This window comes from Gymnogyps californianus, chromosome Z (genome assembly GCF_018139145.2).
Source record: "Gymnogyps californianus isolate 813 chromosome Z, ASM1813914v2, whole genome shotgun sequence".
NCBI classification, from domain to species: domain Eukaryota; kingdom Metazoa; phylum Chordata; class Aves; order Accipitriformes; family Cathartidae; genus Gymnogyps; species Gymnogyps californianus.
This window is the reverse complement of record NC_059500.1, coordinates 16,369,176-16,441,264: the sequence shown is the minus strand read 5'-3', so window position 1 is coordinate 16,441,264 and position 72,089 is coordinate 16,369,176. Positions and strand designations below refer to the sequence as shown.

The window sequence follows — 72,089 nt, the reverse complement described above, 5'->3', positions numbered from 1 at the left end:
CCCAGTTCAGATCCTCTCTCTGCCAAAGACCCCTCATATGATTTTCCTTATTTCCCTGGATCTTTGGTGTCTTATATGTACACCAGGATAATGAAACTGCTTTTTTGCGGCTCCAGCTTGCAGCGGGTTGTGTAAGCCTGATCTGCAGAGGCTGGCATGGTGCCCTCTGCAGTGTACCGGGGCTGTGCCTGGGATTGCTACTGAGGTGTCAAGGTGCTGCAGCACTGCAGCTAATTCCTCTTACATTGCTGCTTAATCGAGGGATAAAACCAATGCTGAGTGTTTGGTGTAGCACGTTGCTGCTGCAAACTACAGAGTTTGCGTATCGGGGGATACAGTGAACTCTAGTAAACCATTTGCATGGGGCAATATAATCCTGAAGAAATTTTTAGTTTCAGTTTTTCTGTTATAAAATTGTTATATTCTTATGAATTAATCTTTAATAGAATAGATATTAAACTTGAATTGTTTCCTATTGATTTTATTATTAATTCTGTCTAGGACTAGACATAAACTCCTTTTTTTTCTTTTAAACCAAAATGTTCAGGAAGAGGCGAAAACATGCAACCGCTGTGAATGGTGAACAGAAAATCCAAATGCCTTTATAATAAACAATATGGCAGGAAATCTTTTGTGAATATAATTTAGACCAGAACCAGCCTATTTTCAAGGCGGGACAGGAGACACTTCACCCTTCTGCTCATTAAAATTTCTCTATAAAATACTAGATGAATTAAGCTAATAATTTCAACAGGAAGCAGTTTTCTCTGGTAACTTGGGTTTAAGAAATTGCTTCTTTGTCACTGTAACTTCTTTGTCTACCCTTAAAGCTGGCCCTATTAAATGTTGCATGAGAGTGACTCAAAGGCATTTAGAAGAACACAACTGTAATTGCCCATACAGGACCAAACTTGACAGAAAATTTGGGATATTGTTCTGGCAGTAGCTGACAGTGATGACACTGACAATAAACTCACCTTATGAACAAACCCATTCAGTGTGTTGTTGTTATGAACAGAGAATCATCTGATTTGCTTGTGTTTAGGGACAGATTTTTGGGGTTTGGGTTTGGGTAGGAAAATCATTTTTAAATTAAAGAAGCAATATTCAGGAAGTTTTTTCTAATGTTCATAGTTTTTTTCCAAGCTTGCACTTCTTGAAACAAACTTGGAATACTGTTGGCATTTTGTTTTGTAAATGAAGAGGCTCCTTGTCCTCTCGTTGGAGCATATTCTAGGGATAATGCTGTAAATTCTAGTAAATCCTAGTTATTCTAGTAACACTAATGACACAATGGTGTAAATTCTAGTAATTCTAAGAAATGTCTATTGCAGTAAGAGAACAATATGGGAGCTAAATTTTAAATCTTTCCAAGAAAGAAAAAGCAAAACCTATTTATTTCTCTGAACAACTTAATCAGTAAGAACTCCTTCCTTTACCCTTACTTGGTACATTGCATTACTATGGAAGTAACTGAACTGAAAGCAGTTTGATAAACTATTACTCAGCATGAATAAAGGAAAAACTATCGGTATGATAATGAATCAAGGGCCTTTTTTTTATTGCTTTTCAAGATGCATAGTTATTGTGAATGCCTCGGCTTTATGACTCTAATCTTTAGATTGCATAGTGCTATGCAATAGATCCTGAATTTTCTGTGTGGCAACATTTCTCACTTAATTCCTGGGACATAAATTGCCTAATGTTGATCTTTAAAGAACTTTTAAGGTGTCTAAACACTTAGTGGAAAAAATAAAGCAATATGACTGTGATCAGAATTCCACTGAGATAAAGGTGCTTAGATTGCCACAGCTACTCTGCTAATGAAAGGCAAAACCCATCTTTATCTCATTATGATTGTCACCACAGTAAAGGTTCTTACTGTGTAACTATTTTAATTTATTTTTCTGTTTTTCTATAACTTGCAGCTTTAATCGAAATAGATACAATCAGAAAAAAAACACCATGTGGACCAAAACAAAGTAAATATTTCAAACCCTTTTTTGTGAAAATCAGTTGGTCTTAAGGGTTGTTAGTACATCTAAGGGATTAAAAATTAAGGTCCTGTGTATTAACTGTTATTTCATAAAGCCAGGCTAAAGACGAAGACAACAGGAGTGCAGCCATGCAATGGTATGGTTATTATTAAAATAAAAAATCGACAATTCATTAGCACATTAGCAAAAAGATGAATAATTTAGACATCAAGCTGACACATATTGCACTAACTTCCTTCCTCCTTAAAATTCATAAGTCTGTACAGGTCTTATAGTATGATTCAGATCTCATAATTTAATGAAACACACTTAATCAGAGGTGTTCATTAAATAACAATTCCAATACAGAGATAATTTAGAATGACTAATTAAAGACCTACTTTCTTTTACTCTATCATTCTGTGAAAAGTTCTATAAAGGTATAATTTGCTAATTAAATCATGAGATCCGAATCAATGTTTCACGCACTTAATTGCTCAGTCTTGTGCTCTTCTTTAAGAAATCATGGAAATTTCCATGAGAATTGAGGATGTACCTTCTTTTTATTATTTTTTTAAACTGTCTTTTCAGTTAAGATGTGTGAGCCTTGATAACATCTTTTTCTTTACAGTCTTAAAAAGAAATGGACTAAAACCAGGAAAGGCTTTGAATTTGCAATATATTGAAATTAGGTATGCTTGACGTTGTGCATTTGCAGGCATCTCTCAGGAGCAAGCTGATCTTTAGGTAAAGTATGGCAAAGCACTTAAGTGCACCCTTATTTCTGTCCCTGTTCATCAAAGGACAGAAGTACATATTCTACTTGAAGGATGTATTTGTGTAAATTTGCACAACTAATTTTTTCTTTGTTTTCCTCTCCTTCCCTCCTTGTTTCTAGGTGCAAAATTAATGCCTCAAAAATTAGTGAAAATTTAGCATAGACTTTTTCCTTGTTCCTTCCTGATGTAGATAATTTCTGCAACCGTGTCAAGAATGAAATATGATTTCATATTGGGTGCTGGTGTGAATGGAGGTGGCTACTGTCTGTCTTTGAGAAGCTCCATCATCAAAAGGTTAGATGATAACTTGATAGCTTAAAAAATGCTGAATATATTAAACATCTTTTCAGTTACAAATAAAGAATTTGTCTTTGGAAAATGTTAGATTTCAAATCGGCTTCCAGCACTGTCCTGAATTTCCAGGTAGTATACTGATTTCCATGTGGTGAATGACCACCTAATAAGAACGAATACCAAAACTCCTTCTAAAGTATTCAAGGCTGCAAATCAGGCTGAGTGCAGCACATAATTCTTAATAAGGAAAATGATAAACTGGAAACATACATTCTTTTAAAAAAAACATAATCCTATTTTTAGAACAGTTTTTAAGGGGTTTGCCTCAGGCCTTCTAGTTTACTGAAGAACAGAGCTGGATTTCTTGCTTAAACAGTATAAGTTTCCTGGGTTTAATTTGCTGTTTTTCTGATTGACTGTTGCAATTTTTTGCAGGTTTCTAGCATTACTATCATTACAGAAAATAAATAATTCTGACAGATCTTATGTGACATATCTTTTATGACACCACTGGGGTATTAATAAGAAGAGAAAAAAAATCAATGGGGCTCACATTTGAACTAAAGTTGAATTTTTATTACAGAATTTTTTTTACATGTCCGAATGCAAACCAGTTTGCTGTCTGCTGGTTCCTACCATCCTGTTTCCCAGTTAGGAAAAGCTAAGAACAAGTGGCACAAAGACTACACAGTTTCTGTACTTTCCCAGAAACTTTCTCTTTGCTTTAGTGCTTTGTCTTTGTAGTTCCTTTGTCTGATATGTGATTGACTCCTTGTACATTCTGGGCTTTCAGAAATTGCCTAGGTAGCCACAGTTTGAGTTTAACACACCCTTAGAAATGTGACTAGCAATTCAGTTGTATTTTATTTAGCTTACAGATGGTAGCATGCTCCTCGATGAGTCCCTGAACATTGGCTAAGCAGTCTTTATTTTTATAAATATCTGTGAGGAAACATTGGCTTCTTTTTTATGGGGTGTTATGTAATCTGAATTAACAAACAAACGGAGTCTAGAGTAAGTGCTTGAAATGCTTAAGAGCCCACCTTTTCCACGGGGACTTCAGTGAGTCAACCTTTTCCCAGCAGTGGGATTTCAATTCTGTGCAAGGGGATTTCTGCAGGTTCTCCCGTTTTCAGAAAAGTTTTACAGAGGCAATACTGCTATGGGCTGCAGGGGTTCAAGGCTGACAGATCCTCAGCCTTGCAGCTGTTTGGGTGCTGTGTAGATTTTCACACCCTGCCTCACAACACAGAGACATTTAGCACCTACCCATCACAACTGTGTTACGCCAGGGTTATTAACCCTATTTCTCTAGGCTGGAGAGAAGTTAAAGTCAGCATTTTCATACCTGCGTTTCTGCGTTGTATTGGGGCTGCTCTTTATCTGGCTGCTGTAACATGTCTCGGTGGCATCGGTGACCACCTGAAGCTCAGGAGTGATGGGTTAGCCGTGCCTGGATATGCCTCTCCTCCATGCCTGTTCTCCTGGCAGCCTAAACCTGTGGTTGCCAAGCTGAATTAAGCATAGCGTGGAGACATGTGTAACCCACGGAACTCGGGAATCTTCCAATAGCCGTTCTGACAGCTTTACAGCTTTGCATTCTCTTTATGCTTCTTAGCTAGAGGTAAAGGACATGGATAAAAACTGGAACACTGACTTCATGTCTCAGTGTCTCCATTACCTTTACAAGAGAGGTGACGTGAAGACACGCTAGCAAGAAGTCATTAAGATACCGCCATCATGGAAAATCCCAAGAACCTTGAGTCATGACAGAATGATGAGTATACAAGGCTCCGCATAAGACAAACCACTTTAGTACCCATTTGCCAAATTATCTTACCTGAAAATGTTTAAGCACAGTACCATGCCCTGAAAAAAAATCTCTCCCAACTTCCTCTGAAATTGCTAGGGTTAATATGAAGATGGTAGGATTAACTATATCAAACCATCTCCTGTTTTGTATGAACAGTGATAAACTCCTAAGTACTACTGGAGAACCACCTTTATTAGACGTGATCTGACCAGACTTGCTCTTCTATTGTAGCTCAAGATTAAAGCATTTCTTACCACCACATTTTTTTAACTAATCCTCTCTCTGGCTGACTCATAACAGCTGTTAAATAACTAGATATTTAGCTAAAGATGAACCGAACCTATAAATTTAAACATGTGATATAATAACCAACTCCTTTATGCATAGCAAACTGCTTCTGTCATCGTTTGAATGCTTTATGCTGACCTCACTGTCTGCATCTGATTGAACTGATCTAATGTCATAGTTGACAAAAGATGGTAACAATGGTGATTAGATATTTCTGATGCATTTTGGAGGAGGATAGAGACCACATAGGAGTGTGAGGCACTGCGTGGGGGGAGATGGAATTGTTGACATAATGTTTTTGAAACATCTGAAAGGTTGGTTGGAGTTTGTTCCTGAGTGTTTCAACAGCAGCACGGGCAAAAGTTCACATGCCTTGTTTTTACTTATTTCTTTACCCCTTTGCCAGTTCTCTGATAGTCTCTCTTTCCTCCCACATGACTGTGCAATGAAGTCATAGCCTTGTTATGGATGTAACGGTACATTCACCATTTTCCTCTGCCTTCTTAGAGGTTCTGACTTGTCAGAAAATTACTAACAGTAATATTAACTGGTGCTCCTGCAGCAGTTCATCCTCTCTAGACCATAGTGCCTTGCAAGTGTTGACATCTTCTGATGGGAGAGGCTGAGACCTAGAGAAGTAAAATGACTTGCCCAAATTCATGTAGGGCAGATCCAGTCTTTTTATTCACAGCTCCCTCTCACCTTATATCACACGGAGCCCCCATGACTTTTTTTCACAATGATGAGACAACATGTGCACATAAAGGCTTTATTAAAACAAATCTATGTAAAAACACAGCCAGAAGAAAAAAACCCTTTGTTTTCCTCTTTTTGGCAAAAGTAACTTACTTCCTTCTTACGTATTCTCTTGGTTCAATTTGCACTGGTCCTAAAGTCCCCTTTAAATAAAACCTTTGTAGTGATGTTTTAAAAGAAATCATCTATTGTTGGAATTAAGTCTAGGAAATGTGAATTTGTTCCATGTGAACAAGTTTCATGAAAACTAAAGTAGTGACAATTTTAAAGATTACAGGCACATTCCTGAAACCTTTTAAAAACACGCTCAGCTTTAAGCTTGCGAGAAGTGCCTTAGGACTTAAGGTTAATGATGTGAGTAATGTGTCGTCTCGGCACAGACCTGAATTCATAAGATAGTAATTCATATCCAGAAGTGAAAATGTTTGGTTTTGTTCTTCCCGCAGTAAACACAGGAGCACAAGTGGTTGTGAGCACCAGTGGCTAAAACTTCAGGACATCTGAGTTCCTTCTGTTCTGAGTTATATTTGTATTGTCAGGGAGCCTAAAAGATCTTAGTTGTGCTGTACTCTGTGCAAATATGGAACAAAATAACAGCCTTTTTAAGAGCTGATAAAGCAAAGCAAGGCAATTACACAGAAGCAGCTATCATGCTACTAGTGTGAGACAGGTGATAGTACATCTCACTGATGTGGTTTGCTGATCTCCTCTGAGCGTAAAGGGCAATGAGAGAAAGTCTGAAGATGTTCACCTGCAAATTAAATGAAGCAAATTCTGGCACTGCGAACTACTCTGCAGTATCAATCACCTTATTGATACAAAAAGAGAGAGAAAGGTAGACACTGGAACATGGAGAACCTTGACAGTGACAAGAAGTCACCTGTATTCGGTGACAAAGAAGAAGAGGGAAGCAGTGTCATGGTACAATGAGTGAGGTTGTCTAAGCTGCTATCTAAGAAAGTGATCTTTTGCAGCAGCAAAAAGGAATAGTAAGGGTTGATCTAAGCCCCTGCTTGCCACAGTCAGGGATGATAAAGTTGTGATGAAGGTGTGGGATTTGGAGAGTGGAAGAAATGAAATGTGTCATTTGGAATGGCCATATCCTTGAGAAAGAGAAAACATTGCACAGCACAAGTGCCCAAGATTTATAAGAGCAGACACTGAGACTGTCAATTCAGTATTACAGACTGAGAATCTGTGTGGCAGGTAAGCGTAAAGAAAGGAAAGTGGGGAAAGCCTGCCAAGAAGGAGGGATGGCTCAAAACCTTGTTGAACTTGAGCCAACAGCCAGTCATACAGAAAGAGATGTGAGAGAGACAGGACACGACTTCATTTTTGAGAATGAAACTGGCCTGGAGTACTCCATGGTTGCCCTGTCTCTCTTGTGTAGCCTTGTCTTTGTGTAACCTTGAGTGTTAAATAGGAATATCTCTTATAATATGTAAAAAGAAAAATAATTCTACAGACTACTATCAGCTCAAATGGTCCTAATCAGACATGGCAACTTTTTACTCATTTGAGGACATATATGTGAAGTAATCCAATACAGGAACCCAGTGATGACAAGTGGAAGGTGCTCAGTGATGTTTTAACCAGGGAAAGATTAACCTGAATGCTACTGGAAGCAAAACTGCGTGACACGAGACGTGATCACAGTGGTAGTGTGGACAGAGAATTGCACCCTGTCCTTGTTCACAGGAAACCATGCACGCACAGCACTGGAGGGGCTCACAGGGACACTGCAGCTCTGACCTCTTTCCCTCCCCAGCCTCACTTGTTTTAGCTATGCAGGCACTGCTTCTGTATATATAGCCTGGTTTCCCTCAAGAAACAGAGCTGAAGCCACCCTGCTTAATAATAACTGTATTAATTCCTCTCTTTGCCTGTTCCTTAATAACCCATTGACGAAATCTGAGCCAATGCAGCAAGGTTCAGAGACATGTTTCACACAGGCAGCTGAGGGAGGCTGACGGTGACGCTGCAGAGAGGGCATTGCAGATGCCAGCCATCACTTGTCATTGTGCAAGTAATGCACTAGGGGCCTCCTGGCCACGCGCTGTCCTCTGCCCAGGGAGGGAATGGGGGTCCCATCAGAATGAGGAGTCTCCCCTCCTGGAAGAGGATGAGGTGTGAGGGTAGGGGGCAAAGGGGACTTAGCACCCCACACCATGCAAAACTGGCCTTGATTAGCTGTGCTGCTCACAGGGCAACTACTTCAAAGCAGCAGTTTTACAGCAAGGGTAAGGATCCCCAGGGGGCTTGGGCTCTGCTTCCAGCTGATATGAATGGTGCAGTGGCCATGTGTGGGGTCTTCAGTTAGCCATCAGAAGAAATAAATAGCCCATACAGTATGGTGTCCAAAGGCTTCCGGAAGAAGAGGAACAGTTTTCTTACAGTCGTAAGTCTTCCCATCTTTTGCCCTCTCCCTCTCCACCCCTTCATGTACTGCCAAGTATTCCCTCTTTAAACAGATCCACATCCCTGTCCCAGACTTAATTCCTGTCATCAGCTTCACTTATCTGCAATCATGCTATTGAAATCACACTCTCACAGGCATCTAGTAAAATGTACAAAGTTCTGTCCAAAATAAGTTTTACAGCCAGACACTCATCCAGATGGCTTATAAACACAAGCTTGAAAAGAGCAATTTTTCAGCCCATTAGTGCCTCACATTTTTGCTGTACGCAGCAGCGGTGCTGACATCACGGATGCTTGTGGCTTTGGAAGATCCAATGTAGCTAGATTATTGACATCAGAAACACAGGAGTGACCACCTCAGATGGCTGAGCCAAGCTCCACGCTGCCCGCCACTCGCCTGGTTCAGGAGGTGGTGTTTGCCTCTGGCTTCTGCTCTCCCCTCCACCTTCCATTTGGAGAATTCAGTACCCTTCCCCAGACATAAAGCCATGGAAAAACAAATGCCATTTTTTTATTTTACACATCATTATGGATCAAATTCACACAGATTTGAGAGGTCAGGACTACGTCCAGTCTCCCTCCTCAAAGCTACACCCCTTTGCGCACTCACCAAACTGCATTTTGTACCTGTTTTCCAGCAGACACACAGGAGTGTTATACACTATGCATTTACATCTGGTGATGAGAGAGCCAGGTAAGCAAACAGAGGCAGGAGCAACCCGAGCACGTGCGTGAACTTGTTGTGAAGGTGAAGTGCTGTAATTGTTCTTCAGAACAGAAAATCTAATACTCATCTTCCTTCTCCCTCGAGGACTTTCTCCCAAGACAACCAGTAAATACTGGCAGGCAGCAAGGAGGGGAGGGAATATGTCATGGGCTGAAGAAGCCAGAGGACATTGGTAGCTGTGGGGCTTTCAGTAGACAGCAAACCACAGCATGAGCTGCACCCCTGTAGCATGTACAGCTCCCTGAAGTGTTTCTAGCCCCTTCTTTCTCTTAAGCTAATGTCAAGAAGGTCCAGTACTGGAGAACAAGAAAAGGAAAGAAATACATTTCAATTCCTGGCTCATGCCCTAGGCTATGCCAGTGGCTGAGAGACACGGTTACTGGGGAATGGGTGGTTTAGAGGAAGAAAATAGCTGTAGATGTGCCATGTATGATACTGCAAACCAACTGATCACGATATGATTTTTGAACCCATGCATACAAAGATAACCCCCCACTTACAGATGATTGTTTTGGTCTGTATGAATTGACACAGACACACATATATGCTGATGTGTGTACACATGGCCATCAGGTACTCTTAGGAGGACTATGGAGCAAACTTCCTAAACAAGTGAAGGTGTATATTTTTGGCTCTGCTCCTGTCCCCCGCTCTACTTATCTGTAGTCATCACGCTATTGGTATTATTCACTCCAAAGTAGCCCTAACACTTCCTCTGAACTGGAAATACATATATCTCCAGAATAAGCAGGATATTGAATTTAAGTTGATTCCAGTTATTAAATCTAATCCAGCTGATAAATACAACTACTGATGTTTTTAATTTATGATATACAATGGTGGTGAACTGCTGCATAAATAAAGATCAAGAAATTTAGACACACATGGAACAAGACACTTTGCAAATGTGCAGTCATGTATTGGGCTTTATGTGACATATGTTTTGTAAAGTAAGAGAAGACTGTCTAATACTTTCCATATTCAAGAGAGAAATTCGGTATCACCAATTCATAGACCCTCAGCCATTTCAATTTGAAAATAACCTTTTTACAAATTAAAAGGTCCTTACTGCTGCTTTTAAATACTTTGGCCTAGCTTCTTTTTACAGTATGCTCTAGCCATTTTTGCTACTCTGGCAGTGCCAAGCACCCCTGAAGTTGATGGTTTGCTGGGAGGAAGCGGATATGGCCATGGTATTGCTCTGCCCTAGCAGTGCTTCGCTGGGCGACTGGGATGTCCCTTGGAAAGATGGACACAGAGAGGTGAAGCCACCCTCTGTTTGCAGGTGCTGATCATAATGCCAAGCCTTCTTTCCCTTGCTGTAGCAGACACAGCTTGGATATGGGTGAGGAGTCAGGCCTTTTCTTAAGGGTGCTGAGGTTCATGATAAAGACTAAATGAGTTCTGAGCATGCAAACATATTTGCAAGATTAAACAGTAATTATACCTAAAATGTTTGTGGTTTGATTCACTTTTTTAATCTGTCTGGCAGGAATAGACATAATATCCAGCTCCAGATGGCTCAGAATCTTTCTCTCTCTCTCCCCCCCCCCTTTTTTTTTCTTCTGTAGGCAGAGTGCTGTTCTGGTTTATATTTTCTAGATTCCTTTGTATTCGTTTTCAGCTTTGTTTATCTCTGGGTGAGAATTCTTCAGGCGGGAATTTCTACAATTGCAGCATCTGGTGCATGATTATTTTTGTCTTAATTTTTGTATTGTTTACAAGAAGAGTAAAAGCCATAAGCATGCAGGGAATCCTAAATGAAGCTTAACTGAGTCCTTCAGTGTTCTCTGAGGAACTGGAGAGACTACTTAACTGTTAATAGGACATCTTATGTATCCAGGAGAAGTGCAAAGGAACACTTGCTAGGTCAAGGGTTTTCCACGTTTGCCATGAGATAGACTTTTCTCAAGCATTCAAAGCTGTCAGGAAATTTTACTCCCTTCTTTTATTATTTAAGAGGAGAGGAGAGTATCCACAAATGTCATATTGTCTCTTCTCTATGAAAGGCAGAAAATGAGGGGTTACTTGTATTTCAGCACTTCACTACTCCATTATCATGTTGAAGATGGAGCGAAAATTTCATGCCAAGTGTTGGCATTACTCTATGAACCAGTCTGTGGTTAGCTTTACTCATCCCTTCCCTTCCGATCTGTGTCAATACTAGAATGGAAATGGTTTCATCCAGATGTCCTTGGGTTTTAATGTCTCTCAGGCAAGTGGAAAACTCCGCAAAGACAATTCTGTTGCCGGAGTCAGAACTGTACATTCGCGTAAAAAAGTCTCAGTTTGCTACTCAGTGAGCTATGCTACAAGGCCAATGTATTAGCCCCCAAATAGCTATCCCAGAAAATAGTTGGGTTAAGAGTCATTTAGTCAAGCCACTGGGACTGTTAAAATTTCTACCTGGCACAGAGAAAATTTTCCATATTATTGCAAATTTTTAAGTTATCTTTATGCATCAAGAGGCTCTTTTCATAGATTAGAGCAAATAACACACCTGTCCAGAGAAGAGGCATTTGAGCGTCATGTTCATGTCAGTATTTGCAACTCCTCCATCAAAACAGGTTTCTCTAGTTACTTAGAATTAATAGGTAAACTTAACATGCCATGGAACAAAACAGTACGTCCATCCCCTGTATTCACAGCATACCTTCTTCTATTAGTCTTTTTGCTTCATAATTTTTTTTTTTTTAGTTTGGTGGGTTTATATCTCCCTTTTTAGACTACCTGGGGCATTTTGGAAAGGCAGACCTTGTTTTCAAACCATCTGCCCACTCTGGCATGTTGAAATGTCACTGCGCATGCTGACACAGTAAAGGGGATATAATTTACAGGTGCCTCTAGGGGTGGGTGGAGGAGGCACGGGCAGAAACTTTTACACAGCTTGTCCTGGAAATTAACTATGTTGTAGGGGTAGCAAGAGGAGCTCTGGTGGCAGGGAGGCAGGAGCATGCAGAGGTATTATCCACCAAAAAAGGAGACTGTCAGGTCTATATGATGATGTTTAATAGCATGTGCAGTGTGATAGTGTATACAGCTGTAATATATAAATATAATAATGCAAGCACGACAATAGTAGTTACAGTTATGGTTTAGCAGTATTCAACTGTAAGATAACTATGAGATAACTACAATGATGGCAGTGGATAGCTACAACAAGCTTAGCAGCATGCAGTCATGGAAGAGTTTGCACTACACTACTATGGTTATGATGGCTGCTCCCAAATCCATGGATTCTCCAGGTGCTACAAGGTCTGCAAGACCCCACTTTTGTCCCTGAGCATCCACATTGATGGCACAGGGCCTCAGGGTGTCACATGTAGTCGGAGTGATCTGGAAAACAGGACAGCCACCATAGCAGCTGATGCTCATGACCCGATGTCATCAATGCCAGTCCTCCTCTGCTGACACCATCCTTGTCATCCTTGGGTTGTCCTTTTAGCTACTTAGGACACCGTGACCTGTGGGCCTCTGGGCTTCATTTCTGCCATTTTCTGGACAGATTCATCATTACTGAGTCACTTGCTGAGCTGATCCAGAAGCGACCAGTCACAGCAACCTCCTATTACCGTGTCTTCATCCTACAGCTCTTTCCCAGGGGAGTCCGTTCCCTGAAACTGGCTCAGAGGTGACCACTGCTTTCATCATTGCCCTAGGCATCCTAACCATGCCATTATTGCACTTTTTGTCCTAAGTTCTACAAATCATGTTAAATGAGCAGGACACTAAATCTCTTCATGACAATGCATGTCAGCAATTTCACTGTGGTCTTACAAATATACTAAGGCTTTATACTTAGGCTGGGCCAATGGCACATTAGTATGTTAATCTTTCACCACAGACGATGCTAAACCTATTTGTTATGTTTGTTACGTGATATAAGCGAAGTTACCTTAAGGCCTTATCATGGCTCAGTGGCCTCCTCTGCCCTGCTTTGGACTGAGACCCCTACAGCCATTGGGTTTCCTCTTACAAATTTGTACAAGGATTGTTCCTTTGCTTTGGTTCTTTGTCTGTATCATTTGCAATTTACAAAGTATGTATCGCCTTATGTGCTATGTGACATAGCATGGACCATGTGAAGTGGGCTGAGCTTCTTCCTTCCTGAGTAAGTATTGATAATGAATCAGACACAGATCTGGTTCTCTTTAAGTGGTAGCCGCAGAATTTTGTAGTCCTTACTAGTTTCTTCATCACAAAGTATTTTTGTCCCGTTACGTCTCCCATCAAATGCTGAGAATTATTTTTGAGGTGTGAAGGAAGAGGGCTTGTCTTGTGACTTTTCAGGAAAATATACTTTGAATTAATTTTGTTACAGAGTGTTATCCCAGTGATCTGATTTATAAAACACTCAAAGCTTTGGTAGGTTTTCAAATCAGCCATAATATTTGAACGTGCAAATTCACCAGCGAAGGTTGAAAGCATGAAGAGATGACTAAGTAGGTTGCCTCTGCCCTAATGTATGCACTACACAGAGTTGGGCACATGTCCAATCCACTCATTTGTTCCTGTTGTTCTTATGCAGGCTAACAGCGTATTTGCTATAAATTGCCATCAGTTGGGATTTGCTGAGTTGTGGCTAAGCAGGGCAAAACATCTACAACAGAGTCATGACTCATCAGCTTGGTTTTATTATGACAGGAGACAGTTATTATTGAAGGTTGTGGGAAGGAGGGCTCAGGATGCAGGACCCCCACCCCCATCACCCCCTCAGGACACAGCTGATTGAATTCACTGGTGTTTATCTTCCCCCTCACCCTACCTGAACCTAGCAAGGCTCATGGGACTTCAAGCCCAATTTAACCTACTTTTAGATGGTGTTTTGTATGCACTTACTGATGTTCTCTAACAACAAAAAAATAAACTTATCTGAATGGAAAATGCCTCCCAGATGGTGTTACTTGGAGACAACACTGGAGCAACTAGTTTCTTGTACGTGATCTTCCAGCATTCCCCTATTATTTTTCTTGTTCTTCCCAGGCTCTGGAAATGAACACCTTTCCAAGTTGTAGTAAGTAACGATCCCTGTGTGAAGCTAAATACAATTTCTAGGAGACTAGCTGGATATTTGGTACCTACTAAAATATATGGCATATATTGTACCTAATACGTGATTTCCTAGATGTATGCATATAAAGATGTTTGGGGTTTTTTTCCTCACTAGTATTTCTAATGAAACTGTAAGATAAAGAACTGTAAGTTTTCCCCCAAACTAACTGGTTTTCCCCCCCCATATTTCTCCAGAAACTGGAAATGGCATGTTTGGTCCATGCAGAAGCTGTAATTTAGCTGTCCCAAAGCTCCCATCACCTCTGAGCCATGTTCCCAGGCGGCACTACAGCTTGCATGACTGCCTCCCTCTGTTGCCTAGCTGTTTTTTGAGTAAGATTATCTCTCCTACCTCTTATCACAACAACTTTTTTTCCTCCCCCTGGGAAGCTGACTCTTCAAAAAAGTTTGGTTAAAAAGAATCATCAAATGAGAAACAAAATCGGTAGAAAAAGGTAAGCCATCGTAACATACAGAAGAGTAGAAAGTTAAGCTTATCCTGAAATACTTTCTTCATTAGATTTTGAACTGCACACATGCTTCAAACATTTGTTGGTTTAACAAGATGCATTTGATGGAAGTAGCCAATTTTTTAAAAAATAAGGAATTAGAGCTTTTTTTTTCTTTTCAGTTACAGAGCATCATAAGATAACTACATTTTATTTACACTTTTGTAGAAATGTCTCCCTGCAATATTAATTTCTTCTTGGCAACACTAGCAATTCCATAGTGTTAAGTACGTAAATTAATAGATGGGTATTTGTCCAACTTGCACAGAAGACATTAGCATGTCATTATCATTTGCAGACACTTACTGCTAATTCAGTGATTAAATTTATGCCAGCATTACCAGAATGAGCTGTCACACAGCATTGGTCACTTTTTTGCATTATTTTGGTGGTAGAGGAAGTGGAACTTCTGGGAACTACAGAAAATCCAAAGCTATATTAGTGGTGGTGGCAGCTCAAATTCTCTAGCATGCATCTTCATAACTGCTCTTCTCCTGGATAACAACCTTTTTCTTTTGGTGCCTTAGAGAAGACATAAGCATTTTAATGCGCTGGCTCTTAAATCTGAATTGACTGGGGTTTTTAAAAGGTTTTCTATCAGTGCTTTATCCAGCCATTTACCAGACTGGATAACCTGACATCCAAGCTGTCAATAAATTGGATAAAATCGACAATATATCACCACTGTCCTGCTTTTACCAATTTGTAAATAGATCTCCACCAATAATTTCCACACTTCAATCATGTAAGTCCTACTAACAAATCTCAGTAGTAACAAACATATAGCTGTGTCATGTATGAAGACTTCTAATTCCTCCACATTTTCTTGAGATTTATGTATTAATACAGAGGTAACTTACATTAATTGCATATTTTGCTTGTATTAGTTTTGCAGTTCAATTATGATGATATTCTTATTTTTCCTTCACAGATCTCAAGCTCCAATGATGCAATGAAATATTTGCTGCCTGGAAAAGCCCTTCCAGATTTGAACACAAAAATGATCAGAGTACCAATTGGTAATTACTAGGTGAAAGGTTTAAGTAATGTTTTTCAGATACGTAAGATCACACATTAACTGATGTGAAGTGCTAAATAATAGTTCTTTTTCACAGTGGGTAGTTTATCCACGGGTAATAATTCATATTTAAAAGTAGTGTGACATGCTCTTCATGCCCATAAAACAATTATGTTCTTCCTGTATGTAAGCAGGATTTCAACAGGTGATCCTGCGTAATATATTGCTGCTTTTTTCTGCAGGTTCCTATTATACAATACAATATAATACCAGTTCTTTAGGGCTGTTAAAAGAATGTAAGTATATTCTGTAAAAAATCAAAAAGGTATGGGTCAGACTACTTTGAGGAAAAGTCAGGGTAGGGCAGCAAATGAGGCCATACAATACCACCGACATTGTACTAGCTCCTTAAAGACATATTTTTCAATTGTAAATCATGCCGCCAGTTATCAATTCCCCACCAGTGTATAAAGGTACGAACTACATGTGCAGTACTTGTCAAACTTCCTGCTCTGCATCAGCCAAACCCATTTCATTAGGAGTTTCCCAGTGAAATCCAAAGAAAGGACCTGTGAAATTATGCAATCAATAGTAATTTTTTGTAATCAGCCTGAAAGGAGAGAAAATAAGCACATACTATTAGACTTGAGCAGTTGGTGCTTTTCAGCGTGTGCTTTGGTAATCAAAGCAAAGGCTCAGAGCAATAAAATATCATGTAATCCGTGAGTACTACCAAGCTCTATCACTCCCTATTCAGAACAGTGCCTTCAAGCTATTTAGGAAGCTAATTTAAACATTTGAAACCACAAGAACAGTTATAACTGACTCATTTAACAGGTTTTATTCTAGAGAATTTTTTTCCCGTGAATGGCAGCGTATCAATGGGTCTAAGACATTTAAAGTCCTATTAATACACACACCAAGCCTAACAGAGTCAGCAGCCTACTGCTATGGCAACATATCACGATCCTGTTTCGGGAGAGCCTATACTGGGATGAGAAGTTATTGGTCTCATTGCTAGAAGTAGCAGTTGACAAAGGAGAGGTGACTTTGCAGCGGGGTCCCTGTCTGCTTGACAATGAACTGCCAGTTGCCAAACCATTTTATGTGTGCATCACCGTATTTTTCCACTAACCCAGCAGGACTCAAAACACCAACATAAAGAGGTCAAAGGGTCTTTCTGCCACTCTCTCTAGTACTGTATTTCAGTAAGGAACATCATTACATTCGTAAAGGATTTTTCAAATGCTTTCGTCCTTGGCCCACTTCTGCTGCCATGGGGATCAGCCCAATACAAAAAGAAACTGATTTCATTGCAAAGCAGCAAAATGAACAGAAGTAGGAACCTCCCCATTTCCTGCAGCAGACATAGCTAAAGTTTGGCACCTGTGGTGCCTCCCCGCCATTCATTTTGTTTGCTGATGATCACACTTCAGTGTGGACACCAAATCCTTAATCTACTTGACAACTGGGCATTGAATGCTTCATTCTCAAACAGCTGTGAGTGGTATTCATCAAAGACACCAGGGTTTATTTTAAGTTCAAGCCTTTTTCCCTGTTTGGAGGCGGGGTCGTGGTGGTTTTTTCCTTCAGTTTTGCATGAATATATATTGCTTGAATGGGAGCTATTTGATACAGCACATAACTTCAAGTGCTGAAGCTAACACAACCACTTCCATGCTTAAAGATCAATGTGGATTTTATACTTGTGCTGACTCAGTCATATAAAACAATCATCTGGACATGCAAGCAAAAAATAACTTGATTCCCATGCTTGTTACCAGTTTTATTTCAAAATCCTTCACAAGTGCCAATTATTTCAGAAAATACTAACACATCTAGTCTGAGTCTTGTAGGTGTTCATGATTTCAGAGATTTCATACAAAGAATGTTTTTTACACTGGCTAGGCTTGAAGAAAAGTAATGTAAGTCAATCATATGTGTGCAATTTAAGCTGCACAAGAGGTCAATGAAGAAATGATTCAGCTTCTAATTTGAAGTAATAACATTCTCATCCGCTGCTTGTGATGTCAAATCAAAGGAACTCACAAATAGTGCTGATTGCTTTCAGTAATACAGCATTATGAAATTAATACTACTAATGGATGCTTAGCAAATGTGGTGGGTTAAGCTCAGTGCCAAAGTTTGGGAAGGTGAAATATTTGGGGATTTTTCTTTTTTTGTAGAATACAATTTAAGGCAACTCTGTCTTTGTTTTCTACTTTGAACATGGCAGATTCTTTGGACCAAAGTAATTCCAACTTACAGAATTTATGAAGATTTGGAGAAGCAGATCCTGAATGATTTTGCTAATCATTCCTCTTGTACTAAGTTTTTCTTGAATGTTAGATATCTTCAGTTCAAAGGCAAAAGAGCGTGGTTCTTCTTTACACCAGCTTTCCCTTCTACAAACAGCTGATGGATTGTGTTAAAAAAGCTTCATGTAATACTGTTGCTCTTTGCCCACACAAATCTAGCCTATTATTAAGAATGCTCTCTCTATCTCCATTACACATACATGAGACCAAATTGTGTACTAAAGAAATAGCCTGAAGCCTCTTTACCACAAGTCTTTACCATGGCATTTACACTGTATTTATGTGGACAGAAGCCTGCTTTAAGTTCTTTACACCACCTATTTCCCTTAATGCATCCTTTGATTCTTTGCATATGTGAATTGAGCTGCCGATGTTAATAATCTAATCATGCTTCATAAATGAATGGCAGTTATGTGCCATATTTGTTTGAATAGATGAGAAATTATTTATTTTTATTGGGAGGATTTGGGTTTTGTGTCTGTTTGTTAAACTATCATTCTAGCACAAGGAATACAGTCACGTTGGCATTACTAAACAGTATTTAAGTTAACTGTGAAATTTGTTTAAGGTCTGCTAATACTGGATGGTTGTATGTTTTATTTTGCAAAACCTCAAACATGTCTAACTTCCTTACAACTATCCACCAGCTAGATATGAGTGTTAGGCACCCATTTACCTTTAAAAATCTTAGATTTAGCCAACGGGTAAGTTGTGAGCCAACTAACTGCTTAGGTTAATATTGTTCTATGTTATAACCAGCCATTTTGCCCAACTATTGCCTTCAAATTTGCCTGGAATTTTGTCATCTTCCATGTTTAACATGAGGCCTTCTCTACAAGAGTTGCTCTAGTACAGCAATATAAAAATGATTGAGTTTATTGCTCATACAATAATAAGAGAGGCATTTGACACTTTTTTCAACTACCCATATAACAAATATCTTGACTAGAGAAAGCCTCATTTTTAACTGTTAAGCAAAGACCTTATCCCTTGGATTTTTTTTTTTTTTAAAGTCTGACAAGTGTTTTCCTGGGTCTTGGGTGAAAGAAAAAAACCCACTGAAATAACAAAATGCAGTATATGAGTCAATTTCCTTTTAAGGAACAGTTTTCCTTTAAAAAGTTTTCCTTAAAAAAAACTCTCCTTAAGGAGAGTTTTTCTGCTTAGGCACAAAGTAACATGTTGCTATGCACATTTATGAATAATTTCTTACATTTTACAAACTTTTATCAGCAAATACTAATTAATCAGCCAAACGGCAGCTACACATTCTGTTTAGCATGACAGCATGACATCGCGATACAGCTGACAGCTGATTGGAGAGACAGACAGCATATTTAAATGGGATGTCAACTCCATTTCTTCAGCCTAGTCAGAAAAGGTGTTGTGTAATAACAAGAAGCATTTCCCAAGCTGGAAGGGACAGTCAAATGATGCCAGGTAAGTTTGCTGAAAGCTTGTCAGGGAGCGAGTTGTTTATTTAGACTCAATATGACCGAATATCAATGCAGTATTAACACAGAATGACAAAGTTACAGGAATTGTTCCCGTGAACAGTCCAAACTAAAACTTATTCCAGTACATAATTTCTTGGAGAAAGCTTGCTGCACATATGTATTTGCCACTGTACTGGAAGTAGACTAAGGCACAGTGACATCAAATAGTTACAAGAAGACTTGTTTTTTTCTGAGCTTTTTACTTGGGCTTTTACTTTCTTTTTTTTCCCTTTTTTTTCCAGAAACCTCAAAATAAAGGTGGAAGAATTCATCAGGCAAATTGGGAAGACAGAATGAGATGGGCAAAACAGAAGCCTAGAAACAAAGGAGAATGAGAATATAGGAATATATGACCTAAGCTTTACAATGAAAGAGAAGGAAAAAAGTACAAAAAGGAATAAAACGTGCTATTAAAAAAAAAAAAGTAATGTGGTAAATCTGCAATCCCTGTGCCCAAGGATACATTTTTTTCTCCAAGTACCTCTCAGCTTGTGGTTTAAATCAACAAGAAATGAGATTTCCAGACTTTTCATTTCCTTTCATGTTGTCCAGTCATTACATCCTGCAGAGATGAAAAAGATTACCACTGTTGAGAAAGGGTGAAGAGAATTCAGACTGGAAGCATCTCTCTAAAACTGAACCTGACCCAACAGGTCCATCCTCTCAAAGCAGTTATCCCTGTTCTTAATGATGAGCATGCATGTACTGCTGCTGACTTCAGCTTAATGTGTTTTAACTCAGTTGCACACTTATAGGTGAATTGTAAAAACATGTCTTGGTACCTGGTTGCTTCTTTGGCCAGAATGTAACTAACTACAAAATAAAGTAGCCATCTGAGTAGCAGAAACACTGAAGCCTGGTTTTTGGTACATTACAGAAGCATTTTCTGTTTGACAATAAAAGGACAGGGGTTTAGCCTTTTCCTTTGGAATAGGAGATGGGAAAGAGGGGATTATTAACTGGCTCTCCCTCTTCTGCCCAGTCACTTGTTTTCACGTATCTTAAATGAACCAGTATCTTTGAGACTTCTCTCCCTCTTGGATTGGATTGACATTGGACAGTAATGTCAAAAGTTAATGGGAGGGGGTGAGAAAAGAGGGTGCAGATACACACAGAGGCAGAATGGTCGAACATGTCCAATTCTCCCTAGGAAAATCCTCTAAAATAACTATGTGAAGCTTAAGCATTACTCAAAATTTTTCTGTCCTCATCTCCCTCCTTGCTCTTCTTTGTAGAGGAATGTAAAGGCTGAAAACTATTAAATGGTTATATTTGCCTATAAGGATCACAAGCTTCTTTCTTTTCTCCCTTGTGCATGGTGCAAAGATCCTGTCACAGGAAACCAGCATGCACTCTGTTTCCACAGGCCTTGTCATCTTCTATTGTGGTCCAGGACATCAGAGCACATATAATGCAGAGCATGAACTCATGGCAAGAATACTTCGTTTGCTTTCTTTTCAGTTCCTTACTGACTTAGAGAGATAACTAATCAGAAATTTCCCCTAACAAGAATATCAGCTGAAAAACAGATTAGATAATCAGGCCAAAGCAGCTAGACAGATTAGCTGTGTATTCTAGTTTGTTGCTTGTTTTTTTCCTTCCATAGCCATTATTTTCTGTGTTTTATATAAAAAGCTATTATCATGAGGCTAACTTCACTCAAAAGTCTATGACACAGCTGTTAATAATACCGAAGATAAAGGAGCACTAACTGCTGGCTTTCAGATGGTTTTGAAGTTATTCTGTTCCCACTGAGTCAGTAGGTCTTTGCCAACAGCTTTTGAAATCCCCCACTTCTCTCCTGCCATTTTTTTAAACTAGTACCTTTTTCACAATAGTAAGCAGCACATTCAGACCATCAGTATGTACACCCACACAGGATAGCACTGTGTCCTGCCTGCTCACACATCAATTTATATTTATGTTGTTATTCTGCCAATTTTTCTTTATTCTCCCAGTCAACCTTCCTTTCCGCAATTCAAATGAGTCATGGGATCACTCAATCTGTTGTAGTGTAAGCAGTTTTCCTACATACATGTTGAAAATGGTTTCCTTAGAGCTGCACCAAAGGCAGTGACTTTAAGTACTTTCTAAATTGAGAATTACTTCTTTAGATGTCTCTTCATTTAGCAGCTGAAGTACCCCAGCTCCATAATGCATCCCCCAGCAATATTTTTGTCTTTTATCTCCTACCTAAATCCATAAAATGTGGTATATCCTGTTTCAGGACTGCCAAGAAATGCTCTTCAACCATGTGGTCTCTCGGACTGTACAGCTCTTAATTTTGCACAAATACCAGTCACAGGCCTGCTGCAAACATCCCCACAGGGGCCCACAGTATGTCTACGCAGTGTATTATTTCCTCTAGCCCTCTGCTCTTTCTTCATGGCAGGACTATCAACACACAAAGCTTCTTTATGGCTGCAGGGTTTTACACTGTTAACAGCTTTTGACAATTTGCTAAAGCTTGTTAAACTCAAATGATTTTGATAATGCATTATAGTAACAAGACAAATCAGTTACCCCAGCATAACCCTTCACCTTTCTTCATCCCAAGATTTATATTAATTGCTTAGAAAAAGAAGATGATCTTGTTAAATAAATCTACTCTTATTAAATCGGAAAACAGGTAAAAGACATTTTTAGAAGCACAGTGGTGATTCCACAGGGCTCACAAACCTGTTAAACAGTTCATTCTATCCATGTGGTTCTTTTAGGCTCCTAAAACTATTCCAATTTTATTTAATTCAGGCTGATTAACTCTAGAGACAATCATGGTCTTCTGCGGCTTTCCTTCTGCTTTCCACGGTTGTTTGAGAATTCTCTGAAGTCATTAAAATTTAAATCTGTTCTTATGCATTGTCCTGAGGAAAGTTGGGGAAGCTTTGGCAAAATCCTTTTCTGAAGCAGGGAGGGGTGCAGATGGTTGAGCTGTTAGGAGGGTGGAGGGACAATTTGTGCACAGCAGCATCAGGACAAATGCTGAATGTAAATGAGCTCAAAACTAGGATTTGGACCACTACAACTTGTCATTGCTTGAGGAAGCTCGGTGGCTGTAACTTAGTCTGGCTCAGTGCAAGAAGTATGGGATTGGGAGTCAAGAGACCTGGATTCTGTTTCTGTATTTTCGTTGCTCAAGTAGCTTCAGTTGCTTCTGTTTCTGTCTCATGTCTTCTCTGCCTGTTTGGATCTGTGTAAACAGCAAGCTCTTTCAAGCAGAGATCATCTCGATACACGCTGTGCAGGTGCAAAGCACTGCCCTCACAATTAATAGCACTTTTGCTTGTCTACGCTGAAGATTTTTCTTTGCAAAGGTACACTGGTCGCTATAGCAAGGCATAGTTTCAGAACAGAGACACCCTGCACAAAAATACTCATTAATCATGTTCTACTTACTACAGCAGCTAAAAAACAGCAGCAAAGGATGTTGATCCCAAGAACTGTGATTTTTAACTTATAGCTATCTCTTATATCTTGCTCAAAGGCAAATAGTGGAAATCAGACTTTTCTTCGTAGACAAAATTTCAGCTTCTGAAAACTCCTGTCGCATGAGCATCTGATGGAGATTCCCTGTCACAATCACGGAGTTGTCTTCCTTGTGCCTGAGTCTGGGTGAGACTCAGATGCCTGGGCAGTGATGTCTCAGGATGCACCTCTGTGTTCGCTTGAGACCCAGAGAATTCTCCTGGAAAAGGCTTTTTGGGAAATTCTTTCCCTTCTCTTTGCGGACGCGACCATGGCAGAACTACTCGCTGTGATTGCACTGCCCTCCTGCTGAGGCTTGCCAAAAGACTCAACCTGTAGCAGGAAGAACACAGAAGTTACTCCGCAAGCTCTGGGTGATGTCTCTCTTGGCCTCTGGGATACTTTGATCTCATTACAAGGTGTGCAGCTCTCCCCATTAACTGATCACCTACATAGAGACCTGAGCACCAGCTGAGGTCTTCAGTATTTCAACACCTTGACCTCTTCCTTTATCAAGCCTTTAGCCTGTCATCTGTAAGTAGTTTTCCCATCTCATTTGGGTGTTGTTAGGAGAAATACTTTTAAAATATTGCATGTTTCTCAACTATAATAAGATGAATGCCACACACATAATGGATACCAGCAGACATGAACTCTTTGTTCAAAGCATAGTCCCTTTACTCAGCTGGAAAGTAATATGTCCTTTGATTTAGGGGTTTTATTTTATACCTCTTACTACATTGTGTCAGTTACCCTGTAATGAGACCAACTAAAATATTAGGTACAAACTTTTAAGTACCTCTTCAGCTTCACTCCAAATATTTTACAACAGTTACTGAATTAAACTCTTTTTTAAGTTGTCACCTTCTTAGCTCAAGCCTCTTTTATTATTTTGGAAGACGGCAATATAAAGAAGACATACAAAACTCCTGTTTTTCAGGTAACATGTATGGACCTAATTTTTAATTGCTGTTTAAAGCTGTATGATGAGCTAGAAGATGACATATACATCAAGGCTTAACCAGTGTTGCCACACAGGCTACATTAGCAAAGAAACTGCTCATACAAGGAAAAGGAGCTATTCCACTGCTGGAGTTAAATCAGGTTGCTGAAGGACATAGGCTGTACCTGCAATGGACTCACATGAAAGAGTGATGTGGGTTTTATTTGGCACAGTGTAGCCAGATGTTGGCTAGAAGTACCAGCAAACCTCAGAACGAAGCGTTAAATGCCCACATACCTATTCACCTCCACAGAGGACCTGCCTGACCAGGGCTCTAGCCGTAGAGTAACGGGACTGTGAGCCCACTTAATGGGAGCAGGCAGAGGCACAAAAAAGGTGAAGATCTGGCCCCACTCCCGCTACTCACCACCCACAGCAAGGCTGTGTGGGATGGGCACGTAGCAACTGAAGGATGCATTAGGCCAGCAGTGAGTACCTGCACGCCCGCAGCCGGGAGGAAGCGGGGAGGCAGTCTGCGTCAGACGCCTCTGAGTCACCGTGCCTCCCGGGCCAGTCCCCTGGGGTGCAGTTTACAATCACCGGGACCTAACTCTTAGTCATCAAAGTCATACAGAAGCGATGCCTGAGCAGAACCAAGGAAGGCACCTGAAGTCAAGACGCAGTCAAAGCGGACTTAGGGGTAAACAAAATCCAGCTGAGCTTTGAATAACTACACCTCAACATAAACCAATGGAAAATTTATGCCAGTCTTTTTCATTCTTCCTCTTTTAATATTTGTGTGATGGATGTAGAGCTAAGCTGATGTGTATGTTAAAAAAAATGCTGGAAGTAGAAGGATGTGGTAGATGAGCAAGTTCCAGCAGAGCCACATGGAGAGGCAGCTCATACTATAGCTACCTAGATTAATTTTATAAGCACTTCTATGCACAGATGATACGGATGCATTCATGTACTTCATGCACAAAAACTAATTAACTGGTATGGGGCAGTATTAGGGAGAAGCACACACCTCTAATTCTAGCAGACCAGTGCAGCTACTAATTGAAATAATGCTCCTTTTCTGTAATCATATCCTACACGATCTGGGGTTCTCTTTTCTTTGTGGCGTCATTGAAGATAATGGCGACTTTGAGGCCGTACACTGCAATTGGGAAGAAAAGTATGACTGCTTAATTGCAGTATGGATTTTATTTTCTGAAGTAACTTGTGTCAGTAACATCAAATGTCAAGGTTCTGGACCTGACTATCTTATCTTCTAGTAGATTTTATATACCTGATCTCACACAGTATGCGTTCCTTTGCATGGAAGCTTTCCAAAATACTACATCAGTAGATTACCTGTAAGCTGAAAAATTCTCCTCCTTTCACTTGCAACGGGCAGAGCTGATCTGTCTGTGGACTGTGCAGTCTTCACCTCATTAAGGTTATTTAGTGCTCAAGGATCACATCACAGCTTTGAAGCTGATGAGGTCAGCTTCTTGATGGTGCCTCCTTGAGAAAAAATCATGCTAGGGAAGGGATTTTCTGGTGCTTCTGTGTTGCTAAAATGATCCCGTGAAGGTACTTCCACTTGTTGCAAATTAGGGAAAAGCCAACTGTTCATTTTGCAAATGGACGGACCAATGTAAAGTGTCACAGTCCCATAGCAGAGTCAATGTAAAGACAGCCATCTTCACTTCAGCTATTGATGAAGGCTGCTTGAACTTCCTCCGTTAGCCTTTTGCTTGCCTTTGAGAGTTCACAGACCTTTCTGCTCCACAAGAGAGCTGTAGAAACAGCAAACTCTACGTAATGGATTGTAATAAACAGCTGGAAACTTAGGTTTTCAAATATTCCTGAACGTGATGCTTGGATCACATAGCCTTGAAGCTTATTTATGCTTAAAAATTATTTGTCCTGACACCAACCACAGACATTCATTTTTCTTTGAAGTTAGTTGAAATTTTAAATTATTACTTTGAGGACAGGATTGAACAAATTGTTTCCAGTATACAGGAGAAAACATAAAATTTGCATGGAATGTGCAAGAGAAAGCTAGTTTCATAGTAAGAGCATATGATAAATACGGGCTTCCTCTTTGGGTCAAGTCTTGGCTGATACAGGACACAGAGGATGCTCTTCTTTTAACATGTGTGCAATACTCCATCACTATTGAAATAAATTTTGTGAATTTGTAGGACAGAAACAACAAAGTCTACAAGCAGTACAGCACAATGGGAAGTCTTTGACACTGAGATCTGCATGAATGAACGCAGAAGGTAAACTTGACTTGACTGAGCCTTTATTTTCCGCTCTCCTCAATGCGAATGTTGTTTCTTTGAAGTAACATTAGCAAAAGCAATTCAAAGCTCAGCTATGTGTACACAGCACTGTTATTTCTTTACACCAACTTTTGTTGTAACAAAAAAATAGTAAGACCTTTCGCCTTGATACAGTGCTTTTCATCTTCAAAGCATTTTCACAAATACACTCTAGCTAATCTGAACATCCCTTTAACATAGTTAAGGTTGATTATCATCATGATTATGACTTTACAGGAGGGACAGAGTTTAAATTACTTAAATGCACAAAAGTATTTGATGTCAGAAGAGGGATTAAAACTCAAGGGTCACTATGTCCTAATTATCTGCCCACAACATTAGACCCTCTTCTCCCAACCTTGGTTTGCACTGTGAAGAATTATCTTCTTATACATAGACTGTTTTCTATGTTTAATTAAATAATATACTATTTGTGTAATTAAAGTGCTTCTTACACAGACAAGAATGTTTCAGTTCATTTGGCCAATATTTCACAACTCTCTCAGGCATACAGCCAAAACTGTTAGACAGTTGTGGGGACCTTAAATTGTCAGACCTTCCCATCAGTATTTCTAAAAAGGACAGGGTTTTCAGGTATTGACTACACATGGACATTCACCACAATTCTCTCGAGGCATAAAAACTGACACTTTACATTTAAGTTTGAAGGGCCTTAATCTGGTGTATTTTCATCTAAAGGTTCTTTTGTATTTTTTGAGTGGTGTAAGGTGTAAATGAGACTTAGTTCTTGCGCGTTATTTTAACTTAAGCCAAGGAAACACTGCCCATGAGACACAGCCACTTGAAATACTGAGAAATCAAAGCAGAGAGACTCCAAGTCATTGTGAATTTATTTTATTTTCGAAAAAGTGAAACTCCACTAAATGACTCATTTTTATTCAGATAAATGGATTTACATTCCATCATTTAGAATATGAAGTACAAAGTGCACCCTCTGGGAAAATACAAAGCTATCATTTTATTTCAAGGTTTTCTGTAATGTCATAAATGGAATTGTGAACTGAAATTGCAACCTCTCTAGTAATCCTGTAACCAGTGCCTTTTTAATAGTGTATGTTCATCCTGAGCATCCCCGTTCATGATGTTTTCCTGAACATTATGGTGGTGTTTCTGGTGGGGTGGTGTTTGATTACCTGCTTCCAATTTCAAATGGCTGCTGTAGAAAGCTGACTACTCACAATGACAAATGCCACGTTAAGAATTTCCAGACTACAGTTTACTGATGAACAGTCACTGAACTGGATTCAATCACTCAGTCCTACAACAGGACTTTAATTTTAAGCTATTCAAAACTGAGTTACCAAAAGCATACTGTCTACAGTAATGAAAGCATTTAAAAATGTTTATTTCACAAAGCACTATTTCTTACCAGTTATTGAACAGTTAAATCATTTTGAAGGCTTAAATGCATGTATGGCTTGACCTAGGTTATAAGCTGGTGTAAGTAATGGGAATTCACTAGCTGTTGATATACAGTGAGCTCACTTGAAGAAGTGCAAAATTTCATATTGATACAGGTTTCCTGTACTAGTTAACTGCTAAATTGAAATTAGCATGGTATTACATTTGAAAAGGTACTTAGTTTGTCTGCAGGAATACAGTTTTTCAGCTCCTTTTTCTGATTCTGAGTATAAGCTGTCCACCCACTGTCTGGAATGTGCCAAAACAGTGGCTCAGACTAGACATCTTTGGAAACCCCATCTAATGAAGCTTCCTTTGAGCTTCCAGCTCAACATTTCTTAAAGTATCTATGTAATTAACAATTCACCATGAGGAGGCTTTTCTGCTTGCTGTTCTGTGTTCAGATTTACCCTGGATATACATAGAGCTTTAGATAGCATAATACTCCTACAATTCAACGGAGGAAAACTGTAGTAGAATTAAACAGAAGGAATTGCCAAAAATTATTCACTAAAAGATTCTGTGCACTGAAAGTAGAACGTATACCTTCAATAGAAAGGCCAACTTAGAATGAGAAAAATAGGGTAAATTTCAGTCTTAATATGGTATTATGGCTATACTGCACCGCACTGAAGAAGTTAACATGTAACCTCACCCATGTCCTTCTTTCTCCCTTTATTAAACTATGATTTTCCAAAGTCCATTTCTCATCAGTACAGTCTCACATTTTGAACTGCAGTAAAAAGTCTTCAGCCTCTGTGACACACATCCCAGCTATGTATGACGATCTCTAACATGCACTGAAGACAAGAGGAAGAAGTGTTTAAAGCTGCACAGAGAGCAAATTCCAGCTGAAACACAAGTTCAGCTCTAGCTGCTACTGCCTGAAGTTACCAGGAATATCCTTTTTCTGGTATACAACGAACTGCCTCACAGACCTCAGCAGATTTCTCAGCTGCAATAAAATGTAGGACATATGTTCAGTGATGAATCTGAGTCTGCATTTACTAGCAGACGTGACATTTTTTAACAGACAGGTAGCACTGGGTGGCACGTGAGAATGGCGTCTCTGGATGGCTGAGGTCTGTCCGACAGATAAAGCTGCTTTAAAGAAAATCTACAACAAATACTTTTTAAAATAAATACTTCCAATTAACAAGATACTGGCTGTTCTTGAAAGCTCTACATTTAATATTTATATTTATCTATAGTAATAAAATACTTAAATATATCAAAACTATTGATGTTTCTCAAAATGTAATACCATGTTATGGTAAAACAAATGTTCTGCTTAAATGTATGGACTTGTGGCAACAAGAAAAATACCACAAACAGGAAAATTGTAATTATTAATATATAATGATATAGCGCTTATCTTTTCATATCACTTAAAGATATATTTAGCTTTGAGAGCTAAATATACGTACTTTCTATATATGTGTACTTCAGAGAGAAAATAAAATTCTTTTTTTTTTTAAAAAAACATGCTTCAGTTTGTTCTCAGAATCATTTTTGGATATTGAAAAGACCACTCAATTTAAACCATATTAAACCTCTGAATGAATTGGTTTTTTAATTGAAAAAAAAACTCTTCCACTTAGTTACAAATACTATAAATTAGGAATTTTTACATAGGTTAGAGCTGGAATTTTGGTCTCGTTTTGCCATTTCTGGCAATCCAGGACTAATCAGCACTTTTTGCTTTGTGTCACTGTTTTATAGGGTGCTCCAGGGATTTTGTGGTGCTGTTTAATTCCACCCTCTGTTGACAAATTGAGGAATTTTGAGGGGAAGTCAAATAAACCACAGTGTTTCCAGCAATATGGTAGGTGGTCTGGCTGAAATATGGACAATCTGAAAGTTAGTTTTCAGAGAGACCAAGCCAATGCTTAGCATTTTTAGCACATGCTTACACATTTAAGTAGGTAAATTATTTCTATTATACCATGACATTTATGGAATACTGTTTTCTGGAACTGCAGCATAACTTAGAAAAGTATTTACATACCACTAGCCGCAGCATCGCTCCGTTTACATGCAGTCAGTGAAGACTCCCGGAGAGTTGCATGTAAATGTGCAGATCGGAAGTATTAAAAAGAAAGCAGGATGGGTACCCTGGCTGCGATTTCAAGAGGTATTTAAACATAGCAGCATTCTCATTGACTTAATGAAAGTACTTCCAAGATGAAAGCTTTTAAAAAAGTATTAAAACCTTCACTGAGGACACATTTCAAAGATGTAAAAACATTTCAGGGCTTACGCATTAGATGATAGCGACGTTTCAAAGGCACGCTGGAGATGTTCTGATGAGGCCACTGGTGAAGTGCAGGAACAGCATATTAATAGAAATACTCAGAAATAATGGGATGGCAATATCCACTTCTGGAGAGGAGATATCCTGGGGAAAAAAGGGGGAAAAAAGGCAGTTATGTCGTACGCTGCGACACAAAATCACGATAAACCAGATTTTACTCCAAGCAGCTGTTCTGCATCGTACGTTCCTTATCGCTTCCTGAAGAATTCCAGCTGTGCGACCAGCATTAGGCAAAACAGCTCGTGTCGGGCTCGCACCCGCCGACCGGTCCCTCAGACCCGCGGAGCGCAGTCCTCGGGCGCCCCCGGCCTCTCCCACTCGGGCCGCAGGCGCAGACCTGCCGCGCCGCGAGGCTGCCGGGCCTCCCCTGCGTCTCCCCGGGCCGGAGGTGTCAGGGGAGAGGCTCCCGGCCGCGCCGGCCGCCGCGGCCTCCCCTCAGCGCGGGCGGGCGCTGCCACCTAGCGAAGGCCGCTCCCGCCGGCCCCAGCTCTGCGGCGCCGGGGAGCGGGGGCGGCCCGGCGGGGGCGGGGCGGCGCCGGGCCACACGCGGCGCGCGGCCCCGGCGGGCTGGCCGGGTGCCAGCGGCACCGCCCCACCCCCACCCCACCCCCACCCCCCCCGTCCCTCTTTTCCCGCCAACATGGCCGCCGCCGCCGCGGCCGTGAAGGTAAGCGTGGATCCGCGCCGCCATGGACTGGCAAGGAGGCGGCGGTGGTGGCGGCGGGAGGCGGCGCCCACCGCCGCCCTCAACCCCTCCCCGCCTGTCGCCTCCCCCCTCCTCCCGGGCCGGCTGCGCGCGTGCGGAGCGGGCGCGGGCCGTACCGCTGCCCTGCTGGCGCTGCCGAGCGCGTGGGCGGCGGCGCTGGCTGTCGCCCGCCGTCTCCTTCCCTGCTCCCCGCTCCCTTCCCGCCTCCCCTCCGCCCCGCCCGCCCGCCCGCCGGGAGCGCTGCCAAGCGGGAGAGGGGCCGCCGTGGCGGGCGGCGCCGGGCAGAGTGCCCCCGCGGGCCGCCGCCTCGCCCGTTTGGGGCCTCTCCGCCGCGGGGCGGGCAGCCCCTGCGCGGCGCTGCCCGCCTCCCGGCCGTGCGCCGGCGGGCGGCCTGGGCCGTCCCCGCTGGCTCTCCTGCGGCCGTCCCGGAAGAGACGAATTTTGGTTTTAACTTTTTTTTTTTTTTTTTTTTTTAATGAAAGCCGGAGGCCTCTGCTTCTCGGGGTTTCCGACCCGGCTGCGTTGTGTCGGATTTCTCAGTAAGGGGGACCGGGGCAGGTTTGTGACTATCGCAGGGTGCGCAAACCCGGAAGATGCAGCAGAAGTGAGCCGGTACAAAAGTTTTGCCTAAGACTTGTCAGTCCCTTGTGTTTAAAAAATGGCTCCAAAAGGTGACGGCCTGCGTCAGGAATGAGCAGGCCAGTTAGGCTGAAACTGCGGGTTTGTGTTTTGACCAAAATATGAATTAGTTTTCTCAGGTGAAGTAGCTCCCCCAGTTGTTTCGGTGTGTAGAAATCAGGTATAAGCGGTCCTTATTTTACAGAGACAGCAGGTTTATTCTCTTAACTGTAAATTGTTTGCAGCTTGCTGCTTATCTTCTTTTAAGTGAAAGTCTTTTTAATGCCATTCTCTTCTCATTATCCCCAAAATAGGAGAGAGGAATACAGATGTATTCATTGGCTGTTAGTTGTCACAAAGACTCATAGCTGATCATGACAATGCTTAACATGTACTAGTGTTTAAGACCCTCACATGGACAAGTGTAGACTGTTATTGCACTGATACTTCTGTGTCTTGTGCTTGAACCTATTCGAGGAATTTCGCCAAACAGCAGGTGAAGAAAGGCATACACCTAAGTGTGATCATTATTTGGACTCCCACAGAGAAATGCTTTTGACTTTGTAGTTACTGGTGTGATAACTTTTTGTTAGGTTTTACTTTTGTTGCTCTTCATCCCAATACTTGAGATGGGCTATACCATAGTAAAATACTTCATGTTTTATTCTACGGCAATGCCATTTTACTTCAGATTTAATTCCAGATAACCTTAGCTACAGCCTCCATTAATTTTTACAGGTTATGTATGACCTTCGTGTCCCTTAAGGATGCAAAGTCTGGAATGGAGCATCCAGTCTTGCATCTTTCCTTTTTTGAGGTCACTCCTAGATGTGACTGTCTCTGCCTTTTGAGGAAAGGTGAGACTTTTCTCCCTGAGTCGACTCTTCTCTGCCATTCCTTGCCTTCAATGCCTGGGCTGCTAAGTGGAAATAGACCTCAGCTCCCTTGGCAGGGTATCTCCCCACTGAGCCTAGAGCAGCTGTATTCCTTTTGATAATTCACTAGAAGGTCTGTAAAGCAGAATTTAATACAGAGTCAGATTTTTGGGTCTCCAGCCCCTAGACGCAGCTGATTATTCCTGGAGATTATGTAAACTGGAGGAAACATAATTCTCTTGCAGAGAGGTAAAATTAATTTTAGGGTTGGAGCTGCCAGCTCCAAGTTGGCATTACATGGTTGGACAAGCAGCTGCTTCAACAAATCTCTGCTGGCCTAACTTTCCTTCCACTGTAGGAGCTCTCCTGTGAATTATAGTGGGCCCAGCATTTCTCTAGCCAGTGTTGCCTAAGGTGGCTTGAAGGTTGACCAAACTGCTGCTGAGGTGTTTTGCAGGGAGGAAGAAGGCAAAAGCAAATTCAAGAGTCTAGCTCTTCTTTCATGCTGTGGGTTCTCCACCCTGGGAGCTGTGAATATTTTGCCAGCTTGTTGCACTCCTGCCATTTCTGACAGCATGGCTGTTGGTGTAAAAGCCTGCTCTGGAACTGAACTCTGCAGCACAAGCACGTATTGATGCCACTGCAGCAGCAGAAGTAGGGAGCCCAAGAGCAAATCTGAAAGCAACCTCACCAGGCCTATGCTGCCATAAACAGACCGAGCTTTGCGCTGCCACAGCTCAGGTGTGCTGCTTTCCGGTACAAGAACGATCTGTTACAGTGCTGGATCTGTGTGTTCATAAGGACCTTAAAGCACTGAAGTTCCAAAATAGCTTTCATGTCATGTAGTTGGTATCTCCAGCATTGCACTGTTTTCCTCAGTCCCAACAACTTTCACTTTGCCAGACACAAAAATTCAGGCAGATAAGCATTCCCTTTTGAATAGTCTCAATCTTAAGTCATAGGGCACTAATAAAACAAGCATTATACCAAACTAAAACTAGTTAAGTTACTGAAGGAACCACTTTTTTCCCTAGATTAAAAAAAAAAAGGCACCATTTTGATACTGGCTTCTGTTAATGTAGTAGTCTTCCATGTTTATTGAATGCACGCATGAACAATATTAAAGGTGGTCTTTTGTTGGTTTTGAGTTTTATGATTGCTCCTGTTGCACGATTCTTGCACGATTCTTAAGGCAAAAAATTATTCATCCTAAAATGTGTATAGTTTGCAGGATTTTCATGAGCAATCTACCAATCTGAATGTTTGTAATAAATAAGCAACATGAGTAACATGGGAACAGACCCATCAGTACTACTGCAAACAATGATCTAGGTCTTCCCTAATGCTTGAGTATATTCAGGGTTGGAGTTTGTGGGTTTTCCTTCGCACTACTCCTCGTGCTCCACAGGGGGGTAGCAAAAGGAAATAGGAGATCTGTTAAAACTACTTCAGTGTATCAGCGTTTACACCATCTAGTGTGGAAATCTTTCTCAGAGCAGTATTTGATATGTAAGGAAGACCACAGAGCCTCTGTTTGTTGAAATGAAACACTTGATGAGCCAACTAATATAGTGGTTGAACAAATGAGGTCTCTATGAGTATGAAAGTTAAGAAAAAGCTAGAGTAAGAGACAGTTGGGGGGGTGTTGTGGAAGGGAGGTGTTGTATGTTGAAGTCTGGAGGTTTTACTTGAGAAATTTTCTGTGTTTATAAATAATAAAAAATGGTGGAACCATGCAGTAATAAGTCATGCCAGAATGGTTCCAGTTTTTTTTTCCATGATAAGCAAGTCAGCCATGATATGAATTCTTCAACTTAAGTGAGACAAACTTTGCAACAACTGGTCGCGTTGGAGAAAAAAAAAGCAGTAGTATTTTCTCTGTGTATGATAAATAGTGACATTATTTTTAAATACCATTACTAAGCTTGAGGTTGTGAAGGGCCTGAAGTACCCCTTCCATCCAAAGAGCTAGAAGTCTTCTGAACTCAAGAGAAAACTTGACATGATTGAAAATGGAATTATCCCTAGAAAGACAAAAACAAGGTACTTTCCAATGATGAACTAGAAACAAGAAAATTCAGATGCATTTTTCTTTAGCTGGAGTATGAAATCACAGGTGAGTTTAGTCTCAGAATATATGTTTCAAATCACCTTTTTTTTCTTTACCCTTTTTTACAAAAGAACTAGAACAGGTGAGCAATGAGCAAGAACAAGAAATTGGTGATTACTGAAGCATGACAGAGAGGTGGTAATTGTGAGTCACTTCGTGCTTCTTCACTACAAGTTGTATCAAAACACATCATAGGAGCTTTAGCCTGACTTCCTAAGAAAATAAAATATATTTTATTTAAGTGGCCCTTTGCTTTACCCTCTCTTTTCCCTTTCCATTACGCTTTGAAACTGTTAGTCAATTTCATAAAAACTTTGGAAAAAAGTACTTGACTTCATAAAAAAAGTAGGAGGAGCAAGAGTCTGTTAAGTTTCTACTTAGGGAAAGGTTGTGAGTTGAATAAAACCTGACACCAGTGCATCTACACGGGAGACAATTAGTGACCCAGCTGCAGGCAAATTTTGAATGAACACTTACACTTTCTTAGGTACCAGATGACCTAATTCTAAATATGTGAAGAAACACAGCAGTGCTCACAGCGCGGTGAAATTGTCAGCAGATTCTTTTTATTTCACTTGTGAAGATGCTGTTGAGCTGTCCCCCTTTTCAGAAGCTGTACAGAGACTAGTTACAGAAAGTTCTTAGATCTTGGCAAGTCAACACAAAAACCTTGTAATTTTTTGAAAAAAGGTTTTCATTATTTTGTATGTATAATGCTATATAGTAATGCCTGATATTCAGTATCGCGGTTATATATAGGACTGTTTTTCCCCATGTAAACAAGAAGCCTGTGTTATAATACGCTTTATACAGGTATTTCTCAATCATTAGAGGCATTCCGAAATAACGCCCTTCATTTTTGTGTTGGGAATAAATGATGAATCGACACATATTTGTGCGTTTTCCAAAGCTTTTTAAATTTGGTATCTTTAAAGAGGAGAATCGTAGTGTAAGAAATTGGTAAGTTAAATGCAGTTGTTTAAAATCAGTCATTTGAAATTTTCTTTTGGAAAACTGTGCTGGGCATATTATGTTTTGTTGATCTGTAGTCTAGCCCCATCTCAAGCAGAAAATAAGTTTTGTAGCTGCCTAGTTATTTTTTCAGACATGCTGTTAAATGGAGTGTAATCTCAAGAAGACTAACATGTACTTTTATGTGTAAGATCGGAATTATTGGTGGAACTGGCCTGGATGATCCAGATATCTTAGAAGGAAGAACAGAAAAATACGTTGATACGCCTTATGGCAAGGTCTGTATAACCTATTTTTTTATTACTGAGACTTTTTGCTGTTTTTAAAGACGTTTGTATGCTTTAGGAATTTTCAGACTCTTAAATGAATGCATGAAGGAGGTGCTGTCACAAGACTGTTTCCTTTTAGTTGCTATGTATTGTGTGATTCTTAGTTTGTAGAAACAAGGTGTTACAAAGATGATGTGCAAAGGAGACTATACCTCTTCTCATTTGTAGGTTGGATGAATTTACAAACTCAGTCCTGAATTTGCAGTCAAGAGGGATAAACCCTCTCTTTCAAATTTGTGCTGTTGTGTGACATGTAGTGTATGTCAGATCGCCCCAGGAACCTTTCTGAATTGCAGAAAACTGTCCTTTGGGTTATATGGGCCACCATTTTCCCTGTAACCACTTGTTGCAGTTTAACCCCAGCCAGCAACTCAGCACCATGCAGCCGCTTCCCCCTCCCCCCTCCCAGTGGGGTGGGGAGGAGGGAAAAAACAAGGTAAAATGCGTGGATTGAGATAAGAACAGTTTAATAACTAAAGTAAAATAAAATATACTACTAACTAAGAAGAAGATTATAATAATAATTGTAATGAAAAGGAATATAACAAAAAAAAAAGAGAAATAAAACCCAAGAAAAGACAAGTGATGCACAATGCAATTGCTCACCACCCGCTGACCGATGCCAGAGCCATGATCTGCCCCTCCTGGCCAACTCCCCCCCGTTTATATACTGGGCATGACGTTCCATGGTATGGAATATCCCTTTGGCTAGTTCGGGTCAGCTGTCCCGGCTCTGCTCCCTCCCAGCTTCTTGCACACCTGCTTGCTGGCAGAGCATGGGAAACTGAAAAGGCCTTGGCTTAAGAGAAGCGCTACTTAGCAACAACTAAAACATCGGAGTGTTCTCAACATCATTCTCACACTAAATCCAAAACACAGCACTGTACCAGCTACTAAGAAGAAAATTAACTCTATCTCAGCCAAAACCAGGGCACCACTGAATTATGCTTTACATACCAATGCTCTCCTTACAGTCATGCTTATAACCACATAATTTGAAACTGACTTGAAAATTAAGCTCTGAAACTGCTTTTGTGGCACAGGTATTCTTGACCAACTCTCCTTCACATTGCTTCAGCCCTTTTCCTCAGCAAAAGGGAGTGGAGGCTAGGGTTGTTGCTCTATACACAGTGCCGAGTATGTTGTGAAGGACAATTCCTGCCCCAAAGCATTTATAGTAGGAACAGGCAAGACAAAGGATGAGAGAGAGTTTTATAGGCAGGAAATAAAGGGGGAGAGAGGTTCTAGTTGACACAGGAAGCTCATGGAAGAACTGGATCTCAGATATTCTGTAATGTCATAAGACCAGGGGAGTCTGGGTGCTTTATAATTGCCATCGGAATTATATCTTATGAAATCTACCGGTGTAAGCTAGTATACATACAATGAAACATCTGACATGTGGTAGCAAGAGCCATTTTATGGGTGGAAGCTTGCCAGAAAGCTCAGCGCTGTGGTATATGATTGAAAATCTGAATCCATGCCTCCATTCAAAATAGTTTAAGGGAGAAGTGAGAGTGTAAAGAGCAAGCGGAGTTTGTATGCACGCCATTCCAGAAGGGGAAGGAGGTAAAGATTAAGGGAGGAGAAAACATAATCAGAAAAATACATTTGACTCTTCCACCATCATTCAAAATCTGTTAACAAACTGCAAGAGATTGAAGGGAACTTGCCTCCTCTGTTTTCTGTACCCTGCTCTCCAAATGGTAGCCAGCGTTGGTCTGAAGTAGAATCCACTGGCTAAACTAAACCAGTTGCCATTGCATTCCCTATTTTTTGAGAGTTGTGGATGGTCACAGCATGGCTGTGTCTGGAGACTGCTCACAAAGCAAAAATAGCACTATGCTTGTAGCAGATACTAACTGAAGCCTTCGTATCCAGGAAGGATGAAACACTCTTCTCCTGCCTCGCAGGGATCTGTTCAGATCAGAGTTAAGGGCACAGTGGCATCACAGCATTTGGAAGGCTGTTCTGTCACAGTGCTGGGATGCAACAAGATTTGAGTGGCCCAAATTCTGCAGTGCGGTAGGCGTCCTACAGCAGGGTTTAGTATTACTGAGACGGGTGGGAGTACCTGCAGGATGGCTCCTGCGCAAGGGAGTGGAAAAAGCTTCCTCAGTCCTACACCTTTGATCAGTACAGAAGGCTTTTTTAATTTCATTTAGGAAGCAGCTTAGCTGCTGTCTTTTTTCTGTGTTCTTCACAGAGTGCAACATGAATGGGGAAAATAAATCTTGGTTGCCTGTTGTGGTTTGTGAGAAACCTTGATCAATGGACTGGCTGTGTCTGAGCTTGTGTATTATGCATTTAGTACAGGCTCAACTTAAAGAAAAAGCTTGTGAATATTCTGTCTCTGTGTAGGGGGGGTGAGTATAACTGAGATGTCATGGTAGGAACCCAAGCATGGATTCTAGATACTGTGGTGAGCTGAACTGGGACTGTTAAGCTGACCTGGATGGAAAACTGCAACTTCGTGGGGCTTCTGTATCCATGAAGGGGAGCACAGCCAAACAGCGAGCTTTTGTCCTTACCCCTGCTGGCCTGTCTCTCTTCTCTCTGCCTGTAGATCTGAACTCCTAAGAACTCAGGCCGTCGGTCTGATTGTTGTTTCATGTAGATTCACTCCTGCATAGAATCGCATTAACTTCAGTGTTTGAATGCAGTTTTCATCGTCATGGAGCAACTGGTGCCTCAGCCTTAGTGCAAGATGTGCAGGACTTAGTCCACAAGTTACAGTAGCATAAAGCGCATTGGGTGGGTCAAGTTGATGGACTTCAATTGAAGCAGAAACAAACCTCACAAATTTAGTTGGTATCATTAGGTGGATCAATGTTTGCTTATTTTGCTGCTGAGACTTTTTAGCGTTCAGGAAGGAGGTGTTGCACAGCCTGCCTCTCTCATTTTAGAACAACAGAGGTGAGAGAAACAGCTATTGCTGAATGCGAAAGGGCAAATGAGAACTTTTTTTTAAGTGTGCTTGGAAAAGTTTAGAAGTTTGTGGTTTATGTTAGTATTTTTTTCTAAAGGTGTGTCTTGTTCTTGATTGTTACTGAAACAAAACCAAATTGGGATTTTTCTGCCATAAAGATGCTTTTTCATAGAGCTGTGACATCAATGGAGACAGAATCTGCCTGAAATTTTAAGAGGTAAAGTGTTTAATCTAAATAAACTGTTCAGAACTTTGTGGTCTTTCAGTTGCTGAGACAATTAGAGATGCAACATCAAGCCTATTTAGTTCAAGCAAAACTAGGAAGAATGAAAATGAATGTCTGAATGCCACAAGGAAAATGTAAGGCATAGTTAAAAAAATGTGTGTCCATTTCATTCTGTCGTGTAAAAATGCAAAGTGTACAATTCTACTTTCCTTAAATTTTGGTTTTTAATTCTTAAGTTTCTTGGCAAGGATATAGCCAAAAGACTTCTAGCTGAAAACCTTTCTGGTAGTGATGTTCCGTGGCACGTTTGACGTTTGGCAACAGCAAAACAGACATTTCTTTAATGCTGTTTCTTTACTTCTAGAAGCAGAATAATAGCTTACATTTTGTTCATATAGAGTCCTTGAATTGTCTTCTTCTTTGGCCTTCTCAAATCATAAGAATCATTTAGTAACAAAACTTACATCATTAGGGAATGTGAGAATATTTTTTTCGGGTGAAATATGGAAAAGTTTAAAGGAAACTAGTATGAGAATTTTTACAATTCTCTATATTGGCATTGATCCTCCCATGATCTTTGAAGTTGCATTAGTAATACTGGTGAAAATGCAGTACATGAGTTTTTTGAAAAATAAATATGCTTACAGCTGTTAAGATTCCAGCCTTCTTTTCTCCCTTGTCTGCTTCCACCATTTTCATTGCATCAAAAATTTGGTATTCTGTGGAAAATACCCTAAAACCTTTTGGCATTCCATCTCCAGATGTGGAAAATATTGTTCTCTTATAGGATAAGAAAATTGCTTGCAACAGCATTTATCTTCATCATTGAATTTTGAAGCTACTAATAAAACTTTGTTCAGAATAGACTTTCAGTTAAATTGTTTTATGTTCTGGGTGACAGAACTTGGTTCTGAACCACCTTTCCCCAAATCAGCAAAATATCTTCCCATTCTAGAAAATTATTTTAGGTGCCCCGCTCTTTTTCTGGTCATAGGTATATCTGGCAAACAAAGCGGGGGGGGTTCCACCTTGCAAATGAGCTTTGTATGCTTGCATCAGGAAAATCAGACCATGTGACGTAACACTTAAGCTCCTCTTCTGTCTACCCAAAACGATGCACATCGTTTGGTTCCTAAACTAGATCACAGGTTAAATGAAGGCTTGGGGAACCTATGAGATACTTTTACATCTCAAGTTTTCCTTAGATTTTTATTTTGCTTGTTCATTCTATTTTCTGTTCCAGCTTGCTTCTGAGGTGAGACCAAGGAAAAAATTGATTTTGTAAACGCCACATGAACAATACTTTATGCATATTTGTGTTGCAGACAAAGGGGATTTATTTCAATTGTTTGTTACTGTCATAATTTAGGGTTAGCTGCCCAGGGTTCTTTGCTTCCTTTTCTGTTTTGCAACACTGAGTAATATGTATCTGACTTGGATTTTGTGGAAAGGGGAAGTAGTTAAATACGTATATGAATTATTAATGTTTGAGAACTTTTTATTGGGCCTTTTATTAAATCCTGCTTTAGAAATACTGTATTAGAGCTTTAAATTAAGATTGTTCCATTGGAAGTTTTTATTATTTTATCAGCATTCAAAGCTCCTGACTACAACTGAGATAATAGTAGAAAGATTCAGCACTGGAAAGAACTTGTGGGAGAAAGAGAGCGGCGCAGAAGCATACGCTAGCTCTGTTACGTCGTTAACACATAGTTTGAAATTTCTGTATCTTTCACTTCCTTGTAACTTTACACACACTGATTTATCCTTATTTCCTCTCTTCTAATGACCCATGATGCAGTATCTGCAAATTCTTTTCTTAAACTGTCAGTTCATCATTTAGCAGCGCATTCTTTGTTCCAAATCTTTCTTTTTCTCTGCCATGTTTCTAGCAATCGTGTGCAAGAACGGTAATCAGGCAGTTACCTGGAAGATGCCCTGAATGTGTTCTGTGGAAATCTGGGTAGAGATGGCAACCAGTCCTGTTACACAGCCACCCTGAAGCCTTTTGAAGTGACTAGGATGGCAGCAGATAGGGAAGGAAACCCTGGCTGCTGTAACTAGATTTTGAAGCCTGTTGGGTTTCAAAGCTGTTGCATTCTTGCTGCATCAGCAGTGTATACCAGAATTCAGTGGAGTTCTGTGGTGGGGATGAATATCAAATAGCAGTTAAATTGCACCTTTCTACCTCAAATCTTTTGGAGATTGATAAATTTGAATCTATCGCTTGCAATAAACTTGAATCTGTCAGTTGTAAAGCAAAGGGTCCAGTCTTCAACTTACTGATCTTTACTTTTCATTTTGATAGGAGGCAAGGAATTTTGGCTGAAGTCCTCTTTAGTTTTTGAGAGTATTTTTATTTCCTGCTGTGAGCTAAGTTGCATGCTTATTACTTCACACAGCAAATGTGTGTTCTCTAAACAAAACAAACCCAAAAAACAAAACCCCAAATGCTAATTATTGTGAACTTCTGTTGTTACAGAACATCAAAATGCCTTGGCAACTAGACAGCAAGGCTTTCGCCCTGTGTGAAATTTCACTCTTAAAGCCATGTCTGGTTCAGAAGAGTGTACGTTAAGTAAGGTAAATAGATTAAATGTTTAAATGTCAATAGGTTAATATTAAATGGAGACTTTTAAAAAGAAGTAGGAATACACTACAGTTCTAAAAATAAATTTTCTGGAACATCCCTTTTATTAAAAAAAAGTGGTAAATCTGTGTCTGGCAGAATTTGAACCTAGGTCATTGAGTAAATTATGGTGCTTTGAAGAGATTTCACATTTAAAATGACCAAAAAGAGCTGTGCAATAGGGAGTAGAAAGTGGTGTTTTTATTAGAAATTCATATCTCTAAAATGCAGCTATGTGTGACTCACGTATTACTTTATTCTAGATCTCTGCAAATTTTCAAGTGTGTAATAGAATTAAGAGCTGTAAAACCAAATGCGAATTGAAATCTTGCAGCTGGCATTAGAATACAAATAAAATTATGCCAACAGCAGGCAACAGAACATTTCTAAATGCAAATGTGTGAGTCCTTCCAGACATTTGCAAACTTGTGATCAGTAAATAAATCATAATTTTGTTAATAGCTATTTCAGGTTTAAATCCGAGGGCATAGAAGAAGACATTGCCACAGAGTGGCTTCCAGCTTATTTACAGTTTCTTCTTGTGTTGGTTTTGGCTGGGATAGAGTTAATTTTCTTCATAGTAGCTAGTATGGGCTACGTTTTGGATTTGTGCTGGAAACAGTGTTGATAATACAGGGATGTTTTTGTTATTGCTGAGCAGTGCTTACACAGAGTCACGGCCTTTTGTGCTTCTCGCATGACCCCACCAGCGAGGAGGCTGGGGGTGCACAAGAAGTTGGGAGGGGACACAGCTGGGACAGCTGACCCCAACTGACCAAAGGGGTATTCCAGACCATATGATGTCATGCTCAGCATATAAAGCTGGGGGAAGAAGAAGGGGGGGGGGGACGGACAGACAGACATTCGGAGTGATGGTGTTTGTCTTCCCAAGTAACTGTTAGGCATGATGGATCCCTGCTTTCCTGGAGATGGCTGGACACCTGCCTCCCGATGGGAAGTAGTGATTGAATTCCTTGTTTTGCTTTGCTTGCGTGTGTGGCTTTTGCTTTCCCTGTTAAACTGTCTTTATCTCAACCCACGAGTTTTCTCACTTTTACTCTTCCAGTTCTCTCCCCCATCCCACCGGGGGGCAGTGAGCAAGCGGCTGCGTGGTGCTTAGTTGCCGGCTGGGGTTAAACCACGACATTTCTACACTGCAATAAAAAGACTGAAATGCATGCAGTTCTGAATTGGGCAGGAGAAGCAGCACAGCCAACTGCACTGCTGTTCAGCACAAATGCAGTACAGCATCTAATTAAACAGAGGCCTTACACAGTGCTTCTACCTTCCCTTTTTGTTAAAAAATGTATTTCAGATCCCTCATGCATATAGCCCAGGAGCAGAACACAGCCCACAGAGCAATTTGTTGTAGTAGCAGTTGATGACTTGGGGGCTGCCCCACGTGGGCAGTGTGACCATCTCCAAGGCAGGACATGTGTCCCAGGGGGGCAGCTAAAAACAAAATGCTCTAGCTTCCTGGCTCGTTGGTTAGTCAGGAGGAATGCATGTTCTCGTGTAGCTGTGAGAGTGCATGCTGTCTCCTGGTCCCTGGGCTGACCAAATACAACACTGCTTCTGTCACTAGTGTACCGGACGTTCTCTGTCATATCACAGTTCACTTCCCAAAAGCAGGACTCCCAGCAGCAGGGAAGAGGGCGTTTATCAGGAAGCTGGGGGGAGTGAAGGGTGGGTTGGAGGAGTCTAGAACTCCTCCTCACACCACTGGTGTGAGCTAGGGGGCCATGGTAGAAAGGGAGGAGAGAAGAGATGGAGAGTGTTATGGAAATGGACAGATTAAATGTGATTTAATGGGATCACATTTGGGGGGGGGCTTTTAGTAGGGAATGGCACCTGTTTAGCAAAAAGCAACCAAAGTTTACAGGGGAGAGTGAGACGTGCTAAGCAATTTAAAGGCAGTATGTCCATGCTGCTTTTTTCATGTTTGTGTAGCACTGTTTGAAATATTGTTTCAAAGTATTTGAAAGTATTACTGTTTCAAACCCTAAAGTAGGGAGTTGCAATATTAATGTTAGTATGAACACAGAAAAATTGTGATAATCCTTCTGGTGTCAAGTTTGATCTTCCTGTTCTGGACTGTTTTACTAATCTGCCGTATCAAATTACAGAGCTGAGCTGAAGAAAATGTGAGACTACAGTGGTAACCAGTATTTCCTTTCATAACTATCCTGCTTATTTTTAAGTAGCAGTTAAGGTTTCTAAGGTGATTGTCAGGCTGTAACTCATTCTTATTTGCTTGTTTTGCAGCCATCGGATGCTTTGATATTGGGAAAGATAAAAAATGTGGACTGTGTGCTGTTGGCAAGGTAAATGAGCATTTTAAGGGGTTTTATATTACGTGTCTTAAAGTTTTCTCAAAAGTTTTTTCTTTTTATGTTAGGTGAAACAAATTTTTACTTTGACTTCATCTTGCTCTGTGAGGCTGCTAGCAAAGTCCAGCAGAAGTCTGGGTTTTTTCCGGAACAAATTTGATGTTGCAGGGACTAAGAGTATTAAAAATACCATCTAGGATAGGAAAGAGAAATGCAGGGTGGGGGGCCACCCTAGTAAGTGGCAACCTGCAAGGCTGCCTGCTCTGGTGGTAGGTAGGTGGTGCCTGATAACCTCAGTAATCCGACTGCTCCCTTTGTTTGCAAATTTCCTTTGTGAAACTGGGAAATTGCCTGTTTCCAGATGAACTGTATCTCTGGTACCACTGTAGACTCTTCCAAATCATTCCCTTTGATTATTGAGCCCTCTGGCTGTTACCTTTATTGCTTAGGAGGCTGCATCCCCTGTAGTTCTCCCTCCCTGGGTCATTTTTATTCAGGCATCTCTTACCATACTCAGAAGAGACTCTGGAAGCAGAATCTGCAGATGAGTGCACAGAAATTTCACGCTATGTAACCGTGGCTATCTAGGAGCAATGTGCTACTAGATTAAACGTAAGAATACTAACACAGTTCTCAGCATCTGGACAGCATGGACAGAGCCAGGTGCTGATAACAGGATCCATCAGCAGTCCCAGACAAGTCGAGGTGATGAATCAAGTCCAGGATCCATCCAGGGAGTCCAGGCAGGAGCAGTAGGAGATGGGGCCAGAGACAGAGTTGGAGACAAGGCTACAGCCTGTGTCCAAAGTCAATCCAGAAAACAGGTCTGGAGACAAACTACAGCATAAGTCTGAAGGCCATCCAGGAGACAGGGCTGGGGACAGGCACACCTGTGACATAGCTCAGGCCAGGAGTGAAGGCTGGGATCTGAGCTTGGAGGCGGGAGCACCTAGGCTCACGGGCACTGGGTGTTTGGCTGGAGGCCCAGGGTGAGGCCAGCCGGGGCAATTACGACCCAGTGGTTTACTCAGGGCCCCGATTCTTTTCATGCCAGTTTTTTTCCGTTAAGCTGCTGACTGTTACCATCTCTGCAACTACACTTCTGTCTGTGGTTTTACTTTTCTTATCTTGCATGGACTTTGCTCATATATTTTATTACACCTGGACAACATTTTTCTCATTTTCTCAAATGAAATGCTAAGCCAAGACCTCATAGCAGTGCTGTGTCAAAGTAGACCTTGGGCTACAGATGGCTGAACAACTCAGCTGTGGTTTACATCCTCACTGGGATTTATGACCATTCACATATGACCCTCATGAGTTTACTTTTGGGGCTAAGGTACGTGCAACTTAATTTTGTGTTTTGGGAAAAATAACAGAGCTGCTTGTGAATGCCTGATTTAAAAAAAAAAAAAGGCATGTGTATTCTAGAAGAGGATTATGACAACAACTGCAACATTAAACAATAAATCTACATGCCTAGTAGCTTATCAGAAATACTAATGACAACATGGGAATCCTGCCTGACAGTGCTTGGTCATGGTGTGTGCAACTCCCAGTTCACAACTGATCAAGTTCTTAAGACCTTTTGGTCTCTGTGAAAGAATCAGTTGGGAAATTAAGTTCCTCCTTTCCTCTTACATGGTTGAAATTAATTTTCAGGTGTGTTTAATCATTATGTGAGTGATGTACCCCTGTGGCAATGACACAGATAACACGAAAGCTCATGCTTATAAGACTAAGTATTTCCTGTCTTGGTGAAAAAATGTACTGCAACAGTGTGAAGTCGTTCTTCTAATTTATGAAAGCTGTCAGATCATTTTAAGACCAAAGAGAAAAATGTGATGGTTCTACTGTTTTCTTTGGGAAGGTGACAGATTAAAACTCTGTGTTCTTTCTATTTTTAATTTCCTATGATGTGCTGCTCTTTTCTGGGTGGGAGAATACAAACAGCACTTCTGAGCAGAAAATTTGTAGACGTGTATATAAATCTTACACATTTGTTGTAGTGTATGGAAGATTTAATTTGCTACACCTAGGTTTTCAGAATCTATGGAACTGACTTACAAAATTCAGATAAAAATGCTTTTTGTACTCTTGAAGCTGTTAAAGTATATTTGGATTGTATTTTCAAGATTCTTTTCATTACAGTCTTGAACTTAAAAATTTTGCATTTAAAAAGAAAACTACACCACTACTTCATAAATCAAATACTGAGAGAACCTTAATACAGTTAGGAAAACAAGCCACACTGGAAGTAGCTGAAATGATCAGTTCCACTTCCAGTGTTGTTAGGGAAATTACATTTCCTGGAATTCTTTTTATCTGGGAGAGGGAAGGCAATTTCAATCTGATTTAATTTACTCTCTTGCAACACGTATCTTTGCAGACATGGAAGGCATCATACAATTATGCCGTCGAATGTCAATTACCGTGCCAATATTTGGGCATTAAAAGAAGAAAATTGTTCTCATGTATTAGTGACTACTGCCTGTGGTTCATTACGAGAGGAAATACAACCTGGTGATCTTGTCATGATTGACCAGTTCATTGACAGGTGAGTAACATTTGTTTTTAATTGTGTTCTTAGTTTTGGGGGAGAAAAAAGGGGACAAGTGGGGCTAAACCATATAACAACATGTTAATGTTAAATTAAATTTCTGTGGAATGAGGTGATAATCTCAGTTCTTATGGCAAAAAGTGAGATTCATACAAGAAGAAGTGATAGGAAACAGGAATGAGATTACAAGAAATTCAGCTCTGACAGACATAGAAGAAATACCAGGCTTTGAAGAATGGCCTCGAATGAACTAAAATATAGCTCCTTGGGAGGAGTCTTCTGACGAGAAAAGATCTCTTCTGAAGTGTGGGGGAGGAACATGGATAAGAGCACAGGCTGTTCTAAGTTTTAAGAAGAATCTGAAATGAGATGGAGAGGTACAAGAAAGCGTAGTAGGAGCCAGGCAGGAAAATATATGCAGTAATAATGAGGCTCTACAGAAAAGAGATCATATGCAACACAGTGGGAAAAGAGAGGAGGTTGTTCTAAAACAAGGATAGATGCTAACATTTTTTATTTGCTAAGAATCATAAGGAAGTAAATTTTTTCCAAAGTCTGTGTACTCCAGACAGTCCTCCCTTCCTTGATTATCTGTTGAGAAAAATTCAAGCAAACGGGGGGAAAAAAAAGCTACATTTAAAGATCACCAACTACACCAATTATTTCAAAAATACAGTTGTACATTTTAAGAGGTAAATTTAGTAGTAGTACTTACAGGTGTACTATATCTGGAAGCCTTATTTGGGTATTCTACCCAATTTTAAGTGTTTGGAATGGTTTATGCAGCTTCATTGTGCTTTTGGGGGGCTGCTGGCAATATTTCATTGCCAACTGAACATGTATACCTAGGTTTGTTCTTCGCAGTGCTGTTCAAGTTTTGACTTACTGACAATTTTTGTGTGTGTAACTGAAATGCTTTTTCTTGTAAGAGAGTATGTTTTAAGTACAGTGTATCTAAATGACTAAGTACCCTGCAGGAGCAAGCCCCATATAAACTGCTTCCTGTTATACTAGAGTTGATTTATGGGTGGAGAGCAGCTGTATTGCTGACAATGGTCTTTTTTTTTTCATTTTTTCAAGTCTAATAATGTTTAGGCTGATCACTTTGTTTATACAGATTAAAACATAATCATCCTTATTCTGCCAGTAGTACTTGGAAATGAGTAATTTTAATGTCGATATTGATTTATGTAGGAAAGATATTAAACATACTTGGGTACATGGTTTGGATGATTGCAAGTAAAGCATCAGTTACTTTGACAGCATTATCATCTAGCAGACTTCTGGGTAGGTGAGGGGAGCCTAACCGTGCTAAGCTATGAATTGCATGCATGGTAAGAAGTAGCCTCTGGCCCAGAGAGCCTGCAGTTTTAAACAAGAAACAGTTGGAATGATTGCAGAGTTATTATCTGCTACGGATGAGGGGTGGAAGTATGGAGAAACTAACTCTTGCAGAGGTCAGGCAGAAAGACATTAGCAGACCGGGAAATAAACCCAGATATGAAATCTGAGACCATTCCTCATCCAAAATGTCATTATCAAAATCAACAATTCATTTTGAAGCTACATAATCTCCTCCCACAGCTTTAGATTCCCCAGCATGTGCCAGTCTGCATCATAACTTCTGAGCTGGAAAGGAAATAATCAGCTTGGTTAAGTCTGGGTTTTAAGAACATGTCCCTTCAAGAAGGAAAAAAAAAAAAAAGCTTATAGAACAAATCGGTATATTTGTCTGATGTGAAGATGAGTGAAAGGACAGGGATCATTTACATTGCAGCAAAGAAGGCAAACAGTATCTTGGGCTGCATTAGTAGGGGTGTTGCCAGCAGGTCGAGGGAGGTTATCCTTCTTCCCCTCTACTCAGCACTGGTGAGGCCACACCTGGAATACTGTGTCCAGTGCTGGGCTCCCCAGTGCATGAGGGACATGCACATACTGGAGAGAGTCCAGCAAAGGACCACGAAGATGCTGAAGGGACTGGAGCATCTCTCCTGTGAGAGATCTGGGACTGTTCAGCCTGGAGAAGAGAAGACTCAAGGGAGATCTCATCAATGTATGTAAATACCTGAAGGGAGGGTGAAAAGAAGACGGAGCCAGGCTCTTTCCAGTGGTGCCCAGTGACAGGGCAAGAGACAATGGGAACACAGTGAAACACAGGAGGTTCCCTCTGAACATCAGGAAACACTTCTTCACTGTGAGAGTGACCAAGCACTGGCACAGGTTGCCCAGAGAGGTGGTGGAGTCTCCCTGCTTGGAGATATTTAAAAGCCACCTGGACATGGTTCTGGTCAGCCAGTTCTAGATGACCCTGCTTGAGCAGGAGGTTGGACCAGATGACCTCCAGAGGTCCCATCTAACCTCAACCATTCTGTGATTCTGTGGTCTGTGTCTTCATTTAGAGTTTATTCAGATGATCACCAGTAGTAATGGCGTAACCCATATATGAGCAGTGTTTCATTCAGGCAAGTCAGTTTTCATTTCAATGTGGAAGAGTGGGAACTTTCAGGGACTTGTTTCATGGCTTCAGGAAACCAAGAAGCTTCTCAGAAAAGCATGTGAGAATGTTTCAGTGTGGAAAACAATATGTAATATGAATTTAAAAATCATCACTAGCTTGCCCTTCAATTCAGAAAACTTGACAAGTCATAATAATCTGTTTCACTTGACTATTTGATTTCTGTGATAAGTCTTTTTCCCTGATGATCTTTGCCAGTGGGTGTTAGACTGCTGGTTCTTTGGAGGTAGGGTCTGCATTTTTGCCTTTCACAGGGGTGTATCATCTGTAAGAGTGATTGCATTATATATCATAAATCATTATGAAAACAATGCTGCTGATGGGAAGATATTTTCATGGGACAAAATAGATTAATTGTACGCCAAAGTCTGAAAAGATGTAATTTTTCTGAAATACCTTCTAATGAAAGATCAGGGTCCTGCAAACAAACCGTGTCAGCAGTCTTGGAAAGAAGGTTCTGGTTAAAGCTGCAAAAACAGTTGGTTATTTTTCTTGAAAGGTACCCTGGCTTCTATATAGTGATTAACCCGTGCCAGGCACTACATAGGAAAGAGGCTTGGGTCTAGGTGGGAAGGATTTACTCAAGCTGCCATTAAAATCAGTGCCTTCTAGGTGTCCAGGTACCTTTTGGTATCTGGGCTTTAGTTCTCAATAGGGAGCACATCCTTATTCTTGTTTCACATATGAAGCAAGAAGAAGAAATAGTGAATGGGAATGGGAGAAGAACTAGAATTGAGCAGAAAGCTGTAGATAGCAATTGTAATTTTCTCCCCTTGGGCATGCACACTGTGGCATTAATGACAGAATCTCAATATATGGAGTTGTGTAGGACTTCTGCCTAGTTTAGGGCATAGGTTTGACTTACAGTGGGGAACACTGAATAGGTGTAATTAGAACTATATGGCATTTCCAAACTTTTGAGAGCTTAATTGTGCAGATCATTAGCACTCCTAGTAAGTGTTTGATTTCGTATATAGAGTCTCTGCTTTCTGCTCACTTATGTGTTAGTGTGTGTATTTAAACAAGAAAAGATACATTTTGTTAAATAAGTACCAAAGTATTTACATGGTGTTCTCCCTACTTCCAAATCCAAAAGTAACCACAGGTACTATTACGGGCTACAACAGTTGTTCTCTTCTTTGAAACAAGTGCCTAAAAAAAATCTGGAAGAATTTTTTTTATGCCTTTGGCTCCTGTTAGTTTATTACAGTCCTGTTAGTCAGCTGGCTAGATCAGACTGATTAGGGCTTTTTAATACCTTCTGTTTGTTTTGCTGCTGACGTTTGCTAGGAAAAGCAGAGTAAGAAGGTAAGTGCTTACTTAGATGACTCAATCCGTTGGGAAGATGCAGAAAACAGCTTCATAAAAGAAGTCTTGTAACAGCTGCCAACTTTGTTTGAGTTCTTTGTGTCGCATACACCACTACAATTATTACAGTATTGTTACACTCTGTAAAGTTTTTCATGGGAGAATTTTCTTTCAGTGTCCCTGAAGAGGCAGAGCATGCTGAGACTGCTTTTTATACAGCAGATGCCAGTGTGAATTTTCTTTTTGTTCTTTAATTACTAATAGCTTGTTGATAATTCAGCACCACTGGAAGAAAGGGGAAGGTGATGATGCAAGTGGTAGAGGACTGTTTGTCACAGATGGAAATGATTGGTTTGTTCACTTATTGGAGTTGGATTTTGCTTCCTAGCATCAGTCATAGTCAGCATTGCCAGAAAATCTTGTGTTACTGTGATAAAATCACAATGAAGGAGCAAAAGCCACCTTACTGTGATTAAAAGTGTGGCTATTGCTGCAGGGTGGGGAATACAAACTTTGAGCACACCTTCAAAATTGCAGTACATGCAGCTTTGAATTTGAAAAAGCAGTAAGGACAAGGCAGGCATGGCAAAACTACGCAACAGTGCAAGGGTTTGCTTGCGCTATAAGTACCACTGTCTCCGTGAGCTTGATACACAAGCGGTTATGCATAAAAACATACATGCCCCTTTCCCAGGGAAAGAATTGCCTTTTCTCCTGTACCACTGTCCACTGTTTGGCACAGAGGCAGCGTGAGGGTCCGGTGGGGGTTCTCTGTAGAGCCCTACAGAGGTCAGATGGCTAGCAGGAGCTGTGCAGTCCCGGCTCTTAGCTGCTTGCTTGTAGTTATCAGTCCAATGCTTTCAAATGCTGCTTTTGATCTCCCCCACTGGGGGCATCTCTATACTTTCCCTTTGAGTTATCCTTGATCCGTCTGGATTGTGCACTTCTAGTACGAATAGTGTGGCTAGTTTCTAGGCAGGCACTTGGTGACTCCTTCCTGTTTTAATGTAAACAATCAGGCAATTGTATAACATTCAGTCATGCTCTGTTGTTAAGCAGGCTCTCCTGATGCAGGGCATGCAGACTTCTCCACATTTGAAACTGCGAGATCTAAGGAGCAGATTGTCTTTGAAGAGTGGCTGTTGACTTCTTTATTTCTTGTTTCCTGCTGGCTCCGTAAGGAGTCACTCAGGGTACGTGGGGAAGGTCTTTAAACTCCTGTAATGAGAGGAGCCTTAGGCAGGTACTGTCCTTTACTCTCCAGCTCTTGGTCTCTGTGAGAGTAAGGCAAGGAAAGCATCTGTGATTCTGTAACCTTCATTCTCTCTGCAAGGGATACAGAGGAACGGTATTGCAGCAGTGAAAATTATGTGCTGTTGCCCTGTACCTTGCAGACAGGTGAGTGGGACAGATCAGGATGGCCAACTCCTGACTTGAGTAGCAGGGGTACAGAAAGGAGGAGAGGCTAAAAGGCATTCCTCTGTGCCAGCCATTACTTCATAGATAGCAAGAATCAGAGATTGGTTCAAATCTTCCTTTATTCTCACCCTAAGCCTAGCAATTTACGAACACATCAGCTGGCCCCATATCAAACAGCTGTGGCCTTTGCAGAGTTGCAGCCTTCCATGCAGAAGAGAAATTGTTGCACTCTGAGTGCAAACACATGGTCCATTCCTCAGAGCAGTCATAGGTCTTACCATTGTTACTTATTCCCATGCAGTTTGTATGTACGGTGCTAAACATAGTGGGATTTCTTTATTAGGCCATGTAGTGATGTGGTCATTCTTTCCAAAGACCATAGGGTATCTGAAAGTCAGAGATTAATATTTGTACGTGTGATCTTTTCTGAGGGCTTTTCTGAGTGAAAGGCCTGACTAACGACATCTGAAATACTATAATGCAGGAAATGAATTATGACTTTTCCCATTTCCTCCAATTCTAAATAATTCATTCGCAGACACTGAAAAAAAGAGTGTAAAATCAGATACATTCTATTTGCAGCTCTTCAGTGTCTCATAAAGGAAAAATTAATATTAGTGTTTCGACCTATTTTAACAGCTGTATCCCATTTTGCATATGTTTTTAATTTGCTGATCTCTTTTCCTATTTTGTAATCTCATCCTTAAGACTACCCTGTTGGTTCTTTTTTTTTCTAATCTACTCTAACATGTAACTTGTATTTAAAACCTTCTTTTAAATATTTGCTGGTGACTTGGGTGGGGAACTGTTGTGAGCAGTATCACCAGCACAGATTTTGTATTTTAACTGTGGATTGAATTTGACTGTTGCCTTACTTTTCTCCTATAAAGTACAACATGTGACACACTGGGGAGAAGAAGGGAGTGTCTCAGTTTTGTTCCAGAGGGTTTTTGCCATCCAGTTGGCTAAATTAGCTTGAGGCAGTGCGTTTGAAAGTAAAGTGATAGTGGGTAGCAGTTCCAGTAGTTGTCAGAATGGCACGCTGAATGGTAATTTTTGCAGCATGTTTGACCATTTCCATGCAGCGATACAGTTTCTCAATTTAAAGAAGAGAGAAAAAGGATTCTTGTACTTGCAAGCTGCCAATGCATGTGTGTAATCTTTCTGAGAATATGAGGACATCCTGTTCCAGGGTTTTTCTGGTTGAATTCACACCTCTCTTGTTCAGGAAGCTGTTCCTATAAATTCCCATCCTTTCAATGTAGGAATGCAATGATATGAACAAGTTCTATTTTGACTAGCTTTGTGGTAATTCAGACTTGATTTCTTCCCTTCCTGAAAGCTTACTGTGCTCTTTTTTTCAGCGATTACTTGCCTGACTATTAAATTCAGCTGATTTCTTTTGGGTAGAATTGCAGCATAACTTTTAGGTAGAATCGCAGCATAATGTGGCTGTTTGTGTCATTTAGGAACAAATCAGCATTTCAGCGTCTTGTTAACAATAGATTTTCTCTAATTAATGGACAATGCACTACTGGAATAATAATTTTATACTCTTGAGCTCACTTCTGAAAGGTTTGTACAGAGGCAAAACAGGATTACAGGTGGTCGTTAATATCTTACTGATATTTTTGTTCCCTCCCAGGAATGCTATGTTTTTCAATTTGTGTAAAGTTCTTGCTTTCTCTTCTGTTTTCTCCCTGTTCTTCTCTCTAAGCATGTTTTCTGCTTTTCTAGGACAACTAAAAGACATTGTACTTTATACGACGGGCAGCATTCCACTCTTTCAGGAGTATGTCATATTCCAATGGCAGAGCCGTTCTGCACCAAAACCAGAGAGGTTAGTGAATTTTGTAATAGTATTTAGAAATGTTATTTTTATGGCACTTATTCATTATATATTAGTCTAATTATGCATTCTTAGAATCCAGAGGCAATCTGCACCTCTTTATTCCTGTTTCTCAGATATGTCATGGTATTAAGGAAAAGTGTAACATTTGGAAGGCATGGGAAGTAAAAGATCTTGTGTCTATAGGAGCTGTCTTCCTAAGGGAGGTATGCAGATGTCGGTTGGCAACCTAGGTTTCCCTGGGATCTTAATAACAGGACAAAAGGTCTTTATTTATGAGGTAACAAGCCAAGAGAGCAACAAAGTGGAGAAAGCAGGAAGATAGAATTAGGAATTAGTTCCTTTTTGTTCTAAATAAAACTGCACCTATGGTAGAGGCACTTTACGTGCTTAATACAAATAATTAAATAAGTAGTACTTTAGCATTCACAGAAATTACGATATTGCTTTTGTGCATTGTAGCAGTGGGTGGTGATGGAGAGTCAAGGCTTAATTGAAAGGATGTTAAACGTAGAAACAAGCCAAATTACAGTAGCCTTTTGTTCTTAACTGTTGCTATTCATTTTGTCACTTCAAGATTTTCAGGCTTTAAAAACACTTAGACTAAGCAGTGTGAAACACTGCTCTGTTTTTCAACGCTTTTATAAGCTTCTGGGAGGAGTGTATCTATGAGTAAGTAAGCCACCTTAGTGTATTCTTAGACCTGAGGAAAAGGGAAGGTGAAGATTGAACTGTGTATTTTGTGCTGTTGTGGAATGCTCTGGTCAGAAGCTGCAAGGAGGTACATTCTCCAGGGGCACAGAAATGCTTACAGAATCAGTCATATCCATCTAAGAGACTTGCTCTCTGTGCAGTCAGTTACTGCACTGAGCAGGACAAAGCTGAATTGTGAAGCAGGTGGCCCAATCTGTACCCAGAGCATGTACAAATATTTGTGCTACTAAGCTATTCTGCTCGTCACCAATTCACTTTAGTGTCATTGTAGGCTATTTTTGTTAATTGGCCAGACACAGTGTGGTTTTGAGAGATCCACCAACAGGTCCACAGCACTGTTAGTAGAACAATGCTTCAGTGCACTGGGAATCAAGGTTTTTTGCAGTGAAGTAAAGACATTCTAAATCTCATGAGGAAACAAACCACTACATATTATACATGTGCATGCTTCTGCACTTCTTCCATTGAGCAGCAGATTATGCAAAATACTTTGCATTTTTCATGCAACAAGAGCCTAGCCACATGCTCTTACCAAAGATTAGTTGGCATATAGTTGCTTACTGACTTTGAGCATGATGTCATGTCACAACAGATACAAGGAGTTTATTGAGAACTGACTGTACACTTTCTGAAATGGATTAAAAACAGTGTTATTACTGAAGTGATTGGCAGTACTTCACACTGTGTCTCTTTCTCATTTTTTAAAAAAGGTAAGTAGATATGCATAAACTATTTCCTGAGGTTGCAGGAAACGTACACCAAGGCTAGTTTTCATTCGATTGTTAAGTAGCTAGAGATAATGTTCTTTGGGTATTACATTTTTTGAAAAGCCGACAGAGAAATGCTCCTTTTCAAACAGAGAAAAAACATTTAGGTACTTCCCAGTCTCACAAGTGTTCATTATCTCATTAGCCTATGCATTCTAATCAGCCTAACAGATGTTTTAAAGAACATGTGGTTTTGAGCTCTTAGTGAGGCTGAAAAGGGATACTTTCACTTCATTTGAAAATACCAGATAAAAGTGACTTAAACTTTTTTCCTGGAACTATCCCTGAAAATTGTTGGGATCATTTCAGCCCAGTTTATCCTAATTCAGGGGAATTTCCTAGATAAATGCAATAATAATAAAGCCAAAACTATTAACGCAATAGACTATTTCAGGAATTTTGCACGAAAACATCTGAAAACTTATTGCATTTGTGCAAATACATGAAAATACTCTCTTTTATTTGGTTTATGCACTGTAAATTAAATGAGAATCTGAAAGGAGCTTATCTTTTCTCCAACTGTGAATTTTTTAATAATGTAGGTTGCCTTGATTATTACTGCTTTCAGAAACTGGGACGCACTGCAACATATTATAGGGAGTAAAGTTGGAACTTTGTAAAGAGTTTCGGGGAAATACTGCTCGACTGTGGTTTAAGTCAAATCACAATTGAAGTTGTCTGTTGATTTATTAACAACGTGTAATTAACTGGCAATCAGTGAATCATATATTCAGAAAGAGTATCGGCAATAAACCACAGTATTAGATGTGATTAATATTAGGTTAACTTCCAGCATGTTAATAAACACCTACAAATTTCTAAGTGTCCTTCTGTGGCTAATCCCCAGAAGCTCTGCTTTATCCCTACGCACACGTTCATGCGGTTGCATGCCCAAATACCCTCCCCCAGCACATGTGGGTTAGATGCACACCCACCCTCTTTTAGGAGTGCAGGTTTACCTGTTTACACGCATCTGCAGATGATTCTGCAATATACAAGGTCCTAATTGGAACTGTGAAGACTAATGTGAAGTACATGGTATATATGAAGTGTACAGCTTGGTCACTGGCATGGGAAAATGTGGTAATAATTTCTCTACAGATTCCCAGGGTACTCTTTGAAGTATGTGCTTGTAAAGTTTCACTTTCAAAAAGTAGATGTCCTATTACTGTTCTCACCAGCTCAGCTCCACCATGTCGTAATGTAGTGCTCAGTGAAGCGTTTTCACCATTCTGTTCTCAGTGTAAAAGCACAGCCGAAATATCATGCAAAAATTTTCTGTTTTCCAATCTTCTTGGTCTGCATTGAAAACAGTAATCCAACTGATAGTAACAAAATCAGATGAGTTCAAGATCACTCCTGTTAGCAGGACTATTAATTTCTCTTGCTGGATGAGGAAACTGAAACTGATCCTTGGTTTTGGACAGCTGTAGCCATATGAAGCTTGACTGCTTTGTGTAAAGCTGATTTCTTTTGTATGTAAGTTTTTTGATGGGATGCAAAAGCAGTGCACCACGGGAATTATTTCCTTTTCCTGATATTGGCATGTTTTGCAGGTTCTTATTGAGACTGCCAAGAAGCTTGGGCTCCAGTGTCATTCGAAGGGGACAATGATCACAATCGAAGGCCCACGTTTCAGTTCTCGAGCAGAAAGCTTGATGTTTCGCAGCTGGGGAGCTGATGTTATCAACATGACCACAGTGCCTGAAGTGATTCTTGCGAAAGAAGCTGGAATGAGTTATGCTAGTATTGCCATGGCAACAGATTATGACTGCTGGAAGGAACATGAAGAAGCAGTGAGTGAAACTTTTTTTTCCTCTGGGTCTTGTCCTGAGGAATCTGGATGAGGACCTGTAGGTTTTGATAAGAGGTCACATACTGAACTAAATCTGTTCTTACTTACATCAGTATCACTGAGTTATTCTGGAGGAACGATTGTGAAAGTAAGAACAGAATCAATTGTTGCTACCTCATTCATTTTCATAAACTTGCCTCACTCACTACTAGCAAGCCTTTTGTCTCCTCTTGTCTGAATCAGGGGGTCTGTGCATATGAAGCTCATGAGCTCCGTGTATGAGCTTGTCTTCCCATAATTGGTCTGGTGTTTTTTCTTTTGCAGCTCTGTGCAAAACGATGTATCTGCTTTAGTTCTATTTGTGTAAAATGCAATCAGACATACACCCACAGAGGAAAGAGGTTTTTACTGGCTAAAAAGATTGTGGCATTTTAAGGCTTCACCTTTTCACATAGAGATACATAAGTTAAATGAATTTATTTGGGTATTTAAAATGTGTGCCATCAAAATTGAGAGAGACCACTCAGTTTTATTGTATTTCTAGGTTTCAGTGGATAAAGTTTTAAAGACGCTGAAAGGGAATGCAAATAAGGCTACTAGCATACTCCTTACTGCTATACCTCAGATAGGTTCCATGGAATGGACCGACACCCTGCACACCCTGAAAGTAAGTACACACATGAGGCCGGTGAGTACTGGGGACAGTGTATGCATATATACACATAATATAGGTATATGTTTCAAGATGCTTCTGCTTAAATCATAACTTCTTAGAGTAGATGCTTCAACAAACCAAATCAATTCAAGATAGGCAAACAAATTCATTAAGACTCTGTCGTGGTTTAACCCCAGTCAGCAACTCAGCACCACGCAGCCGCTTCCCCCTCCCCCCTCCCAGAGGGGTGAGGAGGAGGAAAGGGGAAAAAAAAAGTAAAATTCGTGGGTTGAGGTAAGAGCAGTTTAATAACTAAAGTAAAATATAATACTAACAATAGTAATAATGAAATATAATAATAATAATAGTAATGAAAAGGACTATAACAAAAAAAGGAAGGCGGGGGGGGGGGGGGGAACCAGTGATGCAGAATGCAATTGCTCACCACCCGCTGACCGATGCCCAGTTAGTTCCCGAGTAGTGATCCGCGCCTCCCGGCCAACTCCCCCTTGTTTATATACTGGGCATGACATTCTATGGTATGGAATACCCCTTTGGCTAGTTCGGGTCAGCTGCCCCGGCTCTGCTCCCTCCCAGCTTCTTGCACACCTGCTTGCTGGCAGAGCATGGGAAACTGAAAAGTCCTTGGCTTCAGATAAGCGCTATTTAGCAACAACTAAAACATCAGTGTGTTATCAACATCATTCTCACACTAAATCCAAAACACAGCACTCTGCCAGCTACTAAGAAGAGAGTTAACTCTGTCCCAGCCGAAACCAGGACAGACTGTCACAAGCTTTATTGCAAAGATCTAGCTTCAGTTTCACAAGAAGTGTTATAAAAGGTAAAAAAATTGAGGACATCTGTATATGGTTGATGAAGTGTTATCCTTCATAGCACAGGTAAAATAGAAATCTATGTGAGTATCCAAATGAAAAACCTGTACCGCTACTCAGCTTTAGCTTAGATCTTAGAACAATGGAGAGCCAAGTGGAGAAGACTGAACCAAACCAAAAACATTGTGCTGTCTTTAATAATGTAGAAGGAGAGGAGTCTGTTACAAGACATGGCTAATAACCAGTTTGAAATCATTAGAACTGTATTCTCCCACAGGTTTCAGATCCACAGTGCATGAAAAAAATGGAAAAGAAAAACATTTCAAAATATATTGGTGAGGGAATTTTTAGGCAGAATTTTTCTTAGGCATGAGTTTACTTACATGTTTTACATCACCTCTATTTCACAGGCATGCTTGAGATTCATTTGTGGCTGTAGCGTAGAGGGAAAGAACAGTGTTAAAATAGTTTGGATGTCTATCCAACTTCTTGACAAGCTTTTTGTGACAAATAGCCACTTCCAAAAGTACAAGAGCATGAAGCATGAGAGCAACTAAGGATTACATTGAGATGGTGTGGGAGACAGGGAAAGAGAACTGGAATGTGAAAGACAGAGCAGACAGAAGTGGGCCACAAGGATCTCTGTTAGTGGAAGCAGCAGCAGTCTGAAAAGGAGGAAGCCTGTTGAGGAAGCTTTGGAGAGAGTCCAGTCTGGGATAACTCTCTCTTTCTTAGGTTCTCTCTCTTTTCTGAAAATCACTGTGTTGACTGAAATTTGAATGGGTAAGAAGGATGAACACAGGCATAAGTCATGTCTTCATATACCTGAAAGTGTGTCCCTGAAATTCAGCCAGCAACAGAACTGTATGTGCGGTAAAAATCTTCAATGTCTTCTGATTGGGATCAGATTTTCAGTTTTGTTTCCAATATGGTTCTCTTGTCAGTGACTCTCATCTCTAGTTTAGTCAGTGTCCTAAAGGAAAGATGTATTAAGCAAAATTCACCCCGGACACTTTTAAGCATACTTGACCAGGTCAGGTTCATGGAGGTCCAACCTAAATCCTTGAAATGAGTCTTTTGCTGATTCTTCACTAGAAAACCTACTTTTTATTAGCAGGCCTTGGATTATGTTTATGACTTCCTCACTTGATTATCTGAAACAGCTATTTTAATGTCCCCTGTATACATTTGTGAGAAGTAACTGACTTTTCCCTTTCCCCTTGGCAGTCTTTAGGAAGTTGTGTCATGGATGGATAAGGGAGACAACAGAATCAATATTCCTTCTCCCCTCTAATGCACAAAAAACATTTTCAAATGACTGGGCCACGCATTTTGTTTAATACAGATGCCTAGCTATACAAAAAAACTCAGAGTTTGAACAAATAATCTAAAAAACGTGCTAGATATTCCTCAGCTACTTTGGTCATGCTGGCACGCAAGGAAATTTCCCAAGTATATAATGCTGCTGAAGTACTGAGGGATCTGCCTCCAATTCTGGCAGGTGTACTTCAGTAAGCAGTGTCCTGTTGCTTTCCCTTGCATGACTGTCTTGATTCTTCATCAGGAGTGAAAAAGCGGGTGACTGGACAGAGCTGGCACTGAGTTTGCAAGATTCCCCTTTAATGAACGCTAACCCTTCTTTCAGTTCATTGTCAGCTGTTTAAAACACCGATTCAAGTGCTTCCTCCAGCTCAGTCCCTAAACTACTATTTGCTGGAAGAAAAAAATATGATGCACCAGAGGAAGGGTCAGTCCATTCTAATATACCTTCTTACACTCTTTCTCGAGCATCTGCTCCTGCCTGGTGTCAGTGATGAATATGGAGATAGTTTCACTTGGGCTTGGCAATTCTTATGTGTTTATGCTCTTTGCTGATAGTGTCTTGGTTCGAGTGATAATATACTGTGAAAGGGAGTTGATCTGAAGGCATTAGAAGAACTGGAAAGAGGAACTAGGTATTGACAGTGAGGACTGAGATTTTAGGAGAGTAGGAGTCACAATTGTTTCTGATTTAACACACCCAAGTGCTCTGGAAAAGTGACAGGGAAGTCTGAGGCTTTGGAGGCTTCCTCTGATTTTACTTAGGGAGAGCAGGAAAGGCTACAAATCTTTCTGTTTGAGGCATTAAGTGGTGGTAAAGTAGATGAAGGCTTGGTCTTAGGCCTCTGTGTTAATGAATAAGGAGAGAGGCAGTTTTGCAATACAGCAAAGAGAAAGATGTATGTATGTGCCTCTGTACGAGTGTGTAGTTGAACCATAAAGAGTTTTAAAAAACTATTCTCCTTGTAGATGTGAAGTGTTCTTCCATATATTTTACTCTGGGAATTTTGAAGATCAGATGATGGGTTTTTTGAACAGATCTTTTTCAGAGGCATCTTTTCCTAGAGCTTGAAAGCAGTGCCTCTTGCATGCCCTGTGGTAGTGTGGTAAGGAACGCAGACAAGCAGGGAGCTGAGCAAGACTGCAGCTGGTACTCTGCTATCAGTGACAATGTCAAGCCATGCCAGCCTGTATCCAGGCCACAGCTGGGGATCTCAAGTGGACATTTGCCAGTGTCTGTTTCTAGTGTTTGGGGAAGTATGTGAAACCATAAAGCTCTACATGGACACAGCTTTTTCCTTCTGAGCTCTGTAATCTGGCTGCTATGACTGGAGGAACTTCACCAGGCAGGAGAAAATATGCTGCCAGTCTCTTTGCCCACTTGCATTTATCTGTCTCCTCCCATGGAGGTATGCATCCCACACACATGCGGTGGTGTGTGGTGGGTTGACCCTGGCTGGATGCCAGGTGCCCACCAAAGCCGCTCTATCACTCCCCTCCTCAGCTGGACAGGGGAGAGAAAATATAACGAAAGGCTCGTGGGTTGAGATAAGGACAGGGAGATCACTCACCGATTGCCATCACGGGCAAAACAGACTCAACTTGGGGAAAAAATTAATTTAATTTATTACTAGTCAAATCAGAGTAGGATAATGAGATATAAAACCAAATCTTAAAAACACCTTCCCCCCACCCCTCCCTTCTTCCCAGGCTTAACTTTACTCCCAAATTTTCTGCCTCCTCCCCCCAGGCAGCGCAGGAGGATGGGGAATGGGGGTTTGGGTCAGTTCCTCACACATTGTTTCTGCTGCTCCTTCCTCCTCAGGGGGAGAACTCCTCAAACTCTTCCCCTGCTCCAGCGTGGGGTCCCTCCCACGGGAGACAGTCCTCCGTTAATTTCTTCAATGTGAGTCCTTCCCACAGGCTACAGTTCTTCACAAACTGCTCCAGCATGGGTCCCTTCCACGGGGTGCAGTCCTTCAGGAACAGACTGCTCCAGCGTGGGTCCCCCACAGCGTCACAAGTCCTGCCAGCAAACCTGCTCCAGCCTGGGCTCCTCTCTCCACAGGTCCGCAGGTCCTGCCAGGAGCCTGCTCCAGCGTGCGCTTCCCACAGGGTCCCAGCCTCCTTTGGGCATCCACCTGCTCCGGCGTGGGGTCCTCCATGGGCTGCAGGTGGATATCTGCTCCACCGTGGACCTCCATGGGTGCAGGGGGACAGCCTGCCTCACCATGGTCTTCCCCATGGGCTGCAGGTGAATCTCTGCTCCGGCGCCTGGAGCACCTCCTCCCCCTCCTTCTTCCCTGACCTTGGTGTCTGCGGAGTTGTTCCTCTCACATCTTCTCTCTCCGGCTGCAATTGCTACTACCCCATAACTTTTTTTCCCTTTAAATACGCTATCTCAGAGGTGCTACCGCCATTGCTGATGGGCTCGGCCTTGGCCAGCAGCAGGTCCGTCTTGGAGCTGGCTGGCATTGGCTCTATCGGACATAGGGGAAGCTTCTAGCAGCTTCTCACAGAAGCAACCCCTGTAGCCCCACTGCTACCAAAACCTTGCCGTGCAAACCCAATACATGGTGTCACCTCTGCATCTTGCAGTAGTCTTTAGGAAACCCTGGAGTGTTGAAGGAAAAATGTCCAAGGGCAGTTTTTCTGCTAAAGGATAGGCTGCTTGCCATCCGTTCCTTTTCATGTGTCTTTTCATTTGTGATGTGCCAGTGAGTTTAAGTGTAGTTTGAAAGTTACCATTTTTTAACTGCCTAGGATGTCTTTAGGCCAGTATTTCCTGGCTCTGTTGCTGTAAAAAGAGATCATTCTCCAGGCTCAGGTTACATGAGCTTAAAAAAAGTTTGGAGCAAACTTTTCTGCAGGCACAGCATCTTCCTACAGCCTGTCATTTTGAGGCGTGGCCAGGGTACAAAGCTCTTACTCTTTCAGAACAGGGTATGACCACATTGTATTTATGTCATGGATCAGGAAAAACAGATGATGCTATTGATCACAGCGGTCCAAGTGGTTTCTGCCTAGTGTCAGGGAAGTTTCTGGATGGGGTGGGTCAACCATGGATGATGTACAGCTGGATCTGTGGTTCACTGAGAGGAGTTTGTTTAGTGGGGTGATAATCGCTGGCAGTTTTTGCTGTAATGCTCATGCAATAGTGGTGTTCAACATCCTGTGGGGAGTGAGGAAGGCAAGTAGCAGAGTACAGATGGTGGAGTTCAGATGAGCATACTTGGGTTTAACCAGTGAACTAGTAGGTATCATCTAATGGGAGGCAGCTCTGAAGGGGCAAGAGCCTGCAGGTCTTTAAGGGCAGCATTCTCCAAGCACAGAAGTGATCCACAGAAAGACCGATCAGGAGACTGACTTGGCTAAAAGTAAGCAGAGCTCCAGTGTGAAAATGCAGCATTTGAGGGTTGGAAGCAGGGACAGGCTACAAAGAAGGAATCTAGAAGCAAGAGCAGGCATGTAGGGCTGGTTTCAGGAAAACCAAAGCTTGCCTATAGTTGACGCTTGGAAGGGACGTCAAAGGCAACAAGAACTTCAGCCACTGCATTGATATCACAAGCTGATCAAGTAAAATGTGGGCTCATCGCTTAATGAAGTAAACGAATTAGTGACAGCAGACAATTTCAAAAGGGAACCAATATAGTAGATTCTTTTTTATATTTGTTAGGAAAAGTATTGGTGAGAGAGGAAAAACTGTCTTGTGGAAAAGAATTTTAACTCTCAACAACTGGGAGTTGAGCTCTGTACCTTTATTACAGTAAGGTTCAACCCCATGAGGATCGGGAGAGAATCTGTTCTGGGATGGTAAAAGTAATGTCATGTTAGAACTGATTTTTCTTACAGCATGGGTATAATAAAATCAGCTTGTGATAAGGTGTCAGAGCTTCTGTGGATGCTCCTCAGGTAAACTTCTCAACTCTGTGAGAAGACCTGCTGATATTACCTGCCTTTTTTGAACTCCTGTACTAGCCTATATGAAATTATATTTGTCAGACCTCTGATGCAAGGAATAATGTTGTACTTTGATAAGAAAGCTGTGGTAAGTGAATACGGTGGGATAGTTTGGGTTGGGTAAGGTATCTGTAGATGTGTTTCAGCACACTTCATCATTAACATACTTGGACTTTAATATGTTTGGTAGCTAACAAGTTGAAGGGCATAAAGGTTAGCATTTTTCAGTCATTTTTTCTAGTCTAACACAAACCGAAACTGACATTCGTCAGTTATGTATGTAGAACTCTGATCTTGTAAATACTCTTGAGTAATTTTCTTCCTCAAAAAATACCTCAATGAAATCAGTGAATGTACTTATGTGACTAGGGTGAATTGGCTGAGGTGACTAAGGTGGAGGGGGAAAATTCATCAAGGTTTCACTTCAGCTGTAGTTGCATTGGTCTACGTACTGTGGCCCTTGCAGGCTAAGGACCTCTCGAGAAAGCTGGTACTGAAGTGTTTCTCAGGTCCTACCCTTGAATGTGGCTGATGTCAAAGTTGCCTGTCCCTGCATAACATGAGTATTTCATTCACTCCCAATCAGGGCACCTTTAGAGAAAGGTTTCTGTTCTTGACAGCTGTACTTCAAAATTGATGAAGAAATATGTAGAAATCACTTTTTTTAAAGAACTTCATTTTCAGAGCATTCTGATTATATTTGTAAAGAGTTTTTTATGGATGTGATGCATGTAAACCAGTATGCTAGCCTTAAAAATGAAAAGCAAGCTGCACGATTTTTCATTTGTAGCCTGTGAGCCTAAAGTCCTTAGTTTAGTGTTTCTGCAATACGATTATTGTTCTCAATACCAATGAGCTTGTTACGTAGGTTTAAAAAGTTGTAATTACAAGTCCTTGAACTGTTGTAGGGTATGCCCTCCCTGTAATTCTTTTAACTTTTGTGGTGTTGGAGGAAGTTGGAGATACTATGCACATGGAAAGAGTTACACGTTTGTAATCCAAATGGAAGCTATGTAGTCTGCCTTTACGTTGAAAAGTGATTCTGCTCTGCATTGGCAGAGGAAGCATTCATCTACTTTGACTTTGTATTTCAGACAACAGTGCAGTGTTCAGTCATCCTGCCAAAGCAGTAACAACTTGGATGGACCCTGAAGTTTTGGTGCTCACAAGGAAGAGTGGATCACTTTCGAACTTCCAGGGGTCATAATATCTTCAAAAATTGTTACAAGCATAAAAGAATGGAGTAAACGTTGACCGATGATAATGCATAAGACAGCTTTTATAAGCTTTATCATGCTTGATCATGTATAAGATGGCTAAAGTTAGATTTTGAGTATGTTTTAAACTAGGAATAGCTTTACTGTCAAGCTGGATCAGACAATGGCCAAAGAAAAAAGTCAGCAGCGAGTTGTGTTACGACCCAGACCGGGCAGACCAGAGGGTCGCAGAGGTTCTGGGATCCCCCTGGGCTAAATTAAGGTGAAACAACACCAGACGATTGCTTTGAATGCTTTACTTGAACAATCCAAACTCTGGAAGGCGTAGTGGTGGGCAGCGTGGGTTCTAGCAAAACATTCACAAGAAGAGAGGAAAAAGAGGGGAAAAAGAAAAAAGATAGTCACCACCCGTGGATCCCGTGTTGTCGACGACCAGTGTGGCAGTCCTCCAGCGATGGGCACACAACGTGGCTCTTTACAATTGTGTCTTTTATAGTCTAATCTCCGCCCTCAGTCACAGCTCTTGAAGACTTATATGGGCTCATTCTAGACAGTTCTCAACATACATGGTAGTGTTCCAGATGGTTCTTTATCTACTGAGCATGTGCGGCTTATTGGGGTGGTGGTCTTAGGGACTTTCCAGGGGCTGCAAGCCCCTTCCTCAAATAAACTTTGTGTGACCCCCGGCCACGTTGCCATGCAGGGTCTGCCAGAACCCCGGACCGCGCACCCCCGGGCACGGCCCCTGTGCCCATGCCGCGGACTCCTCACTGAAGTCCCCAGTTGCTGTGCCGACCGCACCTTGGTTTGCTGCGACGTTTGAGACATTGACAGGCGTTAGCTCTTTCAGTCCCTCACAAGTTGTCATCCTCTATTCAGTGATAACTTTTCATTCATGGAAGAAAGGAAAGGCTAGGTAATGCTCTATTGCAGTTTCATAAAATAAGATCTGAGAAAGCAGATTCACAGATACGCTATCTGCTTTGCTATTTCTGCCTCCCATCTTTTCCTTCGACAAGGCAAATGGTTACAATTCACTTAGAAACATACCAGAAAAACTGAACAGACAATTTCAAAATAAAATTATACTATTTTTATACATTATCCATTTTTTTTATTTCAGTGACTTTTTTTAAAAGCAGTGGTTTTTGTTTGTGTGCTAGAAGACATGGTTTAATAATTGTGGTGTGAGTAATAATTCGCACCAGCAGTTGTGTAATGAATGAATGTTCTACATTAAAAAAATTTAGGTAATGCCTAGGCCAAATTTATGCCTGAAGGTGTACTTATGTGACTTACAGAACAGTAAAGTACTTTGCTGTCAGTGTCCTGAATACTGTGCTGCCCTTTTGCTGCTTCATTGATCTGAACAGCTCTGGGTTTAGTTTCTGTTTTAAGTGATGAATGTGCTCAAGTGCTTTGAATGTATGTATTTCATTTTTTAATACAATTCGACTTCAGTAAAATAATCTACTGCTTCTTGTCTAGTAAATAAAACAAATTAAACCTATGCTTCTCCAAACTCTGTGGAAATCGGTTTTTTTATTTACTTCTAGTCGTTAGTGAGTGAATTTTTTTTGTCTGATAATGACTTTTGCCATTCATGGAACAGGTTGTTGGTGATGACCTTGTAAACACCACTTTTAGAAAGACCAGTTTTAGAAAATACTGTGCTGCTTAGACCTTAAGGTTCTAGGTCCCTGAAACAACAGGGATTGCCAAGACAGAACTGGATCAGAATGCAATCCAAGCCAAGCAAGGGAAAGAGCAGAAACATGAAAGATATGGATTCTCACAGTAATGTAAAATAAAAAAAGAAATTAATTGAAAAGAAATTTTTAAAAAAGCAGGTACATAAGCTTTTTAGCTTGCTAGTCTTGTTCTGTTATACACCTAGTCTCCTGCTGTTAAAGCCTTTAGATTTGGACATATTCTCCCTAGCAAAACCAATACAGGTGCTTTTCAGATACTGGGGAAAATAGCTTAACCAATTTTCCATATTTCCTGGTGTTTTTTTAAAGAACTTAGATTACAGGAGCCAGAGCTTGAAGCTTGACAGGAAGAAGGCTACAGAACTAACATACCTTTTACTACCTTTAATATCTAGCCAAATCAGATGTCTGGCCTTAAAAATGGTTTTCATTGTTGTTGTCTTTGCCCCCTAGACAGTTCTAGTGAAATGGGATTGGAGCCATAAAGTTCATATTTGGATGTTCTAAGAGAAAGTTGTTTCTAGGTTTCCATTTTCAATCCCCCTTGGTTTTTTGCTTTTTTACATTCTGTAGTGACATACGAAGATAATCGTTGTGTTAATTTTCTTGTTTTGTATACTGAGTACTTACAGTGTCACAGGACAGTATGGCACAGAGCAGGTCCATAGTTAGTGGTTTTTGTTATACATTTCTGTTATAAATTCTTCATCTTCGTATCCAAGGCTAGACAATAACACTAGATAAGGATAAGGAATTGGCTGGATGGCCGTGTCCGAAGAGTTACAGTCAATGGCTCAATGTCCAAGTAGAAACCAGTAACAAGTGGCGTCCCTCAAGGGTAATATCTTCATCAATGACATAAGATAGTGGGATTGAGTTTGTGGATGACACCAATCTGAGTGGTGTGGCTGACACACCTGATGGATGGGATGCCGTGCAGAGGGACCTGGACAGGCTTGAGGAGTGGGCCCGTGCGAACCTCATGAAGTTCAACAGGGCCAAGTGCAAGGTCCTGCACCTGGGTCAGGGCAACCCCCAGTATCAACACAGGCTGGGGGATGAAGGGATTGAGAGCAGCCCTGTAGAGAAGGACTTGTGGGTACTGGTGGATGAAAAGCTGGACATTAGCTGGCAATGTGTGCTTGCAGCCCAGAAACCCAACTGTATCCTGGGCTGCATCAAAAGAAGCGTGGCCAGCAGGTCGAGGGAGGTGATTCTGCCCCTCTGCTCTGCTCTGGTGAGACCCCACCTGCAGTACTGCGTCCAGCTCTGGAGTCCTCAGCGCAGGAAAGGCATGGACCTGTTGGAGTGGGTCAGAGGAGGGCCACAAAAACGATCAGAGGGCTGGAACACCTCTCCTATGAGGAAAGGCTGAGAGAGTTGGGGTTGTTCAGCTGGAGAAGAGAAGGCTGCGGGGAGAACTTATTGCGGCCTTTCAGTGCTTAAAGGGGGCTTATAAGAAAGATGGAGGGAGACTTTTCACCAGGGCCTGTTGTGATAGGACAAGGGGCAATGGTTTTAAACTGAAAGAGGGTAGATTTAGATTGGACATAAGAATTTTTTTACTATGAGGGTGGTGAGACACAGGAACAGGTTGCCCAGAGAGGCTGTGGGTGCCCCATCCCTGGAAGTGTTCAAAGCCAGCTTGGACGGGGCTTTGATCAACCTGATGTAGTGAAAGGTGTCCCTGCCCATGGCAGGGGGATTGGGCTAGATGAGTTTCAAAGGTCCCTTTCAACCCAAACCATTCTATGATTCTGTGACACCTATTTGCTCTCTCAACATAGGCTTGGTATCTGAAGGTGTCTCAAGCAGATGGTGGTAGTGTGTAGTGTGTTTTCGCAAAGTTTAGCATACATTTTATACTCTTTGAAATGTATTGGGAGATAGTTATCCAGCAGACTACACTACAAAGATGGTAACTGGCAAGAAAAGCATAGGTAATGTTTAATTATATAAAGATAGGCCAAATAACTGGTTTTAGTTGTCTTTCTAAACAGTCCTGAGGAAGGTATCGAATTTATTGTAAGAAGTACTGCAGGTATGATAGAGAACAAGAAGATGCAAATTTAATGTATGGCATTACTAAAAACAAGTAAACATTCTAACAGAGAACAGTGGCCATTCTTAGACTCAAAATGTCTCTGGTTTGACAAGAGTGAGACAATGACACGCAGAAAACTTCGTTGATGGAAATTACCTCTCTTCTGTTTGACTGTCTCTCCATGACAATTTTTTTTTTTTTTACAGCCATTATTCAGTCCCTTTGCTGTGAAGGATTTGGAGTGCCTTCTTCTGGTGTGTATTATTGACACTGCTCCTATATCGTAACATCAGAATCAGTGTTAACAAATACTAGCTTGAAGTTCTTGGAAAATCACATCTTGGCCTGGTAAAGGGCTTACCAGGATATAGGATGCTAAATTGTTTCAGTTGCCTAGTTTTCAAACATCTCAGACTCCAAAATGAATGCCTCTCAAGGCTGACTGATGTCATTGCTCCTCTTAGAGAAACTTTGTGTCTTCTGTGTGTTAAACATAACCTGTTACACAGTTACTGCTACAGTTTTACACTGTCATCTCTTATACCAAATATTGTCTCTTACAAACATTAACAAAGCTTTCAGCAGGACCTTTCAGCACCTGACTGGTTTCTATGTCTGTTTCCTGAACTGTTACATTTTAAAGCCTTATTTAAACAGTGAGTACTTCAATACAGGTACCTAAATAGTGAGCACTGAAGCAAATGAAGCAGCTTCTCTGTGAGTGAATTGCATGTCTCATGCAAGATGGATTAGCACTGTGGAAATGCTAGTAAAGTATTAGCTACTGAAATTTAACCTTACATTTTTCAAGCCTACTTCTCATTTTCCAGTGGAATTGTCCTAAACTAACAAATTGATTTGTATGGCCTGAATGCTTTCAAGGCTTTTGGGGAAAGAGATCACCCCTAGAGCTAGCAGGAGCTGCTGAAGAACGGGTCAGTCTCTCACACTCCTGTGCGGGATTTGCCTTGGGGGAATAGAAAAAATGCAGCTGGGATATATTAGAATGCAAGGGGTGTATTAGAAGTAAATGCTGAAAGCCTAATTTTCTTCCCCACGTATACAGAGGGGAGACTGAATGGAAGTGAGTGATTGTAAATAACACAGGTGCACGAAGCAGGAGGCATGCCAGTATTAGCCAAGGACTGGGAAATACAGAATTGGCAGCCAACTGATTCCTTGTAAAATTTTCCACTGGGCTCCAAAGGAAATGCCAGAGCTTGGAACTGAACATGAAATGTCCAGATCCACACAGACCACAAGCAGAAGTGTCACTGCAGAGTAAGTCCTAACATGCAAATAACAAATGCAAGAGGAAGACGTACACCCACTCACAAGAGCTTTTGTCCAACTGTCCCTCCAGTGGCATTCGTTAGGAGTTCTGCTTTGTCTTGGTGCATGTGTCACGGGCAACAGACTTCCTTCCGCTTTGACTGAAGAGACTTCTGGATCTGGACTTGGTGGCATTCAGACCCAAAGAACCCTTGTTTATATTCCAAGCCAGCACTCCACACTTAGATGAGCATTTGCTCTCTCTGACTGTGGAGTTGCTATTGTGTTCTACCCTGCTTCTCACTGATTGTTTGGATGTTGTATTTTGCTCACTCCAGCTATCCAAGGCTTTTAAAGTCCTTTTCTCTTGGAGGAGATCTCCATTTATTTTTCTCCCCCAGTTTGTGTGTTAACAGTGTAATGTACAGATGCCAATGCAATGTTGCAGGTTCAAATATGGCACAAACTAGACAGTGAGGCAGGCCATTAGATCTACCCTTTTTCTTCCTTTTCTATTTCCTCTAAATAATTCTGCGCAGCTTAACATTGATCTATCTTGCTAACGTGAGATTGCCCACTCATATCTCATTTTCACTTAGCTAACACTTTGCACTGTTTCATACTAACAACATCTAAAGCATCTCTCAGCATCAGCACAGGTGGCATGTGACATCAGAATTTAGTTTTTATATTAGTATTCAAAACAGACCTGAGAGCAGTTGAGGTTCCCAGAACTGTAACCAGTAAGAGAGTATTTTGTTTATCAAAACCAGCTGAGTATCAGTAAGGGGAGAAATCAATTCAGGAGGTGCTCGGCACTGGGCGGGATCAGCCCTCTAAGACGGAAACTCTGGCTTAACTGTTTTAACGACTGCTTCCTCTCCCCACTGTCACTGCAGTACTGACTGAAGCAGGACAGTGCAAGAGGATTGAAATTAACATTTAATCACTCTTCTGCAAAAGTTTGCAATTGTTTATTTAGACAATTGTCAAGTTCTCCACCACGTTTGCTATGAATTGACTCAGGCAGTTTGTGGTGCAAAGCCACGCGTGACTGGGCATACTTGGAAATATGTTTTCTGTCTGAACATCAGGGTGCATAGAGGAGGCCCAGCTGTATGAATTTAGGCAATTACAGAGATTCCTATCTAGAATTATTCACAGGTATTGGTAGGATTTTTCAACTCCCTGCAGTGCATCCTGTGTACTGATGGGGCTGCTTTTCCCCATCTTTCCTACCCCTCCCTGCTGCTTACTTTCATTCTGGCTCTGATGCACATCAAAATCCTGTTTAGGCTTCATCAGTTCACAGAACCAGCAAAAAAAAAGATGGAGTCCCTTCCCCAAAATGGAACAGCTTCCACCATATCAGCAGGTTAAAGCAGGTCATGAAAGGGTGCAGTGTGGCATCAGCACAATGGGACTGCATGGCCAAGTGGCAGGAGGAAAGGGCTTTTCCTTACAGCACCTGTGAAAAATGAATTCTGCCAGCTGCCCTGGAACTGCACTCCAAAAGAAAAGCAATTTAGTTTTCAGCAGTCTTGAACTGATTCTGGAATTGACCCTATTTCTATGGCAAAAAATTTAGGCTGAAAAAATCAAACTTTGGATTGTCTCTTTTCTGCCAGTTCTTGTAAATGAACAATAAAGTCATTGTTCAATAGCCTAATTCCTAGCATACAACTGGTGGTCTGGATCTCTTGGTCTTTGTTAAACTGTATGGGAGAAAATAATACTAGTTTGGTGTTTTTCCTGAAAGAGAGTAAAAAAATTCTGTGTAAGTAAGAAAGCCCACTATCTTTATTTTCTATTGCCTTTCAATTTTATTCTCATGAAACCAAGCAGTAAGGAATAACATTATTGCTCCTGTGATTACCGCTGAATACGTAACCTGCTTCCAGAAATCTTAGGCAAGTATGAAGGACACTATGAATCTTCTGACTCAGTCTTCTACTCAGGGCAGAGCAAGACAAATACCTTATGGTCTCAGTAGCAATACCAGAAAACAGAATGTTTTAAATTCACGTGGAATAAATCTGAGTGGAATCCAGAAGTTTCCCCATTTTTTAATTAACATCGTCTTTTTTTGCTATGGCTATGTAGACCGGGATTTCCTAGAAATTGCTGTTGACTGACATGAAATGTGAAAGTAGCTTCTGCATAGAATTTTTGTGAACCAGCTTGCTGGACTAGTCTATTTGCAGGGTGTTCTTTTTGGATGCATACACCTCGGTATTTTTAAATGTCCTGCCTTAGGACAGGCATTCCTCATAGAAACAAGTTTCCTCTGCACATTATTTACCATGAAATTATTTAGCTTGACATTTGGTGAAACAGTATGCCTTGCTACCAGTGAACAGAACTGCATGAACATTTACTGAGAACAACCACAGATGGAGCATATATGCAAATGAAGTACATTCATAAATTGTAATAGCTTGTGTGCTTCTATACAGCTGTAGAAAAGAAATGGATGATGCAAATCTGTGGAATACCTTGATGTCCACAGTGTT

The 72,089-nt window shown here is 40.9% G+C and overlaps 1 protein-coding gene across 2 annotated transcripts; it reads left to right on the top strand.

Annotated features, from left to right (window-relative positions):
- Nucleotides 1–35,339: 35,339 nt before the first annotated feature.
- Nucleotides 35,340–66,064, top strand: MTAP (methylthioadenosine phosphorylase). 2 transcript variants are annotated; one of them, XM_050912897.1, is made up of 8 exons: nt 35,340–35,468; nt 43,569–43,627; nt 46,023–46,190; nt 53,173–53,275; nt 56,322–56,561; nt 57,105–57,227; nt 61,440–61,625; nt 64,426–66,064. In XM_050912897.1, exons 1-8 carry the CDS (start codon nt 35,373–35,375, stop codon nt 64,462–64,464), a joined length of 1,014 nt encoding a protein of 337 aa, XP_050768854.1. In that variant the 5' UTR covers nt 35,340–35,372; the 3' UTR covers nt 64,465–66,064. The 2 variants fall into 2 exon arrangements, with proteins under 2 accessions (XP_050768854.1, XP_050768856.1); XM_050912899.1 differs by lacking the exon at nt 61,440–61,625 and having other exon boundaries at nt 35,351–35,468.
- The last annotated feature ends 6,025 nt before the right edge of the window (nt 66,065–72,089 follow it).

Bases quoted from the DNA above. Each gene is read 5' to 3' on its own strand.
- MTAP (XM_050912897.1), top strand. From the start codon at position 35,373: ATGTGTAAGATCGGAATTATTGGTGGAACTGGCCTGGATGATCCAGAT. The intron at 57,228-61,439 runs GTAAGTACACAC...CTCTCTCCACAG, and splicing joins ACACCCTGCACACCCTGAAA to GTCCGCAGGTCCTGCCAGGA. The intron at 61,626-64,425 runs GTGAATCTCTGC...TTTGTATTTCAG, and splicing joins GTCTTCCCCATGGGCTGCAG to ACAACAGTGCAGTGTTCAGT.